General features: G+C 43.5%; 1 protein-coding gene across 1 annotated transcript; it reads right to left on the minus strand.

Moving 5' to 3' along the window:
- Nucleotides 1-27,671: 27,671 nt before the first annotated feature.
- Nucleotides 27,672-60,456, minus strand: LOC121281403 (protocadherin-10-like). Its single transcript, XM_041194347.1, is given in 4 exon segments — nt 27,672-27,925; nt 54,484-54,536; nt 57,955-58,025; nt 58,027-60,456. Coding segments are annotated over 4 exon segments (2,808 nt in total).
- Nucleotides 60,457-66,987: the final 6,531 nt, after the last annotated feature.

Genomic DNA, 66,987 nt, shown 5'->3' on the forward strand with positions numbered 1-66,987 from the left:
CCAATTCCTCCCACCCCCTCACCTCACCAATCACAGGGGATCCCATGGGATGGCACAGCAGCCAATCCAATTTCATTTGGCAGGCAGCCACTTACTGCCACAAATGGTTGGGAAATTGGCTTTGATATAAGAGAGACAAGGGATTTGAGAATAGGGTAAAAAAGTGGAGTTGAGGTCAAAGATCAGTGGTGGCCTATTTGAATGGCAGAGCATAAGAACACAAGAACATAAGAATTAGGAGCAGGATTAGGCAATTCAGCCCTTCGAGCCAGCCCCGCCATTCATCACGATCATGGCTGATCTCATTTCGGCCTCAACTCCAATTTCCCACCCTCTCCCCATAACCTTTCAACCAGTTACTAATTAAAAATCTGTCTATCTCCTCCTCAAATTTATTCAGCATCCCAGCATCCACTGCACTCTGAGGTAGTGAATTCTACAGACTCACGACCCTTTGAGAAAAGTAATTCCTCCTCATCTCTGATTTAAATCTACCACCCCTTAGCCTCAAACTATGGCTTCTCCTTCTAGAATGCCCCACAAGGTGAAACATCCGCTCCATGCCTACTTTGTCTATCCCCTTAAACATCTTATATACCTCAATTAGATCTCCTCTCATCCTTCTAAATTCCAGTGAGTATAAGCCTAAACTGCTCAATCTCTCCTCATAAGACAAGCTCTGGAATCAATTTAGTGAACCTCCTCTGAACCGCCTCCAGTGCAACTATATCCTTCCTCAAGTAAGGGGACCAAAACTGTGCACAGTACTCCAGGTGCAGTCTCACCAATGTCTTGTACAGTTGCAACAACACTTCCCTATTTTTATACTATATTCCTTTAGAAATAAATGCCAAAATTCCAGGTTCATGAGCCCGTACAGCCTACTCCTGCTCCTATTTGTTATGTTCCTTATATTTTTGTTATATTCCTATGTTCCTTCTATATTATGTTCCTATATTTAATTGAGTTCCCTGGAATCATTTTTGCTGCACTGCGCAAGTTTTGAACTGACATCTAAACTCGCCTTTGCAGAAAACTGATCGCCCCCCCACCTCAATAAAATCGGGGCTCTTATAGTTAGAAATTCCTTAATGTGGTAGAACTACATCAATGTGATGGGGTGGTCTCAGCCTCCTTACTGCTTTTGGTAAAACTGCTTTCTTGTTAAAACCTAAAGAAGGATTTGCGCATACGCAGCAGTCATGTAAAACTGGAGTGAGGTCCCGCTGACAATGGTGCCTCTACGCTATAAACAGAAGACTTGCATTTAATACAATTTCTTCCATGACCTCAGGGTGTTCCAGAGCTTTACAGCTAATGAAATGAGGTCACTGTTATGATAAGGAAAACACAGCAATGGTTCCAGTAACAGCAATGAGATAATATCTAGATCATCGATTTTAGTGATAAGGATTGACCAGGACACTGGGGAAAACCCCCTTTATCTTCTTGAAAAACCATGCTATCTTTCGCTTTCTCCTGGAAGGGGAGGCCATGGTCTAGTATCTCATCTGTGCACCACACCAAAGCATCAGCTTGGATTCTGTGCTCAAGTCTCTGGAGTGGGGCTCAAACCCACAACCTTCTAGATTTAGAGGTGACAGTACCACCCACTGAGCCACAGCTGACAGCCTGCGCTGCCAATGTAATTCCTTGTCCTAATGTAGTTGGCTAACATTTAAACTAGGTGAGTGTTCGCAAATCCACATGAAGCACTGTTAAAGTCATTATCTATCCTAATTTGGATTATAATTGGTTTTATTAAGTGCAGGGTGCACTGTAGAAATGTGCTCATAAGCAAATTAAGCCTCTACTACAAGCACTGCCAGAAGAGACACTGACTATCACAGAGCAGAAAGATTAAGCGACGTTGTTCTGAATGACATTGTGCAGAAAATTCATGCTAAAACACGCACGCGCTTTTGTGAACAAAAGAAATAGATTTTAGAGTAAAAAGAGTACACACACAAAAAAGTAGCAGTTTGCTAAATTAAATATTTATCGGTCGCAAAGCAACCTAACTGTTCGAAAATTAAAAGAGATCCCAGAACTGTAGCACAAGGACATCTGGTGGTCATCAACCTTAATTCAGGTTCAGCTGGAATGGAATAAAAACAGAAAGTGCTGGAAAAACTCAGCTGATCTGGTTGCATATTTGAAGAGAGAAGCATACAAACATATGAATTAGGAGCAGGGGAGTTATGTTTTACTTTGGGGTCACTTTGCTCACGAACCGTTGTACAATTATCTGTCGGCAGGTGAATCAATTACAATGTACTGCAGACACAGAGACCAATATGAAATGAAACACATACTGTTTATTTACTTAGACAACAGAGCACTAACAGGATGTGTACTTCCACAACCAGACCCTACTCTAGACTAACATTAACATAGTGGCCCACGCTACACAGCTATTGGGTCCTACAGCCATGTGGTCAATCCGCTCACATTCTCTTAAAGGTGTATTACACCCCAGATTACCACATCCTTCCCCCTTTACTTGAAAGTACAATTTACAATATATTAAATATTTACAAAAATAAACTATTTACAAATTCAGTCTCTCAGGAAGCTTTTTCAAATGTGTCAACGAACGTAGTTCTGAAGCCTCCCTCTCAGGAATTATCTGTACACTAGGCTCCCCAGTAGGAACCTGTAAGTTTGCCTCTTTGAGTCTCTCAGGCTCAACGGGTTCTACAGGTACTTCCAAAGCAAGAGGAGTTCCTTCTACCTGTGGTGTAGACTCCAATGGGAATGTTTGGCAGACCTTATTCTCCTGTTTTACATGTCTCCTGATTATCCGACCTTCAATCGATATATGGTAGGACAGGGGTGCTGTCACTGCGCTGACTTCACCTGATAGCCATTTGGGCCCATCCCCAAAGTTCTTTACAAAAACTGCTTCTCCTACAGTGAAGTTTCTTTCATGACTGTGGTAATCGTATTCATTTTTCTGGGCTTCCTGACTTCTCTCTACCCTCCCCCCTAAATTTGGCCTTAGGAGGCTTAACCCTGTCCTGAGACGTCTCTTCATTAATACCTCTGTAAGGGCAATAGCGGTGGCTGTAAGTGGCATAGTCTTATAGCTGAGCAGGAAACATGATAACTGCGTTGCTGTAGAGTCCCCCTCTAGTTTCTTCATCCCGGCCTTGAAGGTCTGCACTGCCCTCTCATCCAACCCATTGGATGCAGGGCAGTATGGCAAGGCCTTAACATGTGTTATGCCGTTGAGAGCTGTAAATCTTTTGAATTCCCCACTGGTGAATGCCGTTCCATTATCAGACACTATTATCTCTGGTAAACCATGTGTCACGAAACTCTGACGCAATCTGTCTATGGTGGCGGTAGATGTGGGTGATTGTACCTCGTATACATCCATCCATTTGGAGTGGGAGTCGCTAAGTAATAGGAACATTGTGCCCAAAAAAGGCCCCGTGCAGTCAACTTGGAGGCAGACCCATGGCCTTCCAGGCCATTCCCAAGGATGCAGTGGGGCAGAAGGGGGTAATTTCTGTGCCTGTTGGCACTGCATGCAGCTCTTGACCATGTTTTCGATTTCAGTGTCCATCTATGGCCAACGTAAGTAGCTGCGTGCCAACATTTTTATTCTGGAAACGCCAGGGTGAGCGCTATGCAATTCTATCAATAATGTTTGTCTTCCTCTGGGAGGCACAATGACTCTCGCTCCCCACAGTAAGATGCCATCCTGGTAGGTGAGCTCATATCTCTTGTTAGAATTGGTCTTCATTTCGTCCGACTTTGGCTCGTTAGACCATCCCTGCAAGACTGGACCGTGGTCTGTCCATTCTCTGATCTGTTTGGCATTTACTGGCAATGAATCCAGAAAGTTTAATAACATGACAAGTTCTTGAGGGATGGGGACGTTCACATTGCTGTCCTTTAGAGGTAATCGGCTCAGCGCGTCGGCATTGGCGATCTGGCTTCCCGGCCGGAGGAAGATACCTTAACGTGTGTTCCCCTATGACTGTCTTGGATGAGCCTGTATCCACCTCCATTCGAATGGTTTTCTCTTGGCTTCTACTATCACGTAAACTGGCTCTGTTTTACCCATTTTTAAGTTGTGCAGCGAGTAAATATCTGACTCTGTTTCTTCTGCCTCCTCCATTATATAAATTTCACAACTTCTGCTTTTTTGATTGAAATTTGGCCTCAATTTTTCTTTACAATATCGCATAATGCGCCCATTGCAATAGCAGTGGAAAGACTCGGATCGTAAGCAGATAGAATCAGCACCTACCTTTAGATGCACACCGAGGCAATTAGGGGTATTGCCTTATCTTCCCCAAACAAGCCTAGTAGTGGCTTGTGGTCAGATACGATGGTGAAGTGGCAGCCATGGATGTGTTGATGAAATTTCTTAACACCAAGTGCAATGGATAAGACTTCTTTCTCTATTTCTGACTATCTTTGCTCTGCCACACTGAGTTTTTTTGAGACGTAGCCAATGGGCTGTTCGGAGCCATCTGCCATCTGGTGGGAGAATACTGCCCCTACTCTGTAAGGGGATGCATCGCATTTTAAAAGCAATTCTTTCTTTGGGTCAAAATGTACCAACAAAGCCAATGAATGTAGTAACTGCTTTACTACTGTAAAGCCTGTTGTTGTGGGGCTTGCCAAGTCCACCCATGGTTTTTCTTGAGTAACCCATAGAATGGAGCCAGTACTGTTGACAAATTTGGGAGAAAATGACCAGATTGGCCAGCAGTTCTAGCAGTCCCAGCAATGCCAGAACTTGGTAGTGAATGCTACTGGGACTACAAGGAGGTCCACACAAAGCTTTGACGGACCCTGGAACCTGTTAAGTCCCTTGCTATTCAGGAAGGAAGGAATCTGGCAGCCTAGTGATTGGGGTAATGGAATGGGTTTTGGAGGACAGTTCGGGGGGAACAAAGTGGAGAGCAACTTTTTCAGGAGGGGTGTCCCCGATGCGCACAGGAGGCCCCGCAAAGGACGTCTGCCCTTTTCCTTCTGTCTTTTCACAACTTGTGTTTAAAAAACATATTATGGCCTGGGCAGCGTAATATTCAGGTAATTGACTTGCTAGCAAGGTCAATCGGCCATTAATTAATTAGTTAAAAATGGCAGACGGGCTGCCGATTTCAATGACCGTTCACCGAGTGTCTTATGGTGGACAGGTCGGGGGTGGGTGGGAAGGTGGTGGGCTGAACACCCCTTGTATTTTACATGTCAATGCCCCCCACTGCCAACACACTTCCAGTGGGGTGCCATAGGATCTAGATTAACATTTTGAGTCCAATATGACTGTTCCATGGAACTTCAATCCCAAAGAAGAGTCACATTAGACTTGAACCGTTAACTCTGTTTTCCTCTCTCCACAGATGCTGCTAGACCTGATGAGTTTTCCCAGCACTTGCTGTTTTTATTTCAGATCTCCAGCGTCTGCAGTATTTTGCTTTAATTTTAGCTGGAATGGACTGAGCTGAGTAAAAGATGCTGAATATCTATGTAAAAAGTTACTGTTGCTCCAGTCTGCCTAGTTGTCCTCTTATTGTCCCAGAAACTGTTCTCTCTAATTTCACGTTTTCCCTCGGTTTACCCCTGAGGCATGGACACTGGGCAGGCATGTTCACACACACCAACTCCTTACTGGTATAACATGGCGGATCTTAATTCCCCTCGATAGGGCAGTGGGGGTTGGCAGGCCATTCAACTGTGGAGGGCATTATACCAAAGACTGATTTGGTTTTCAGCTAACATCTGCATGCATATGTACATACTCAGACATACATATACACACACCCAATCACACACACATACACACAGATAAACACCCACAAAAATACACACATACATTTATACACATAATCACATAGATATACACATACACACACCCCATCATGTACATACATGTATATATAAACACATAAATAAACACAAACAATGATGATAGGGAAAGATCCTCTGGTCCATCCAGCTTGTTCAGTGCATCACAATATATAGACTCCACACCGTCCGAAAGCCAAGTCCTCAGGGGAGGTTAAAAAAAAATTTGAATAGAAACTCAGGCCAATTAAGAGGAAAGAATTGGGAAACTTCTTCTCCAACAGGCAATCAATACCAGTCCATGAACCCACTCTGACCCTAATTACTGTTTGACAGGACAGATACTTTTGTACAGACCAATCTCCGTTCCTGTCAGAAAGAGATCAAGTTCATGCTTGAAGGAATTCAGCAAATCAGCGTTCATGACATAAGCCAGCAATTTGTTCCAATTAACTGGGTGAAACTTGCTGCTGTGCTAGCCTATAGAGGCCCAGTCATGACAAATTAATTGAGATATTTCTGTGAGTTGTGATCAACTGCTAAATTAATACAAGTCAGTCTCTCTTAGACTGATTGACAGTTCTAAAAAGAAGCAAACCTGACAAATGCTACTTTGTCGCAAAACACCATATGGTTCACTATGACCTTTAGGTAAGGAAGTCTGCCATCCTTACTCAGTCTGGCAACTTCAGACCCACAGTGCTGTAGTTGATTGTTAACTGCCCTCTGAAATGGCCCAGCAAGCCACTCAGTTGTATCAAGCCACTTCACTTCAAAATCTAAAAGGAATGAAACTGGACAGACCTGGAATCAACCTAGGCACCAGAAATGGCAAACCCAGTCCTGTTGACCCTGCAAATTCCTTCTTATTAACATCTGGGGGCTTGTGCAAAAGAGCTATCTCACAGACTAGTCAAGCTAACAGCCTGATACAGCATGAGAAGCTGCCATTGCGACCAGTGGGTAAAATGTTCCTTTTCTGCTCACTAGTACACTTAGTACAAATGTGGGATGATTCTGCCCTTAGATTTCAATAAGAAACACAAGCAATAGGGAAGTAAAGTTAATTCATGGCCAGGTAAAATAAAGTAGTATAAGTAAACCAAAGTAAAATAAAGTTGACATAAGGGAAGTAAGTTGAAGCTATGGCAGGACAGCTCAGTCGTGTGGAATGCATGTTTGTAACATGTGGGAAGTCATGGACGCCACCGGTGTCCTAGGCAACCACATGTGTAGGAAGCATCACCAGCTGCAGAAACTTGAGCCCCAGGTTTCAGAGCTCGAGCAGTGGCTGGACTCACTGTGGTGCATCCACGAGACTGAGAGCTATGTGGATAGCATGTTCAGAGAGGTGGTCACACTGCAGCTTAGGAGCCTGGGGACAGAAAGAGAATGGGTGACCACCAGGCAGTCCAGGAGAACTAGGCGGGTAGTGCAGGAGTCCTCTGGGGTCCAGCTTGTCAATCGGTTTTCCGTTTTGGATACCAATGAGGGCGTTGGTTCCTCTGAGGAGTACAGCCAAGTTTGGGGCACAACAGGCAGCTCTGCTGTACAGAAGGGGAGGATGAAGAAAGGAAGAGCTATAGACTTAGGGGATTCATTTGTTAGGGAAACAGACAGGCATTTCTGTGGCCATAGACATGACTTCAGGATGGTATGTTGCTTTCTTGGCTCCAGGGTCAAGGATATCACAGAACAGTTGCAGGACATTCTTCTGAGGAGGGTGATCAACCAGAGTTCGTGGTCCACATTGGCACCAATGAATTAGATAGGAAAGGGGATGAAGTCCTGAAAGCAGGCTACAAGGAGCTAGGAAGAAGATTGAAAAGCAGGACCTCTAAAGCAGTAATCTCAGGATTATTCCCAGTCCCATGTGCAATCAAGTGTAGAAACAGGAGAATTGAGCAAATAAACACATGTCTGGTAAGCTGGTGTAGAATGGAGGGCACCAGATTTCTGAGGCATTGGGACCAGTTCTGGGGAATGTGGGACCTGTACATGCATTGATCAGCATGGCTTTGTTGTGGAAGATCATATCTCACAAACTTAATCGAATTTTTTGAGGAAGTAACAAGGAGGATTGATGAGGGTAGTATAGTAGATGTTGACTACATGGATTTTGGTAAGGCGTTTGACAAGGCCCTACCTGACAGACTGGTCAGGAAAGTGAGATCCCATGGGACACAAAGGAAGGTGGCGAGCTGGATCCAACAATGGCTCAGTGACAGGAAACAAAGTGTAATTACTGGTCAATGAATGTTTTTGCGAATGGAAAGCAGTTTCTAGTGGTGTTCCACAGGGTTCAGTGTTGGGGCCCTTGCTGTTTGTTGAATATAGTAATGATTTGGGCTTAAATGGGGGAGGCATGATTGGGAAATTTGCAGATGACACAAAACTTGGCTGTGTAGTTGATAATGAAGAGGATAGCTGTCACTTCCAAAATGATATCAATGGTTTGGTGGAGTGGGTGGATAAGTGGCAAGGGGAATTCAATCTGGAAAAGTGTGAGTTAATGCATTTGGGGAGGACAAACAAAGCAATGGTATGCCCAATAAACAGAAGGATATTGAGTGGGATTGAGGAAGTGAAACACCTTGGAGTGCATGTCCACAGGTCCCTGAAGGTGGCAGGACAGGTGGATAAGGTGGTAAAGAAAGCGTATGGGAAACTTTCCTTTAATGGATGAGTTATTGAATACAAAGGCAGGGATGCAAACCTGGAACTGTATAAAACATTGTTTAGGCCACAGCTGGAATTTTGAGTACAGTTCTGGTCACCATATTACAGGAAGGACATAAATGGTCTGGAGAGAGTACAGAGCAGGTTTATAAGAATGTTGCCAGGGCTTGAAAATTGCAGCTATGAGGAGAGATTGGATAGGCAAGGGTTGATTTCCTTGGAACAGAGGAGGCTGAGGATTGACTTAATTGAGGTGTACAAAATCATGAGAGGCCTAGATAGGGTAGACAGGAAAGACCTGTTTCCCTTACCTGAGGGGTCAATTTCCTGGGGATATAGATTTAAGGTGATTGGTAGCAGGATTAGGGGAACATGAGGAAAACTTTTTCACCCAGAGCTGATGGGCGTCTAGAATTCACTGTCTAAGCTAGTGGTTGAGTTTAAAATGCTCAATTCAACTGAAATGCTGTAACCTGAAAGGCTACAGACCCAGGTGCTGGAAAGTGGGATTAAAACGAGCGGCTAGTTTCTTTTTTTTCTCTTTTTTGGCCAGAGCAGACACAATGGGCTGGATGGCCTCTTTCTGCAACGTAAATTTTCTATGGTTCTAATATTCCAATGGTGTTACTGAAGACTTGTGTTCCAGAACTAGTCATGCCCATAACCAAGCTGTTCCAGTACAGCTACAACAACGACATCTTCCTGACAAGTGAAAAATTGCGCAGGCATGTCCTGTACACAAAAAGCAGGACCAATCCATCTCGGCCAATTACCGCTCAATCAGTCTACTCTCAACCATTAGCAAAGTGATGGAAAGTGTCAGTGACAGTGCTATCAAGTGGCACTTACTCAGCAATAACCTGCTCCCTGACTCAACCACTAGCTTAGACACTGAATTCTAGACACCCATCAGCTCTGGGTGAAAAAATTTTCCTCATGTTCCCTTAATCCTGCTCCCTGGGTTCTGTCAGGGCCATTGAGCTCCTGACTTCATTACAGTTTTGGTCCAAACATAGACAAATGAGCTGAACTCAAGAGTGACTGCCCTTGATATCAGGGCAGCATTTGACCAAATGTGCATCAAGAAGCCCTATCAAAACTGAAGTAAATTGGAATCAGGGGGAAAACTCTCCACTGGTTGGTGTCACACCCAGCACAAAGGAAGATGGTTATGGTTGTTGGAGGTCAATCATCTCAGTTCCAGGACATCACTGCAGGAGTTCCTCAGGGTATCTTCAACCATCTTCAGCTGTTTCATCAATGACCTTCCTTCCATCATAAGGTCAGAAGGGGGGATGTTCGCTGATGATTGCACAATGTTCAGCGCCAGTTGCAACCCTCAGATACTGAAGCAGCAAGACCTGGACAATATCCAGGTTGGGCTGATAAGTGGCAAGTAACATTTGCACCTCACGAGTGTCAGGCAATGATCATCTCCAACGAGAAAGAATCTAACCATCTCCCCTTGATATTCAATTGCATTACCATCACCGAATCCCCCACTATCAACATCCTGATGGTTATCATTGACCAGAAACTGAACTGGACCAGCCATATAAACACTGTGGCTACAAGGACAGGTCAGAGGCTGGCGATTCTTCTGCAACTATCTCACCTTCTGACTCTCCAGCCTGTCCACCATCTACAAGGCACAAGTCAGGAGTGTAATGGAATACTCTCCACCTGCTTGGAAAAGTGCAGCTCCAACAATATTCAAGAAGCTTGAAACCTTAAAGGAGAAAGCAGCCCACTTGATTGGCACCCCATCCACCACAGTAAACATTCACTCCCTCCACCACTGATGCACAGTGGCAGCAGTGTGTACCACCTACAAGATGCACTGCAGAAAATCACCATGGCTCCTTCGACAGCACCTTCCAAACTCACAACCTCTACCGTTGAGAAGGACTAGGGCAACAGAAACATGGGAACACATTAACTGGAAGTTCCCCTCCAAGCGACTCACTATCCTGACTTGGAAATATATTGCTGTTCCTTCACTGTCGCTGGGTCAAAATCCTGAAACTCCTGCCCTAACAGCACTCTGGGTGTACCAACACTACATGGACTGCAGCGATTCCAGAAGGTGACTCACCACCACTTTCTCAAGGGCAATTAGAGGTGGGCAATAAACTGCTTGTTTGTCCCTACAACCACACCAACCCCCTCCACTTCTCTCCCCCCACCCAAACCCCCCCCCCCTACACACACACACACCTTAAACCAGCTTATATTTCACCCCTTTCTTGGATTCACTCAGTTCGGTCGAAGGGTCATGAGGACTCGAAACGTCAACTCTTTTCTTCTCCGCCGATGTTGCCAGACTTGCTGAGTTTTTCCAGGTAATTCTGTTTTTTTTTTGGGCAATAAATGCTGGCCTGGCCAGTGACACCCACATCCCATGAACGACTAAATAAAAAAATATGGAAAAGATGGGAAATACACAGCATGTTTGGCAGCAGCTGTGGAACAGAAACAGTCTAACATTTAAGGTAAATAAACTATTAACAGAACGCAGATTTCCAAATTGTTAGATTTTCAGATTTCCAGCATCTACAGTATTTTGCTTTTATGTTTAAGGGTTTGATCTCCCAAGAAGTGAAAACGCCTTCGTCATATCCACCCTAGCAAACACTTTTTGTAATAATGAGGTCTTCTATCAGGTCACCTCCATCGCCTTCATTTTTCAGAGAAAAGACTCCAAGTCTCTTCAGTCTTTCCTGATAGGCATAACTTCTGATCTCTGGTAACATCCTTGTAAATCTTTTTTGCACCTTCTCCAGTGCCTCTATATTTTCTTTCATAATATCGTGACAAGCACTGTGCACGGTCCTCCAAGTTTGTCCTATGCAAGTTGAACATAATTTCTCTGCTTTTCAATTCTATCTGTCTAGCGTCAGATTAAAAATTTGTGGGTCCCAACCAAAGTCTTGCTCAAAACTCTGTCCAGGTTGCTCACTGTCCTACCAACATGCCGGGGGTGTGCAAACAATTCCCTGCATACCAAATTCCTGAGTTTACTCTTATTGCTGTGTGCATCTTCCAGTCACAGGGCACACAAGAGGGTTGAAAAACTAAAGGACCCATTCTTCAATTCCAATAAGTCCATTTCATTTTCTATATGAAAGCTGGCATACTACTTGACCCTTAATTACATTACCTCCTCTCCCTGTGACTAGAAAGGAAAATAAGAAGAAACAGCAATGGTTCAGGTAATATTCCAAAGCCAGGGAGACCATGAATGGAAGTTGAAGGCAAAGGGTGCAACAAACATGCGAAGGAGCACAGGTAAGTGGGAAGCATAACCCAAATGTCCCATTCGAATCTCAGTTCGGTTGCCTTATGAGTACTTCATTATACAATAAGTGACGAGATTTTGTAGCCTTAAACAAAATTAGCATTCCCCCAGCAGAGCCTCAAAATCATTAAAATCATTCCATAATCGTTGTCTGGTGCCATGATGCAAAAGTTGGATTGTGACACATCAACTTGGCATAAATCTGGGGAAATTACCATGACGCCATCATCTTTGATGCTTCTGATCTGGAATTGGGGACACAGATAAGGGTGTATTGAATGAAAAATGGATGATGTTTATCTTAAAAAAACTTTGTTGTATGATAGAAAAGGGCTTATGGCTCAACAGTGCTTTTCACATCCTCATAACATTCCAAAGTGCTCTACAGCCAATGAAGTACATTTGAAGTGTAGTCAGGGAGGTTATGCTGAATTTATATAAAACCCTGGTTAGACCTCAGCTGGAGTATTGTGTACAGTTCTTGGCGCCCCATTATAGGAAGGATGTGAACACATTGGAGAGAGTGCAGAAGAGGTTTACAAGAATGGTTCCAGGGATGAGAAACTTCAGATATGAGGATAGATTGGAGAAGTTGGGACTGTTTTCCTTGAAGAGGAGAAGGCTAAGAGGAGACTTCATAGAAGTTTTCAAAATCATAAGGGGGCTGGGCAGAGTAGATGGGGAGAAGCTGTTCCCACTCATAAAAGGATCAAGAACAAGAGGGCATAATGCTCATTTGGAGAGACAGTACAGGCACGATGGGCCAAATGGCCTCCTTCTGTGCCATTACGGTTCTATGATTCTGTGATTCACTGTTGAAATGTAAGAAGCCTTTTGCACAAAGCAAAGTCCCACAGGCAGCAATGCGATAATGGTCAGGATACACAAAATCAAGGCAGAAAACAGGCAAACAAACTTCTGCATCCTCATCAAAGTTAATTCCTCCAGTGACGTAACCATGATCAGATGAAATCATCCCCACTGTTCTGGACACTGCATCTGCACGCAAAATAATTGATGGCTGAAGCAGATCAGCTTTTCCCAACCTAAGGACAGCACCCAATCCCTACAAGGGCAGAGAAAACATTTTAAGGACACTCTGAAGTCCTCATTGAAAAGGGGACAAATTGACGTGGGTATGTGGGAGGAACTTGCCACAAACCGTACCACATGGTGGTAACTCACCCAACAAGTATTCATACAGTCAGAGGCTGCATAAATTCTGCTGCGGAGAATTGACAAAAATGGAAAGAGAGAACACTGGCCCGAGAGAGCCTGCCCTATCCACCGCCTTCCCCCGCCCTGTGCCCTCCTGCTCCCCCGAATCTTCCTCAGGCCATCTCTTCTGCCCTCTTCCCAAATACCTGTAGCTCCAGGTCTGGCCAGCTGAGTCCCCTGAGGACATACAAACCATCTAGCCTGGCAGGTATCATCCTGGTTTCAAGGGACTGATGACGAATGATCAGGTAATCCAGGGTATTTTGTGATGATGACTGAGGGATAAATATTCTCTGTATAAACATCCATCAGCTGCAATTTCTAATAGTAAATCTTGCTAATTGGTGCTGGCAATAATTAGAATATATTTTTGGAATGCATAGATTGAAATCACATGTAGGTAGAAGAAGTGGTGCTTGTATCAAAGACAGATGTTCAGTTAACATCGTGGATTTGAAACATACAAAGTTGAGCTGTTCAAAATCCAAAATACAAAGTTCAAGCTGTCAAGACTCAGACACCACTCGACTACAGATTAGAATGTTTATGACTAGCAGACCACTGGGGATCTAACTAACAAGATACTCAAAAATAGACAGAGTCTAGCCGCAGACAGCAGGCAATGTGAGTGATGGAGCTGAAATGTCGGGCAATGACCACACAAGCACAAAGGAACATTTGTCCATCTGTTCTGCTGTATTTTTTCATGAAGGGGCAGATATGTCTCAATCTGTAGGGTATGAATGGAGCCAAAACTTAGGTATTCATGAATTATTCTGAAATTAGAGTTGGAACATTACAATCTGCTCTGGATTCAGTCTGGCTCCCTTCTAACATTGATTCATCTATAACAATCATAACCTAGATTCTATATCAAAATACCTTGTTATGTTCTGCATCATATTTTGATGTGAAATGTTTGGTGCTCTGTTATACCACACCTATAGCAGTGAGTTACCAAGGCCACAAAAGACAAATCAAAAACCCTAAGGGCCAAGAACCTAGAGGACTGAGCATTGTGGACTTCCAGTGTAAATTGGGCTCTGGACCTTGAAGGGACTGTTACAGAACCTTGTCAAGTCATATAAAATAATGAAAAATAATAGAACAAGTAACACCCAAAGCATTACATCAGGATAAACCATGACAGTGAAGCAAGAGTGCATAGGTTCAAACTTGTGAACAGCAAATTTAGAGCAGTTTATCATTATGCAAACGATTGCTTAAAGCCTTCGAACTTTGTCTCTCTATCATATACCACCTTTTCTTCATCTTGCTGCATTTTTCTTAAGGGTGATGAATGAGCAGCTTTTGGTGTGAGTTAGGAAACAGGCATAGACTCATCGGCATTTACAGCAGAGGAGACCGTTCAGCCCATTATGTCTGCATCGGTCAACAAAGATCTGGCTACACTGATCCCATTTTCCAGCACTTGGCCCATAGCTCTGGAGGCTACGGCAACACAAGTGAACATCTAAATACTTCTTAAATGTTATGAGAATTTCTGACTCAACCACCCTTTCAGACAGTGTTCCAGACACCCACCACCGTCTGGGTGAAAAACTTTCTCCTCAACTCCCCTCTTAGCCTCCTACCTCTTACCTTAAATCTATGGCCCCTGATTATTGACCCCTCTGCTAATGGAAAAAGTGCCTTCCTATCCACCCTGTCTATGCCCCTCATAATCTTATACACCTCTATCAGGTCCCCTCTCAACATTTGCTACTCCATGAAAATAACCTCAGCCTATCCAATCTTTCCTCATAGCTCAGACCTTCCTGCCCAAGCAGATTGCCCAGGCAACAGAGTGTTAGATAAGTTCAAGTTAATGGAGATTAGAAGATGGGAGGCCAGCCAAGGGAGCATTGGAATACTCGAGTCTGGATGTAGCAAATGCATGGATGAGGGTTTCAGCAGCAGATGGGAGCAGAAACGCTACTGGAACATTTTATTATGTGAAAAACACCATATAAATGCAAGTTGCTGTTATCAATACTACAATAGCCAGTGTTAGTTTGGATATTTTTTTGGATGTTCATCTCGATTTCTCAGCTAGCAAGCGTCAATAGAACATTTAGTCGGAGGCTCAATGCACTGCTGGATATGAAAATTGTTCAATTGTTTATCACAGTCTGTCATAGTCTAAATGATGGCAGAGAATATAAATATCTGCTGTTTACATGTTCACTGTGCCAACTTCATGACAGCAGATGGCTGTGCTTGGATTGTGGATTGACAGGTATCCCTCAGGAATTATGTACATTGCATTAGCTTTATTGATTGTTCTGACATTTGAAAATGTGTTTAATTTTTTTTTATATAATGGAATTTTTGTGATGAGGTTTGATATGTTTAGCGAGCTGCTTTTACATAATTCTAAATACGTGCTAACAGAAAATTACATAGAATTACAGAGGAATATGCAGAACAGAGACAAAATATTTGACCCAACTGGTCTATGCACCTTTCCTCAACTAACCCTATCAGAATGGGCCTAGCCAAAAAGCTCCTTGAATTTCCAGAACTTTCTGGCACTTCTCTTTTTGGTTGTCTGTGAGTTTGGTACACTGAGGCACAATATTAAAATGGAATTCCTACCAATTTAAAGCACCAGTGCCATAATCAACCTATCCCAGATCTTGGACTGCTTAGTGACCAAGAATACACCTCATCCCCTTTCTCAGACAGACAACACCTGCTACGATATTTCTCAGTTTCCCATAGGAAGCATCCCATGTATGGAGCCATTTACACTCAACAGACAGTGAAGGTTTTCATCTCATTATTGAGCCATAGAAGGGAACCATTCAGCCCATTGTGCCATATCAATGCTAACTCTTCAGCAGCTATCAGCCATAGCTCAGTGGGTAGTATTCTCTTGCCTTTAAATCAGAAGGTTGTGGGCACAAGCATCTAGTGTAGTATTGAGGGAGTGCTGGACTGTCAGAGATGAGACATTAAACTGAGGCCCCATCTGCCTTCTCAGGTGCACATAGAAGATCTCATGGTGCCAATTCAAATAAGAGCAGGGGAGTTCTCCCTGGTGTCCTGGTCTATAGTTATCCTTCAAGCAACATCACTAAAACAGATTATCAACTTGCAGTTTGCAGGATCTTACTAAAAATACATATTGGCTGGATTTTTTGGTGTCAGAAATGGCAGCGTGTTCAGCATTCATTGTCGTTGTGTGTCAGGGAGGCCCAGCATCTCCGGAGTGTAAATCCATAAGTTGTTATGAGCCAACCAGCACAACTCCCAAGGCCTTGCAGCTTCTGTCACTGATCTGCAGATTTAAATGGCAGGTATGGAACAAGTGGGCTGATCATCCACTAACAAACTATACACAGAAAAATCTTAGGGCCAGTGTTTCCCAGTATTAAGGAGAACATTGGAAATGGGCTTTTTTTAAATGTAATAATTGACTTGTGTGAACGACCTTTCATTAATCTGACTTTTTAACTGTTTTAACAAGGTTTATCAGGATTTTTCATTGTTTCAATGTTTTAAGACAACGCAAAAATATCTTCTTTAAAAAAGTCAACATGAAAACTTTTTAAAAGTCCGATAAATCTTGTCAAAGAGTCTTATAGATTAAAGAGGTCCACACCAGGATGGATTCCTTACTCCTTCAAACCCAAATTCTTGCTATGCAGATAGTGCTGTTTGTTTATTCATTCATGGGATGTGGGCATCGTTGACTAGGCCAACATTTAAGTGTCATCCACATTGCTGTGGGTCTGGAGTCAAGGGTGGGCCAGACCAGGTAAGGACAGCAGATTTCCTTTCCTAAAGAACATTAGTGAACCAGATGGTTTTTACAACAATTGGCAATGATTTCATGGTTGTCATTGGACTTTTAATTCCAGATTTTTATTGGATTCAAATTCCATTTGCATGGTGGGATTTGAACCCAGGTCCCCTGAGCATTACCCTGGGTCTCTAGATTATTAGTCCAGCAACAATAGCATCACGCCATCATCTCCCCCGCTAGGCAAGTTTCTAGTTTGATTTGGGGTCAGTGGCTGCTGCTGACTGCAAAATCTGGAGCAATGTTGCATCCTGTAAGTTCCCTTCCTGCTCTGTTACTTGTCACCACCATATTATGTGTTCTTGTTGTGTTCCCAGATGTTGGTAATAATCCCACTTTAAGTTTGGAAAGATCAGAACTCTTTATGTTTAATACTTGCCATGCTGCCTTGTACACTAGAAGTATCAATTTGAATGAGACTCTAGTGCAGCTGTGAAATGTGGCCTCCTGGAACACTTACACCTAACAATTATTCCTAGCTAATTAGTTCCTAGTTCTTTACAGATATTTGCAGATAACACAACAATGTATATTAGCTGCCGCATCAAAGCCTCCACCTGCTATCTCCACACTAACTCATTCTTTGGCTGGAACTCGAAACAGTGGAATTCCTCGCCTTCTCCCATTTCCATAGCACCTTTCACAAACTCAGGACACCCAAAAACACTTTACAGCCAATTAAGTACTATTGAAGTGTGGCCATTGTTAGAATGTAGAAACCATGGTAGCCAATCTACGCACTGCAATGTCCCACCAAAAGCGCTGAGATAAAGACCAGATAATCTCTTTGCAGATTCATTTGCATGTTCACAAATATTGACCAGGATATGCTCTTTTTTGAATTGTGTCATGGGATGTTAAATGTTGACCTGAGACGGGACCTCGGAAAAGCAAGAACCTCAGAGTTCCCTTCATTTAAATTTGAAAATAATTCTAAATCAAAAGAACAGAGAAACACCACTGTAGCCCCGAACTTCATTGGAGCCTCCAGAGATGCAATCATTTTCACCCGTTGATGGCCAGTTTGAAGGGTTTTTTCTTGTCTCCCGCCAGAGTGACTTCGTAGGACCAGAGGATCCAAGTAAGAGTTATAGGGCCACTGCAAAGGTTCATTCTCCATCCCTCCCTTCACATAAAAAGCCAACCTGCAAGTGCAGCAAAAGAAGAATTAAAGAAACATCAGTCAGCAACTGGGAGAGAAAGAATAACATATCCCTTATTAGACCAATAACAAATCCCATATTAGATCAATAACATGTCCCTTATTAGACCAATAACATATCCCTTATTGGACCAATAACAAATCCCATATTAGATCAATAACATATCCCTTATTAGACCAATAACATATCCCATATTAGACCAATAACAAATCCCATATTAGATCAATAACATATCCTTTATTAGACCAATAACATATCCCTTATTAGGCCACAAAGCAATTGTGATAAGTTGGTTTCAAGTTTGGTATTCATAATGTCATCAAATTCATTTGTCCAGTATTTGTACCAAACAATTACTTGTAGACAAGAACACAAAACCTTAGTTTACAAGAATATATTAGAAAAAAATTTGTGGTCTCTCGCATTCCATTACAAAGACAAGAATAAATTAATTAGCAGTTTGTATGTTGGAGTGTATTGCACCATAAATCAATGTTAATATTTAATAGTTTAGAATCCGAGAGTACAGAAAGATGTCATTCAGATCTGTCGTGCATGTGCCAGTTCTTTGAAAAAGGTCTCCAAGATAGCTCTGCACCACAGCTTCTTCCCCATAAAACTGCAATTAGAACTCTCCAAGGAGATGTCCAATTACCTTTTGAAAGTTCTTCCGGAATCCACCCTTTCAGCTGGTACAGTCCAGAGCATTAACAACCTTCTTTGCGAATAAGTTTCTCCTATTTTGCCTTGAGCTCTTTTGCCAATTATTCTAAAAGTGACCTTTAGTAACCAATGCATTTGCCAGAGGGAACAGTTTCTCCCTGTTAGGATCACCTTATCCTTCTCTGCTCTGAGGCGAACTTTTTCTCCAACCTTTCCACAAAACCGAAAACTCAATTTCCTGGAATCATCTGGGCAAACCGTCCTCTGTGCTCTCCCAAAGGTCTAACATCCTCCCTAAAGCATTATGATTGTATTGGACTTAAGGCAGGGATTCAGTCTTAGAGATGATAGGGAACTGTTCATGTTCGCTGTCATTACTCGTCTGAAACTGACAGCAGCCTCTGGAGTCCGCACACGCACCATTAAGTGCAGAAATGCAGAAGTTGCTGTGTGAAATTAGGAAACACTTCAACTCGCAAAGAGTGGGAAAAGTTTGGAACTGTCTTCTAAAAAATGGTGATTGATGCTAGATCAATTGTTAAGTTTAAAACTGAGATTGATAGGTTTTTGTTGTCCAAAGATATTAAGGGGTACGGGGCAAAAGCAGGTACATGTAGTTATTCACAGGTCAGCGATGATTCCATTTAATGACAACAGGTTTGATGGGCTAAATGGCTTACCCCTATTCATTTGTCGCTAAGTTCCTACAACCCCTAGTTCTAGACTCTCCAGCCAGAAGGAAACTTTTCTTTTTCCTCCCAGCATCTCTGTATCTACCCTATCAAGCCCCCTCAGAACCTTTTAGTGAGATGACCGCTCATTCTTCTGAACCTCAGAGAGTATAGACCCATTCTACTCAATCTCTGCTCATCTCATCCCAGGAGCCAACTAATGAACTTTCATTGCAGCCCCTTCCGGACAGAGACTAAAACTGCGCACAGCACTCCAGCTGTGGTCTCACCAAATCCCACGGATTTAATGTTGCCTGCAAGTCTTTGTGAGGCTGTGCTCAAATTTCGCAAAGATGCATTCACGGCCAATGACATATCCTCCTTACTTGAACAAGGTTTGGCAGAGGAGGGGGAAAGAAAGACCCTCATCCAAGATGTGCATCTCCTTCTATTAACGCAAGCATGTAAGAAGGCCCAACCAGTGTTTCATCTCCTTGGCATTCACAAGGCATTGACAGACATGGAAAGCCATTCAGCTCATCGTAAACACATCCATCTAAAATGACCCGTGGTTCCACAATGTGGCATCCAACTGCTTGTTAGGGCACAAGTGTCCAAACTACAGCCCCAGGTTCCTTTGTCTACCCCTTCTGAGACATGAGCAATTTCTGATGGTTCTTTTGAGCAGAGTTTACATGTGAAAATTTTAATTGATTCAATTCCTAATCAGCCCTCATTTGCAATTATTTCTAATTTGTGGGATTGCACTGTTCGTCTTTTGAGCCTAGACATTTAGAAATAGCTGTTTCTACCACTGTTGCTTCATTCACAATGAAATCCCAAATCAGAACTGTGAGTCTGTGTAACTTCAGGTATACCCAGTTCAACAGGGGCCTTAGTTTTATATATGGCCCCAAGGTTTCATGGTTTGCAAACAAGTGGCCCAGAATGATAAAAGTTTGGATAGGCCGATCTTACACAATTCAATCCCACATTTCAAAAGTGTAGAATAAATTCTAGAGGGGAGTGTGGGACTGAACATCAATTAAAATTGTGGGGCTGCAGTGGGGGTGGGTGAGGAAACTCGCAAGCAATTAAAATTGACGAGGAATTGAATTCACATGTAAAATCTGCACAAAGGAACCATCAAATATTGCTCACAGCTCAGGAGGGGTAGACAAAGGCTTAGCTGAATTTCAGTATGAGCAAACAGATGAAGGTGAGACAGCACTGAGGAATTTGTACTTGCTAACGACACTGCTTTCAAATGGGATGTCATTAAGTCAAGCAGACTCCTGCTTGGTACACTCGCTGTTTCTGATTGGGATCAGGGAATGTGAGACTTCATATGTGAGGTGAATTCCACAAATACAGCATTGCAGTTAGTGATGTTGTTAGTTTAAAAAAAACTGTGAATTCTGCAAGTAGCAAAATAAATGACTAAAGCAAGAATATAACTATTTGATATTTTTGATATGTGTAACAGAGTTTCTGGTTTAATATTTGTCAGGAAATTTAACACGAGCTATTCTGCTTTTTCTCATTGACCTACATTGGCTTCCAAAGCCTTACTTTTTAAAATTCCCATCCTTGTCCTCTCCCTATCTCCACAAACTCCATTTCCCCAGCTTTCCTCTTCTCTGGATGGCCTTGCGCGCACCCTCCCCCATCATTCCACCATTGAGGGCCATGCCTTCAGCCAGCTAGGCCCTTCGTTTTGGAATTCCCTCCATCTCCCCCCTCCGCCCTTTCATCTCCCTCTGCTCCTTTAAGTCCCTGGTTAAAACCCATCTCTTTCACCAACCTCTTCCTTTACAGCACAGTGTCTATTTTTTATTACAAAACAAAAACAGAATTACCTGGAAAAACTCAGCAGGTCTGGCAGCATCGTCGGAGAAGAAAAGAGTTGACGTTTCGAGTATTCGTGACCCTTCGACAGAACTTGAGTTCAAGTCCAAGAAAGAGTTGAAATATAAGCTGGTTTAAGGTGTGTGGGGGGGGGGTGCGGAGAGAGAGAGAGAGAGAGAAGTGGAGGGGGTTGGTGTGGTTGTAGGGACAAACAAGCAGTGATAGAAGCAGATCATCAAAAGATGTCACCAACAACAGAACAAAAGAACACATAGGTGTTAAAGTTGGTGATATTATCTAAACGAATGTGCTAATTAAGAATGGATGGTAGGGCACTCAAGGTATAGCTCTAGTGGGGGTGGGGGGAGCATAAAAGATTTAAAAATATTTAAAAATAATGGAAATAGGTTGGAAAAGAAAAATCTATATAATTTATTGGAAAAAAACAAAAGGAAGGGAGAAACAGAAAGGGGGTGGGAATGGAGGAGGGAGCTCAAGACCTGAAGTTGTTGAATTCAATATTCAGTCCGGAAGGCTGTAAAGTGCATAGTCGGAAGATGAGGTGTTGTTCCTCCAGTTTGCGTTGGAATCTACTTTTTATTACCTTGAAACATCTTGGTCTGTATTTCTACATTAAAGGTCTATAAATGCAACCCATCGTTACTGTTTCCATAGTCACCCTAATATTTATTTCCTTTATTGATGAAGAAATAGCCTACCTGTACCTCCCCATCCATGTATTCCCCAGCATCCCACCTCCTCTCCTGAAAGTACTGACCCTTGTTTGCAAACAATTCTGTAGACCAGTTAGCAACTTGTACCAGTGCCCACTCTTCATCTGTGATCCTGTATAACAATTGTCCATGGCCCATCTACCATGGGAAGTCTCACTGCCAAGTTCAATTCTATGCCTCACAGGGGTCCCAGCTGATTGCTGTTTCTCCCCAGACCCAGGGCATGAAATCCCATTGCAACAGCACAAACACAGCTATAGTCAGCAACTGAGCATGGATTAGGATAGAAAATATAGCCGAACTGAGAGGTTATATCTATCAAGAAATCTTGCACAGGCTGTGGCTCTTTTCTTTAGAAAAGAGAATACTGAGGGGTGGCCTAATGAAGATCATTAAGATTATGAAACAGTTCGATGGGACAGGAGTAGAGATGTTTCCACTTGTGGGGGAAACCAGAACTAGGGGCCAAATAAATATAAGATAGTCACTAATAAATTCAATAGGGAATTCAGGAGAAACTTCTTTACCCAGAGAGTGGTGAGAATATGGAACGGCCACAAGGTGTAGTTGAAGTGAATAATATAGAGATGCATTTATGAGGAAGCTGGATAAGTACATGAGGAACAAAGGAATAGAAGATGATAGAGCCAGATGAAGAGGTTCACAAACACCAGTATGGCTCAGATGAGCCAAATAGCCTGTTTCTGTGTGTAATTGCTAAATAATTCTATGAAAGCAATGAGATGATGAGGGGAATTTTGACAATGAAAAATGAGTGGAGTAGAGGCAAATGTCAAATGTTTAAAAATTGATATCTAATCTCAAACCACCCCAACCTGCCCATATTAATGAAGGCAGAACAAGATTTGGACAGCTAACCCCACTCCCAGGCAATGGGTTTATCATTTAAATACATTAATGAGACCAACAGTTTCTGATTTAACCTCCCTTACAGGTGTAACTCTGGCTGGAGTTGGCAAACCAGAGCCCCCCAGGGGGTGTGGATGGGTGGGGGAGAGGAACATGGTGCAAGATGGGGTGAAGGTAATTGCCTTACCCGCACTCCGGCCTCCTAAGGTCACCTCACCGTCATAACCCCCCCTCCCCCCAACCCCACGGTGGCTTATAAGGTGGGGTTTGGGGGCTTATGTGAATTATCATGTAATGCAAGGCAATTTTTTATGTTAATGGTATGTCACTTATATTGTTAAAATACACAGGTGAAAGGTATTGCTTAATTGAGGACATAGGGCATTTGTAGAGCCAGGGGTCATCCAGCTCGACTGTCTGCCTCTCTTCCACGTCTATGTTCGCTATTCTTGGAGTGGGAGCACGCAGCGTCCCCTGGCATGCTTGAGACCTTCCATAGCCGTTGAACACCACAGGGTTTAGAGTGCTTTATTAGCCTTCAAAACAATATTGTGATTTGATTGGAAAATTTCATTTAAATGTTTCCATTAATTACAGTAGCCCTTAGGGGCTGTCAATTCGATAGAATAAAATTGGACAAAATCAGTTCACTCCTTAACTTAATTTGCTAATTGTCTTGTTTCCCCTTCATTAACTGGGACACTGGGTGTTAGTAGGGTAGGAGGCAGACGCATGTAATGCTGCATTCTGTAAATAAACCAACTACAAAGCAAGGGAATTGGGTCTTGTTTCATACGTCACCATTTGGCTTGGGATCCTATTAACATTTTAGGGTCATCCATTAAACTGAGCATCTGAACAAATCGCAGCCTTCAAAACTGAGTCTAGTGTCTGATGGCACTTGTTCAGCTGGTGGGTTAGCTAGGAGCACTTTCACCTTTGAGACTGTAGGTTAAGGGTTTACAGTCCCACTCCAGACAGTTGAGCACACAAATTTCTAGACTGATTTCCCCCCGGTGTCTCCCATATGTGATCCTGGACAGTGATTGCCCATGGCCTATTCTACCACGGGAAGCATCACACCCAGTTCCAACCCTACAACTTGCAAAACATTTACACACTTTCCACCTGAAGCCAAGGGGACCTGGTTGATTGATTTATTCTGCCCCATCTCTAGACACAGGTTTGCAAAAGGCAATTATCAGAAGTGTCATCTTATGGATGAGACATTAAACCGAAGCCCCATTTTCCTTTCTTTAATGATACCCATACTTTGGCATAAAACTGCATTAAAATAAACAGAAAATACAGAGCATGTGCCAGCGCAGGTAATTTTATCAGACAGTCCAAAAAATTGCAATGAATAGAAAATGAAAAAATCTGGTAGTAATGCTGTGAAACCCCTAAACAAGAATGAAAACAAGAGATTGCATTTACGTTTTGCCTCACGCAGCCTCCGAACATCCCACAGCACTTTGAAGCCATTGAAGGACTGTTGCAGTGTGCTTATTGTTATAACACAGGAAATGTGGCAGCCAGTATGCACACAGCAAGCTCCCACAAACAGCGATGTGATAATGGCCAGGTAATCTGTTCTTCAGTGATGTTGGTCAGGACGCTGGGGAGAACTCGCCTGCTCTTCCTCAAAATAGTGACTGTGACTAGACTGATTCCCCCAGTGTCAGCCATATGTGATCCTGGGCAGTGACTGCCCACAGCCTATTCTACCATGGGAATCATCACACCCAGTTCCAACCCTACACCTTGTAAAATATTTATACATTTTCCACCTGAGGCCTAGGGGACCTGGTTGATTGGAGAGGATAGGATAGACAGGATCTCAGTTTCACATCGTATTGAAAAATCAGTACCTCAGACAGTGCAGCACCCTCTCAGTACTGCACTGGAGTGTCAGCGTTGATGAATAAAAGAATTTGAACCCTAGACATAACGGTGAAAGGCCAGTGAGTAACTGCATGGACAGTTCCAGATGCAAAACATTATTAAACACTGCGAGGAACCCAATAAGTCACTGGAATCATTTTTCCGTTTTCATTGCTTTGTTTATGCATTAACATTGCTCATTATAAACACTGGTTGTCCCACTCAGTGTGCTGACTAACCCTCCCCATCAATTCATCCAGTTAATGAAAACAGCAAAACGGAGCAAGCTGTGAACGCTTGGAGTCAGCAAAGTAATTACTGTACGAACAAGATGTTAGGTGATGGAATCGTATCCATCTGACATTTTTTCCTGTCAGTTTGCTATGTCCCAATGGAAAAAAACCTCTATAAACGTGCAAACCAAAATGAATCATAAATGCTCTGCCACATTTGGTGTCAGCAATGATTCAGTGTTGCCTTAGAAGGTTATGGCTTCAAGGTGCCAACAGAGAGACTTGAGCACAAAATCTAGGCTGGCGCTCTAGCGGCAGTACCAAGGGTGCGCTGAACTCTCTGAACTGCTGCCTTTCAGATGAGAGGCTGAACCGGGCCCTGTCTGCCCTCTCAGGTGGACATAAACAATCCCATGGCCACTACTTCGATGGGAGAGTGGAGGAATACTCCCCAATATCCTGATCAACATTTATCCCTCAACCAATTTCACTCAAACAAAGTTATCTGAGCATTAGTGCACTGTTTGTGGGAGCTTGCTGTGTGCAAATTGGCTTCTGGGTTTCCTAAGTTGCAATAGTGGGCACACTTCAAAAGAAAGCATTTAATTGGCTATAAAGCACTGTGGGATATCCTGAGGTTGTGCAAGTTTCCATATAAATGCAAACTTTCTCCTCCATCCTCTTATTTGTCTAGCCACAATTAGTAAGATACCAATAGACAATGAGTCATGCTGGTCACCAAGGTCCCAGGCTTCACCCTGGAGTTAGCTGAACTTCGACAATGTGTAGATAAAGGCACTATTAGTCACAGGGTGGGAAGTAGGGACAATTAAGCCAGGCTTCCTGTGCATGATATCTTATGGAAAATTCCTGTCAGTTGACATCAGGTAGGAAAAGGCCTAACTCAAATGTGAAGCCTCTGCAGCTCATTTAGCCTCCTGCTGCTCACTGTGCAGCTCACACTTGAAGAATGACTCTTTGCAGTTTGCCATGAGTTTATTCGGTGAGTTTCTGACCATAAATGCCTTGGTTTTGACCTGCGCTTGTGCTGACCCGAGCTGATCTCAGCCGGCCTGGTGTTTGTGGGGGTGTGGCAATGGGGGGGGGGAAGGGCCACTGCAGGTTAGAGGGGAGGAGGATTGATTTGAACAATCAAAGCCCCTGGATGAGCAGGAGGGAATAAACCAGTCCTGCAACACCACCTGGGTGTAGATGTTTCTGTATGGCAGAGGCTGAATGGAGCTGGTTGCATTCCCTCCTCACCTCCCCCTACAACCCCCTCCCACCCCCACCTCCACACACTCACCCCTCACCACCCCCAACATGATGGAATCATTTCTCAGGGTCATTCTCAAGGTTTGTAGGGGGCGGTAAAATAATGGTTATGTTATTGGACTAGTAATCCAGAGGTCTTGATTAATCCTCTGGGAGACATCATTCCCAATCCCATCACAGAGAATTTAAACTCAATTAAATAAATCTGAAATATAGACTAGTTTGTTGTAATATTTCATCTGGTTCACTCATCTCCTTTAGGGAAGGAAATCTGCTGTCTTTACCCGGTCTGACCTACATGTGACTCCAGGCCCAGCAATGTGGTTGACTCTTTAACTGCCCTCTGAAATGGCCTAGCAACTGCCACTCAGTTAAGGCTGGACAATAAATGCTGACCTTGCCAGTGATGCCCATATCCTAAGAATAAATAATTTATTTTAAAAAATCACATGTGAATAATGACCACTTGGGTGAAATACTGGAGGATAACTGACCCCAGGGAGCAACCAATGCCTTTCGGAGAGAACAACATTAGCAAAGGCAAAGGTATCTGCCAACTTAGGGGAGGCGCTGGAGCGCAGCCATTGGCAGGTGAGGTGCTGGAGCGCAGCCATTGGCAGGTGAGGTGCTGGAGCGCAGCCATTGGCAGGTGAGGTGCTGGAGGGCAGCCATTGGCAGGGGAGGCGCTGGAGCGCAGCCATTGGCAGGTGAGGTGCTGGAGAGCAGCCATTGGCAGGTGAGGTGCTGGAGCGCAGCCATTGGCAGGTGAGGTGCTGGAGAGCAGCCATTTGCAGGTGAGGTGCTGGAGGGCAGCCATTGGAAGGGGAGGCGCTGGAGGGCAGCCATTGGCAGGGTAATTCTGTCCCAGCATGAGTTTCCAATCTGAAAGTAAAATCGATTCCACCTGACTTCACTCAGCATTTGATGAATGTTCAGCCCTCAACATGAAACTTCTTTTCAAAAAAAGAACTGGTAACAGGTGGCGCTGGGAAGATTATTCATTTCTGCACAATTTCTAACATTCAGAGGCAGAGAGAAATTGTCTTTGTGACAAAACACAGTAGAGGATAAAACATCACAATCTGATTTAATCTGAAACATGCTCCAAACACGCTCTTAGATTGGCAGATCATTGAATGATATGGTGCAGGAGGTGCCAGTAACGCTGCACCGATGCCAAATCTCTGAAAGCACCACAGATTGATCCAATTTCTCCACACTCCCCTTCTCCCCCACTCCAACCACTGCTCTTTCTCAATAGTCTTGGGAATCTTTCCTTTCTAATTCATGATCCAATTCGTTTTTAAAAGTTACGACTGAATCTGCTTCCGTCACCGTTTCCAGCAGGTGTGTTCAAGACCACAGCAACCTGCTGTGTAAAAACAGACACTCCTCATCTCTTCATGGCTTTGCTTTTGCCCAATTAATGGTGAATCATCTTTTGCTATAATGATTTAAATTACTTTTTTTTAAAGCTGGGGTGTGAATCCATCCTGAAAGCCACAGTAAGTTGAGAACTTTAACTCAAAGTTCTATCCCTTTCGATATTGAGTGATGAAGTCAGTTTTGTTTTTTTTCCAAAGGTTGAGAAGGTGCTGTTCTGGTCCATGTCACTGGCTGACGTCAGTTTGCTGGACTTCAATGGGGCACTGCCGGGTATGTAGACATTCAGCTTGTATCCAGTGGGCTGCTCGGGGTAAGGGTACTGAGGCCCATACCTCGGTGTCCATCCATGACCATCAACTCCTGGCGATGGGGTTAACCGATTGGTTTCTGTATTGAAATAAAAAGAAACAAATTATCAGATTCCCTGCCTAGTGCCATCAAAAGTTGCGTGTATGTTGAAAGAGAGAAATTTTGCCTAACCTTAGCACGTCCCAATGTGCTTTACAGCCAATGGTGGACTTTTGAAGTGTAGTCATTGTAAGGAACATGGCAGCCAATTTGTGCACTGCAAGATCCCACAAAAGGAATGATATACTGATCAGATAATCTGTTTTAGAGACGCTGAGGGATGCATATTGTCCAGGACACTGGGGAGAACGCCCCTCCTTTTCTCCAAAATAGTGCCCTGGGGTGTTTTATGTCCCCTGCGTTCCCCCCTCCCCCTCCCCCTCCCCCTCCCCACTGCCGAGGGGACAGGCAGGGTCTCGACTTAACATCTCAACAGAAAGATGGAACATCCAACAGTGCAGAGTCACTCCCTCAATACTGGGCTGGAAATGTCAGTATGGATTTTGTACTCAAGTGGGACTTGAACGCACGACCTCTCACTCAGAGGTGAGAGCGCCACCAACTGGGGACATACAAACATGAAGGCTTTAATATTTTTCAATAAAACAGCGCGAATTATGGGGTGATACAATATAAACATCCAAAATGATGAAAGGGCCATCGAATTATACAGCACAGAAGGAGGCCGTTTGGCCCATCTTCCCTGTGCTGGCTCTCTGAAAGAGGTAACAGAGCAGACCGTTTCCATTTGCTGAGAGGTCTAAAACGAATGGCTGTAGATACAAGACTAAATGGAAGTGATTCAGAAGAAAAGGCAGGAGAAAGCTTCTTCACAGAGCTATGAGGCTGTGGAATTCACTCCCAGGATTTGTGATCGATGCAGAAACTGTCCAAATTTGAGCATCGCTGCACAGATGGATAAAGGAAAAGAGTTTGAAGAGATATAGCAACAGGGATTAGGACGAGTTACTTGCATGGTAGATAAACAGCGATACCGACTGGTTGGACCAAATGGCCCATTTCTGTGAAATCTGTTCTATTTCCGCGTTGCAGTTTTTCCACAGGCAGTACTCGTTTGTGTCCACAAGGCGGCACTGATGGGCACTGATGGAGTCATGTCTGAACATGTAGCAGATATTCGCCTCTTGGCGGAGCTGCAGGATCACGGAGGAGATTTCTTTCTCAAAATCTGATGTTTCTGAAACACCAGCCTGTGTACCTCAATAGTTTTCACATGTCACTGGGAGAAGATTTGTACTATTATAATTAAGCAGTTTACTGGGTTTGCTTTAGATTTGTCAAGTTTAAAGGAAGTCTAAACTGAATCTAAAACGTACAAATGAAGGAAATGGCTAAAAGAGTTTACCAAAAGCATAGCTTCAAAATGCAGCAAAGAATGTTGCACATGATCTTATTGAGTCTCTTTCATTCTGATGATTGCATTAAATGACTGAATACTTCCAGATGACAGAATAAAAGGTAAAGTCCAGCAATTCCTCCATGGATGATCCTGGTTGTTGATTTTCAGTGTGAATAAAATCAATTCTCTACTGGGGTTACAGATACTATAGTGTATTATTCACAATTTATGCACTAATCCCTTGATTACTGATGTTCCAAACTATATTGTTAGGTTATGTCAAATTATGCCTCCTGCATTCATTTCACTCTCTATTTGTGGCTGTGCCTTTCACTGGCTAGGCCCTAAACTCTGTCATTCCCACTAAAAAATTCTCTCTACTCCTTTCAAGACCCTCCTTAAAACCTAGCTCTTTTTCCACAGTCCCTTAATGTTCTCTAGCGGATAATTATACTCAGGAGGGGACTGAGGTGCATGGCATCCAGTTACATACCACCACTGGATGAGCAACTCTCCCACAATGGCAAGTTGTGCAAACTGAATTCAATAAATCTCTGGGTTGGCACCAGTTTTTATTGAAAATGACCAGGATTGTTATAAAACCCTAACTGGTTCTCTATTGTTCTTCAGGGAAGGATGCCTGATCTGTAACACTACCTGATCTGGTCTGCATGTGAGACCAGTCCACATTGCTCTTAATGAACTTGACAAATAACAAGACTTGCTTACAGCTGAGAACAAATACAAAGAATTATATCGGGTTGCAAAGTATCTACAGCACAGAAACAGGACATTCAGCCTAAATGGACTATTGCTGGTGTTTATGGTCTAAATGGGTCTCCCACCCCCACCCCTCTTTGTCTAATCCCATCAATATTTCCTTCTATTATTTTCTCCTCGCTACCCCCTGTATGGATCTATGCCGTTCACCTCTGCTGCAAACTTTGGTAGTGAGTTCCACATTCTCATTTCTCTCTAGGTAAAGAAGTTTCTCCTGAATTCCCAGTTGGATTTATCAGTGACTAGGCCTAGTTCTCTCACAAATGGAAACATCCCCACTTCATCTAACCTATTAAAAGCTTTCATAACCTTTAAGGCTTCTAGCAGGTGACCTTGAGAAAGAAAATAGCCCCATCCTGTTCAATCTTTCCTGATAGGTATAAGTTCTCAATTCTAATATCATTCCAATATAGAAACATAGGCAAGTTACAGAACAAAGGAGGCTATTCAGCCCATATCTGTGCTGTCTGAAAAAGAGTTACCCGGATTGAATTCTATTTGCTGCTTTCCAGTTTGTGATCTGCATCCCTGTTGGTAACTTGTGCATGTGTGAATAGTGCACCATCTAGTGGTGGCATTGTCAATAAACATCGCCTTTTTTAAAGTTGGGGAGAGTTTCTGCACCCATTCTTTCAGGAAGTGAGTTTCAGACCTTCACCACCCCGAGTGGAAAAAAAAATTCCCTTTGACTCCCCTTTTCTCCTCCTGTCAGTTAGTTTAAATCTATGCTGACTGGGTATTGACCACACTGATAAGCAAAATAGGTCCTTCCTATCCAATACTAAATCTATTTTGAGCCTTCATAATTTAATATGCCTCAATTAAATCTCCCTACAGCCTCCTCTGTTCCCAGCTTATCCAATCTTTCCACATCACTAAAATTCCACAGTCCTGGTGACATCCTCGCAAATCGCCTCTGTCCCTCTCTCGAGTACAATCATATCCTTCCTGAAGTGTGCTGAGCAGAGCTGTATTCAGTACTCTAGCTGTGTCCTGACTAGTGTTTTACACAGTTTCAGCATAACCTCCCCGCTTTTGTATTTTATGCGCAGCTAATAAAGGAAAATGTCACCTAAATGTCTTTACAACCCTATCTAATGGTGCTGCTACCTCCAGGGATCTGCAGGCATCCAGTTCAAGTTCCCTCTGTTCCACTACACTTCTCAGGATCCTAGTATTTATTGTATATTCCCTTGCCTTGTTTGCCCTCCCCAAATGCACAATCACACATTTCTCCAGCTTGAACTCCATTTGCCAGTTTTCTGCCCACCTGACCAGTCCATTTCTACCTTCCTGCAGTCTACAGCTTTCTTCCTCCGCATCTTGTATCATCGACAAACATCTTCATCATGATCCCTACATTTAATTTTAAATGATTGACATATACCAGAAAAAGCAAGGGACCTAGTACTGAACCCTGCTGGAAACAGCCTTTCCAGTCAAGAGTTAGGAAACCTTTTTTCACCTTCTCCAGTTCCTCTATATCCTTTTTATATAAAGGAGCCCAGAACTGTGCAAAATACTCCATGTGTAGTCTAAGCAAGGTTCTATAGACCTTTATATCTCTGCTTTTCAATTCTGTTCCTCTAGAAATGAACTCCGGTGCTTTGATTGATATATTTATTATTAACTTGCATCATTACTTGAAGAGACCTGTGGATTTGAAGTGAATCTGGGTTAAATCCTATGCTATTAGTGCTTTTAGTTTTCTAAAAAGCAACAAATATATCACACACACAATAAATTACTTTCACCTGCAATAATAGTTGTTATACAGGTACCATTAACATTGGCAATACAGTCATTACAGATGGGTGACCCCATGTTGTATTTCTATCCTTCACATCCTCATTCCTCGCTCCCTCCCTATCTCAGTAACCTCCTCCAGCCTCCCAAGAACAATGCATTCCTCCAGTTCTGGCATCTTACCCATCCCTAACTTCCATCACTCCACCATTGGCAGCCATGCCTTCAGCTGTATGGGCCCCAATATCTGGAATTTGCTCCATAAATCTCTCCACCTCTTTCCTCCTTTAAAACACTCCTCAAATCTTAACTCTTTGCACAAGGTTTTGCTCACCTCTCCTGGTATCTCCTTATGTGGCATCTGTGTCAAAGTTTACCTGTGAAGCACCTTGAGACATTTTACTTACCTTAAAGACGAGACATAAATACGGTTCAAAATTTGTTTTATTCTCTCATGGAATGTGAGTGTCACTGGCTAGGCCAACAATTATTACCCATCCTTAATTGCCCTTGAGAAGGTGGAGGCGAGCTGCCCTCTTGAACCGCTGCAGTCCACCCACAGCGCTGTTACAGAGGGAGTTCCAGGATTTTGACCCAGCGACAGCAAAGGAATGGCGATATATTTCCAAGTCAGGATGGCTTGTAGGTAACTGGCTTGTAGGGGAACATCCATGTGATGGTATTCCCATGCATCTGCTATCCTTGTCCTTCTAGACCATAGAGGTCACAGGTTTGGAAGGTGCAGTTGAAGGAGACTTGGTGAGTCACTGCAGTGCATCTTGTCTATGGTACACACTGCTGCCACTGTCCATTGGTCATGGAGGGAGCGAATGCTGAAAGTGCTGGATGGGGTGCCAATCATGGGGCCTGCTTTGTCCTGGATGGTGTTGAGCTTCTTGAGTGTTACTGGAGCTGCACTCATCCAGGCAAGTGGAGAGTAGTAACATAAGAGTAGGCCATTCATCCCATCCATCCTGCTCCGCCATTGGCTGATCATCTATCTCAACGCTACTTTCCCGTGCTACCCCCATATCCCTTGATGTCATTAATATCCATAAATCTATCAATGCCTGTCTTGAACATGCTCAATTATTGAGCTTCCACAGGCCTTTGGGTAAAAAATTCCAAAGATTCACCACCCTCTGAGTGAAGAAATTCCTCCTCATCTCAGCCCTAAATGGCCTACCCCTTATTCTGAGACTGGGACCTCTGGTTTTAGACTCACGAGCTTGGGGAAACATCGTGTCTACATCCACCTTGTCGCACCCTGTAAGAGTTTTGTAAGTTTCAATGACATCACTCTCATTCTTCAAAACTCTAATAAATACAGGTCCAGTTTCCTCAAGGTACTGTAGCTGAATTTGCAGTTGACAACAAAATAGGTGGGAAATTAAGTTGCAAATATGAAATAAGAAATTTACAAATGGATATGGACAGATTAGGTGAATGGGCCAAAATTTGGCAGATGGAGTTTAACGTGGATAAGCGTGAGGTTATCCATTTTGGTTGGAAGAATAAAAAGGCGACTTATTATTTAAATGGAGAGAAACTTCAGAATGCTTCAGTGCAGAGGGATCTGGGTGTCCTCGTGCATGAATCGCTGAAAGCTAGTATGCAGGTACAGCAGGTAATAAGGAAAACAAATGGAATTTTGGCATTTATTGCTAAAGGAATAGAGTATGAAAATAGGGAAGTGTTGTTGCAACTGTACAAGGCATTGGTGAGACTGCACCTGGAGTACTGTGCACAGTTTTGGTCCCTTTACATGTGGAAGGATGTAGTTGCATTGGAGGCGGTTCAGAGGATATTCACTAGATTGATTCCAGAGATGTGGGGCTTGTCTTATGAGGAGAGATTGAACAGTTTAGACCTATACTTGCTAGAGTTTAGAAGCTTGAGATGAGATGTAATTGAGGTATATAAGATGCTAAAGGGGATAGACAAAGTAGACGTGGAGTGGATGTTTCCCCTTGTGGGACATTCTAGAATGAGAGGCCATAGTTTTAGACTAAGGGGTGGTAGATTTAAATCAGAGATGAGGAGGAATTACTTTTCTCAAAGGGTCATGAATCTGTGGAATTCACTACCTCAGAGTGCAGTGGATGCCGGGATGCTGAATAAATTTAAGGAGGAGATAAACAGATTTTTAATTAGTAATGGGTTGAAAGATTATGGGGAGAGTGTGGGAAATTGGAGTTGAGGCCGAAATGAAATCAGCCATGATCATTAATGAATGGTGGGGCAGGCTCAAGGGGCTGAATTGCCTACTCCTGCTCCTCGTTCTTATGTTAATCACTCCTCTTAAGACAATCCTGCCATCCCAGGGGTTAGCCTGGTGAATCTCTGATGCACAGCCTCCGTGGCAAATACATCATTCCTTAGATAATGAGACCAAAACCGTACACAATACTCCTGGTGAAGTCTTACCAAGGGTCTATACAACTGCAGCAAACTATCTTTACCCCTGTACTCAAACCCTCTTGTGATGAAGGCCAACATCCCATTTACCCTCCCAATTGCTTGACGCACCTGCAAGCTAGCTTTTAGAAACTCATGAACAAGGACACCCAGGTCCCTTTGCATGTCAACAGTTCCCAACATTTCACTATTTAAGAAATACTCTGCATTTCTGTTTTTTCCACCAAAGTGGGTAACTTCACATTTATTCACATTATATTCCATCTGCCATGTTCTAGCCCATTCACTCAGCCCGTCCAAGTCCCCCTGAAGCCTCCTTGCATCCTCCTCACAACTTACATTCCCACTTAGTTTTGTGTCATCAACAAATTTGGAAATATTTCAATTGGCCCCCACATCCAAATCATTGCTACAGATTGTGAACAACTGTGGACCTAGCACTGATCTTTGTGGAACCTAACTAATAACAGCCTGCCAGCCTGAGAATGACCCATTTATTCCTACTCTCTGTCCGCTAACCAATTCTCAATCCATACCAGTATATTACCCCCAACCCCATGAGCTCTAATTTTGTTTACAAACCTCCTGAATGGGACCTTACCAAAAGCTTTCCGAAAATCCAAAAATACTATGTTCAATGATTCCTCTTTATCTATGCTACAAGTAGCATCCTCAAAGAAACTCCCAACAGGTTTGTCAAACATGATTTCTGACTCTGCCCAATAATGTCATTATTTTCCGAGTATCTAGTTATCACATCCTTTATAATAGATTCTAACATTTCCCTAGTTCTGACATCAAACTAATAGTTCTGTAGTTCTGTGTTTTCTCTCTCCTTCCCTTCTTAAATAGTGGGATTACACTTGCTACTTTCCAGCCCACAGGAACCTTTCCAGAATCTATAGAATTTTGAAAGATAACCACCAATGCATCTCTATAGCTACCTCCATCAACACTCTGGGATGTAGCTTATCAAGTCCAGGGGATTTATTAACCTACAATCCAATTAATTTTTTGAGTATTATCTCTTTATTACTACTAATTTCTATCAGTTGCTCATTTCCACAAGCTCCCTGGTATTTCTGGGAGATTTTCTGTATCTTCCTCCATGAACACAGACACAAAGAGATTGTTTAGTTTCTCTGCCATTTCCTTATTCTCCATTATAAATTCCCCTATCTCTGCCTGTAATGACATTCGTCCTTGCTGATCTTTTCCTTTACACATACCTAAAGAAGATTTTACAGCCCGCCATTATGTTTCTCGCTGGCTTACACTCATATTCTCTTTTCCCTTTATCAGTTTCTTGGTCCTCTTTTGCTGGATTCTAAATTACTCCCAATCCTTGGGATCACCATTTTTTCTGGCAACTTCCTTTGATCTAATGCAACCTTTAACTTCTTTTGTTAGTCACATCTGACTCACCTTCCCTGTTAGGCTTTTGTGTCTTAGAGGAATGTATATTTGTTGTGAACCATGTAATACTTCTTCAAATACTAGCCATTGCCTGTCTATCATCAAATCTTTAAGTGAATTTTCCCAATCCACCATTGCCAATTTGCCTCTCGTACCTTCAGATTTAGGACTCTAGTTTTGTAATAAACTATATCACTTTCAAACTTAATGTAAAATTCTATAATATTACGGTCTCTATTTCTTAAAGGCTCCTTTACAGAAAGGTTATAATTAGCCCTTCTCATTATCCTTGAATATTCAGCTCCCAGCCTCGGTCACCCTGCAGCCACATCTCTGTGATGGCAATTAAGTAATCTCCATTTACCTCTCTTTGTGCTTTCAAATCACCTACCTTATTGTGAATGCTGCATGCATTGAGATAGCGTGGCCTTAACTTTGTATTTTTAACATTATTCCGCATTCTAATCCTATCAGTCACCATCACTGGTGCATTCTCCATGGCAACGCCATTTGCCAACCAATCAGCACTTTCTTCACATACAATATAAATTGTTGTTTTCCCCCTATTGGTATTCTTGCAAGTATCCTGATGAGTGCAAGACGAAAAGCTTAGACATGTCTTTTTTTTCAGCAATATTCAAATTAGACCTTGCTCATTACATCAGTCTAAATCTAAAACAGTCCGATCCCTAGTTGGTTCTTCAACAAACTGCTCCAGAAACCTATCTCATACACACACCAGGAATTCACCCTCTGCAGCATTAGTGCTAAATTAGGGTTACCCAGTCTATATGTAAACTGAAGTTGCCCATTATTACTGTATTTCCCATGTTACAAGCAGCTCTAATTTCCTGATTTATACTGTGCTCAACGTTACCATTACAGTTTGGTGGCCTATAAACAACTCCCAGTGTTTGTTGCCCCTTGCTGTTTCTTAGCTCCACACAAACTCATTCTACATATTGATCCTTCAATCTAAGACCCTCTCTCACTAATATACTGATCTCATCCATTATTAACAGCACCATCCCACCTCCTTTTCCTTTTTGCCTATCATTGCTAAATGAAGTTCCCAATCTCTGTCACCCTGTAACCACATCTCCATAATGGCAATTAAATCATATCCATTCCCTCTACTTGTGCCTTCAACTCATCCACCTTGTTGCGAATTCTGTGTGCAGTCAGATAGAGTGCCCTTAACATTGTATTTTTAACATTATTCTACATTTTGATCCTATTTGATGCTTGCCTTTGTTTTACCTGCTTTCTAGTTTCATTTGCTACTTTTCTACATTTTTGTTACCAGTTTTGCTTCCCTCCAATCTGAGCTCCCTGTCAGATTCCTATCCCCCTCACAATCTAGCTTAAACCCTCTCCAACAGCACTACCAAATCTCCCTGTGAGAATGTTAGTCCTGGTCTTGCTAAGGTACAACCCGTCCATCTTGCCCAGTTTCCACCTGCCCCAGAACCAAAGCCTCAGAAATATGATGCCCTCCCTCCTATGCTAGTTCTCCAGCCCATGTGTTCAATCCTCCTATTCCCATGCTCAGAAGCACATGGTACTGGGAGTAATACTGAGATTACTACTCTTCAGATCCTTTTTAATCTCTTCCCTAACTCCCTAAAATCTGCTATCAGGACCTCATCCCTCTTCCTATCTATGTTGTTGGTACAAATGTGGACTGGGACCTCTGTGTTCAGCCTCCCCCAGAAGAATGTCCTGCAGCTACTCCGTGACATCCTTGATCCAGGCACCAGGGAAGTAACACCTCATCCTGGAGCCACATCTACAGCCCTATCACTATAGCTCTTCCACTCTTCTTTCTCCTCTCCTGTGCAGATGAGTCACCCGTGGTGCCACAGACTTGGATCTTGCTGAGTTCCTCAGAGGAACCATTGCCCTCACCAATACCAAAATGGAAAACCGGCTAGTGAGCAAGAGCGACTCAGTGGACTATAGCGTTACCTGCCTAGTTCTCTTAAACTGCCTGGTGGTCACCCATTCCCTTTCTGTCTGCACGCATCTAACTTGCAGCATGATCACCCCCCTGAATATGCTATCCACGTAGTTCCCTGCCTCACAGATACACCACAGTGACTCTTGCTGCTGCTCAAGTTCCAAAACCCAGAGCTCAATCTTCTGCAGCTGGTGACATTTCCTACAGCTGCGTTTGTCTAGAACACATGGTGCATCCATGACTTCCCATATTCCACAGGTTGCACATTCCTAACTTTACAAACTATTTATTATAAGTTGAATAACTTACCATTACTTACCAAACAGCTTCTCCCTGTACTGAAGTGAGAACCAAATACTGGAGGCTGAAAAAAGTAGAAAAAGAAAGGAGCACCTCCTTCCTCTCTTAACTGAACTCCTTCATTCACCAAACTCCCACCTGCTCACTCTGTAAAGTCACACTCCGACAAATCCCACTGAGCCATGAATTTATAGTAGCTGAGACCTTGAGTCACCTCGGCTAAAAACCAAATTAAGCTAGCTACCTAAATAATAAATACAGCTGCTCCCTAGTAGAAAGCTTATTTATCCCTGGCTGAGACTGGATTTAGAAATTTAAACTTGAACAGTAATATTTAGTTAAATGCTAAATGCAAACAAAACTAGAATAAAACTCCCGAACTCCCGAACTCCCACTTCTCACTCTGTAAAGTTGCACTCCATACCCCATCACACGCCTACCTGTGCCTTCTCGATTGTGGACAGGCTTTGGGGAGTCAGGAGGTGAGTTACTCACAACAGAATTCCCAACCTCTGAACTTCACTTGTAGCCATAGTGTATATATATGGCTGGCCCAGTTCAATTTCTGGTCAATGCTAATCCCCATGATGTTGCTGGTGGGGAATTCAGCAATGGTAAAGCCATTGAATATCAAAGGGAGATGGTTAGATTCTCTCTTATTGGAGATGGTCATTGCCTGGCACTTGTGTACTGCAAATGTTGCTTGCCACTTATCAGACAAAGCCTAAGTATCACCCAGGTTTTGCTGCATGCAGACATAGATGGCTTCTGTATCTGAGGAGTCATGAATAGCATTGAACATTGTGCAGTCATCATTCTGACATAATGATGGTGAGAAGGTAATTGATGAAGCAACTGAAGATGGTTGGGCCTAGGACACTATCTTGATGAACTCCTGCAGTGATGTCCTGGGACTGAGATAATTAGTCTCCAACAACTACAACCATCTTCGTTTGTGCTGGGTATGACTCCAGCCAGCAAAATGAACTGCCACACAAACATCGTTGTTCCATTAAATTGTAAATTAAATAGGTTTTATTCAAAAATAACATCTTGGGACACAGTAATACGAGTACTTTGAGACATAAGGTACGGTAGGTTTTCTCAAGATAATAGTTGATTGTGGTAAGTTGATTGAAGGCTCCCTGGCTCTATTTAAAGAAGATTAAGGAATTTTCCTAGCGCCTTCCCTCAACTAAATGGCCCTGAAACAACAAGTCCATGTGATATCAAGATACGGTTGATTCCCATTGACTTCAAGTTTGCCAGAGCTCTTTTGATGCTACATTCGGTCAAATGCTGCCTTGATGTCAAGGGCAGTCACTCTCGCCTCACCCCTCGAATTCAGCTCTTTTGTCCATCTTTGGACCAAGGCTGTAATGAGGTCAGGAGCCAAGTATTCTTGGCAGAACCCAAAATGAGCATCATTGCTGAGTAAGTGACACTTGGTAGCACTGTCAACAATGCCTTGCATCACTTTGCTTATGGTCAAGAGGCTGCTGGAGTGGTAATTGGCTGGGTTGGATTTGTCTTGTTTTTTGTGGACAGGACATACCTGGGCAATCTTCAACATTGTCATATAGATGCCAGTGTTGTAGCTGTACTGAAACATCTTGGCTAGGGGGAGGGGTGAGTAGGCGGCTAGTTCTGGAGCACAAGTCTTCAATATTCCAGCTGGGATGTTGTCAAGCCCCATAGCCTTTGCTGTATCCAGTGCTTTCAACCGTATCTTGATATCACATGGACTTGTTGTTTCAGGGCCATTTAGTTGAGGGAAGGCGCTAGGAAAATTCCTTCATCTTCTTTAAATAGAGCCAGGGAGCCTTCAATCAACTTACCACAATCAACTATTATCTTGAGAAAACCTACTGTACCTTATGTCTCAAAGTACTCGTATTACTGTGTCCCAAGATGTTATTTTTGAATAAAACCTATTTAATTTACAATTTAATGAAACAACGATGTTTGTGTGGCAGTTCAGTTTAGCTGATTCTGCTCAGTAGGTAGCACTCTCGCCTCAGAGTCAGAAGGTCACGGGTTAATTTCTATTCCAGAGTCTTGAGCACAGTCTGTTGGCTGACACTATAGTGTAGTATTCAATCAACTTGAACCATCAGAGCAAATAGATGGAATGTTGTTCTGTTAATTACTTTACCACCTTCTTTCCCTGGGACCGCACTGTTGATAATCGTAGGACTTTGGGTAGAGGAAGACGTGTGGAGCAGACCAATAACTTTAATGCGTACTCTATCCAGTAGATAACAGACCCTGAAATGTGCTGCTCCATCAGTACTGCTCTGATGTTTCAGACTAGATGATGTCATCAGTCCAATTCATCGCCTTCTGATTCAGAGCCTCATAGAGCAAGCTTGCGTTTACATAACGTATTTCATAACCTTTGGATGTCACAAAGCACTTTACAGACACTTTTGAAGTATGGTCACTATTATAATGTAGAAGATACAGCAACCAATTTGCACACAGCAAGCTCACACAGACAGCAATCTGTGTTAGTGTGATGTTGGTTAAGGGAAAAATATTGGCCAGGACACTCGGGAGAATGCCCCTGCTCTTCTTCAAACTTTTATATTGACCTGAGAGAGAAAACAGGACTGTGATCTAACCTCTGACCTGTAATATTGCACCTTTGACTGTGTAGCGCTCCCTCAGTACTACACTATAGTGCCAGCCGACAGATTGTACTCAAGACTCTGGAGTAGAAACTAACCCGTGACCTTCTGACTCTGAGGCGAGAGTGCTACCTACTGAGCAGAATCAGCTAAACTGAACTGCCACACAAACATTGTTGTTTCATTAAATTGTAAATTAAATAGGTTTTATTCAAAAATAACATCTTGGGACGCAGTAATACGAGTACTTTGAGACATAAGGTACAGTAGGTTTTCTCAAGATAATAGTTGATTGTGGTAATGGACTCCAGTATTAGGTTCTACACAGTACCCTGTAGTAGATATGGGGTCACCTGATTGAGAGTTGAAGGTCAGATAGCACATGCTGGAGCCTGTCTTGATAGAATTCAGTTACTGCAGATATGTGTTTACTTTGGAAAAATGTGTTATTAATAAAGTTAGCTCAACTACAACATCGATGGCCTGTGTGCATCATTGAAACAATAAACAAGACAGGTTTAACATGCTTAAGAAGAACAGGCAACTTTGGAGGTTGATCCCTAAAGCTCTCCATCACTGGTTTTTTTTCTCACCTCATGTCTGTTGCAGGCTGACTGATGGGATTTTGAAGTGTAGTCACCATTATGAAGTAGGAGATACAGCAGCCAATTTGCACATAGCAAACTCCCACAAACAAAAACAGCTTTAATCTGTCAACAACACATTTTATCACGTGATCATCAAGATGGCTAAATTGCCCTTGGTATTTTTTCATCTATGCATTCCTATGTTCCTAAGTAACCACCTATGCCAGATTCCATTTATTACAAGAATACATAGACCTGATGCTTACCAATACTGCGTAAGGAGAGATGGTGGAGTAGTGGCAATATCACTGGACTAATAATCCAGAAACCCAGGCTAATCCTCTGGGGTAATGGGTTCAAATCCCACTACGCCAGCCAGTGGTGTTTGAATTCAGTTAATAAATCTAGAATATAAAATGACCCTGTGTAATGGTGACCAGGAAAGAAAAACTGCCATCCTTGTCTGGCCTACATGTGACTCCAGATCCATAGCCATGTGGCTGAGTCTTAAGTGCCCCTCTGAATAGGCCTAGCAAGCCACTCAGTTCAAGGGCAATGAATGTTTTGAATGAATTTTTTTTAAAAACTGCACTTTAGCTGATAAGCTGAGACTGAGCAATACCCAGTGCCTGCCTGGTAGGATTGTTAACTGTGTTGGCCAAGTGTGGCATTCTTATTCTCGTTCATCGTTTGAGGCGAAAATGACCAAGTTCATCATCTGCAGTGTTTACTCGGGTTCCAGCGGGTACATAGGTGATGTTAAGGCCGGTCTGCGGCTGGAAGGTTCTGCTGCAAATGGGACAGGATGCTGACAAGTTGCTGGTTTGGGATTTCCTATCCCTGCGTTTTCTCTCTGCCTCCAACAGATGCTGGCTTTCGAAGGAGGCACACCTTTTTTTTTGTTTGGTTGGACCGTTGCAGCAAACCAGGATGAACATCTCCCTGGACTTGAGGTCGATATCAAACCTCCGAAGTGAAGTCTTCAGAGCACCATTGCAGCGCTTCCTTTGACCGCATGAGAGGGCACCCCAGACTCAAGCTCTCCACAGAAGACTTGCTTTGGGATTTGCATTCTGGCGACATGACCAGCCCCACTCAGTTGTGACTATCTCAATATGGTGTGATTATTTAGCATGTTAGCTTGGGGGAGCCCCCCAGTGTCTGCTATTTTGTCCTGTCACATGATCTTCAGAAGCTTCTTGGCAGGACACTGGCACAGAGTCCATATCTTGCATGTGTACAGCAGAGTGGGCAGGTCTATCGAGCTATGTGGCTAAACTGCTTAAGTACTGAGGGAATGCTGCACTGTCAGAGGTGTTGTCTTTCAGATAAGACATTAAACAGAGGCCCTGATTGCCCATTTAAGGGGAATGTAAAAGTTTCCAAACAACTATTCAGAGAAGAGCAGGGGAGTTCTCCAGCATTCACTGAAATAGATTAGCTGGTCATTATCACATCACCGTTTATGGGACCTTGCTGCACACAGCTTGCCAGCTGTATTTTCTACAACACCAACTATACTTTGAAGTACTTCAATGACTATAAAGTGCATTTGGGGCATCCTGAGTAATAGGGAATAAAATAGGGAAGTCTTGCTAAAACTATACAAGGCACTAGTTAGACCACATCTAGAATACAGTGAACAGTGAAAGATATACTGGCATTGGAGGCAGTCCAGAGAAGGTTGATCCCTGGTATGGCGGGATTTTCTTATGAGGAGAGGTTGAGTAGGTTGGACCTGTACTCTTTGGAGTTTAGAAGAATGAGAGGCGACCTTACTGAAATATATAAGATTCTTAGGGGGCTTGACAGGGTAGATGCTGAGAGGTTGTTTCCCCTTGTGGGAGAGTCTAGGACCAGAGGGCATAATCTCAGAGTAAGGGGGCGCCCATTTAAGACAGAGATGAGGAGGAATTTCTTCTCTGAGGGTAGTCACTCTGTGGAATTCTTTACTGCAGAGGCCTGTAGAGGCTGGGTCATTAAGTATATTCAAGGCTGAGATAGATTTTTAATCAGTAAGGGAATCAAGGGTTATGGAGAAAAGGCAGGAAAGTGGAGTTGTGGATTATCAGATCAGCCATGATCTCGTTGAATGGCGGAGCAGACTCACTGGGACGAATGGCCTACTTCTGCTCCTACGTCTCATGGTCTTATGAGTTCATGAAATTCTTTATTTTCTTCTTACCCTCCCAGCAGGTTAAGATCAAATGTTAGGGAGAACAGGCAGCAGTGTTAGAAAACAGGAGTTACACTCAACACAGTGTCAAACTCGAATGGTGTGAGATGGCCCTTTCCAATACACCGGCACAAAACTCACAATGAGAATGTCACTTCCCTTACCTTCTGAGCCTCTAATGCCTCAGATTTAGAATTCTCATTTTTGCACCTAAGTCCCTCCATGACCTCAACCTTTTTCACCCCTGTAATCAGTTCTGACACAACATCCCCAAACGCCCACTTCACCTCACTGACCTCCCCACCAATGCCACCCCTTTGCACTGCCCCTCCCCACATTGGCAGCTCTGCTTCAACCACTTATGATCCATAGTTTGGAATTCTCTCCTGAAACCCTCTCACTCTCTCTTAGTCTTTAAGTTTCTTTAATCACCACTTCTTTGGCCAGGCTTTTGATCATTCCTCTTAACAGTTCCTTCTCTGGGTAAGATATCATGTTTTACTTACACCTTAGTAATGCACTCTGGAAGTGTTAAAGTGTATTACAGCAAGTTGTTATTGTGGTGGTTACTTAACCATTCTCTTCCTCTGAGGCCACACTTGATAACAGATTTGGCTTTGGATAAACAAGATGTGCGAAGCTCAGTAAACTAAAGCAAAACCTTGACACTAATGAGTAAGTTTAAAGGTATAATTTATTCCCACAAGCGCACTGTTCGTTTATTGAATTCAAATATGGTCTAAATAGGCAGATTTGCATGTTGTTCCACATTTTTGTGAAATTGGAATGAATTATTATGCTTTACTATCAATTGTGCTAGCACTGTAACATTTCAGATGCACAGGTTAGCAAGATAAATTATAATGACTTAATCGAAGAAAATATGTGGCCAATAGACAAATGATGATCTAAAGACCCAAAATTTGAAATTGCTGAAAAGAAAGACATGTTGCCAAAGCTTTTCATCTTGCACTGATCAGAACCAAATGCAAGAATGCCAAATTTCAAACAATTACTACAATTTATACAACAGGAGAAAAGGGTGCTGACTGGTTGACTTACTCTGCACTGGAGTGCTGCTTTGGGCTGCATTACAGTGTATAAATTGGAGTTAGGTGAGTGAGGGATATTTAAGGGTTAATCTAAGGGTTAATTTATATCTAAGGTCTAGTCCTTAATTTATCGATTAACTAAAAGTTGCTCTTTGGGTTGGGAGAAGGTGAGTTTTAATCCAGTTTTAAAACATGGACAAAAAAGCTGAACTCCCGAATGAGATGAAAGTGACTGCCCTTGACATCAAGCCAGCATTTGACCGAGTGTGGCATCAAGGAACCCTAGCAAAACTGGAGTCAATGGAAATCGGGGGGAAAACACTCTGCTGGTTGGAGTCATACCCAGCACGAAGGAAAATGATTGTGGTTGTTGGAAGTCAGTCATCTCAGCTCCAGGACTTCACTGCAGGAGTTCCTCAGGGTAGTGTCCTCAGCCCAACCATCTTCAGCTGCTTCATCAATGACCTTCCTTCCATCATAAGGTCAGAAGTGGGGATGTTCACTGATGATTGCACAATGTTCAGTATCATTCATGACTCCTCAGATACTGAAGCAGTCCATGTCCAAATGCAGCAAGACCTGTACAATATCCAGGCTTGGGCTGACAAGTGGCAAGTAACAGTCATGCCACACAAGTGTCAGGCAATGACCATCCCCAAGAGAGAATCCAACCATTGCCCCTTGACATTCAACGGCATTGCCATCACTGAATCCCCCACTATCAACATCCTAAGGGTTACCACTGACCAGGAACTGAACTGGACTAACCATATAAATACTGTGGCTGCAAAAGCAGGTCAGAGGCTAGGAATCGTGCGACGAGTAACTCCTGACTCCCCAAAGGCAGTCCAGCATCTACAAGGCGCAAGTCAGGAGTGTGATGGAATACTCCTCACTTGCCTGGATGAGTGCAGCTCCAACAACACTCAAGAGGCTTGACACCATCCAGCACAAAGCAGCCCACTTGATTGGCACCAAATCCACAAACATTCATTCCCTCCACAACCGATGCACTGTAGCAGCAGTGTGTACCACATGCAAGATGCACAGCAGGAATTCACCAAGGCTCCTTCAACAGCACCTTACAAACCCACGGCCTCTACCATCTAGAAGGACAAAGGCAGCAGATAGTTGGGAACACCACCACTTGCGAGTTCCCCTCCAAGTCACTCACCATCCAGACTTGGAAATGTATCACTGTTCCTTCACTGTCGCTGGATCAAAATCCTGGAACTCTCTTCCTAACAGCACTGTGGGTGTACCTACACCACACGGATTGCAGCGGTTCAAGAAGGCAGCTCACCACCACCTTAAGGGCAACAAGGGATGGGCAATAAATGCTGGCCCAGCTAGCGAAGCCAACACCCTGTGAATGAATGGGGAAAAAGTCTCTGCTTGCAGCTCCATCTAGTTAATTAAGTAACTGGCATAAACAGGCTTTCAGAAGCTAGATTCAGAGAGCATAAAAACAGGCCATCAACAGTGCTGCCTTGTCTGTCTAGGAGTGCTGCTTTGGACTGCATTAGGGTGCTTAAGTTGGAGTTTGAATGAGAGAATCCAGAGAAGAGAGAAGGAGGTGATTCCCTTCCTTTTTTATCTTTCCTCAGAAAGAAGAGCAGCGACCTTGGTACGTAGGACCTGGTGATTATTTCTACTATCCATAATCTTTAAACTTGAGGAAGTAAAAGTAAAGGGAGTAATTTAAGGGTATGTCATGGCAGGGCAGCTCGGCCAAGTGGAATGCTCCTCCTGTGCAACGTGGGAAGTCAGGAACATTTCCAATATCCAGGCCGATCACGTGTGCAGGAAGTGTCTCCAGCTGCAGCTACTCAAAATCCATGTTTTGGAGCTGGAGCTGTGGCTGGAGTTACTGTGGAGCATCCACAAGGCTGAGATCTTCACAGCATGTGCAGTGAGGTAGTCACACCACAGGTAAAGAGTACACAGGCAGAATGGGAATGGATGACTGTCAGACAGAGTAAAAGCACTGGGCAGCTAGTGCAGGAGTTCCCTGGGTCCATCTCCCCCTCTAACAGAATTTTTGCTTGGATACTACTGGGGGAGATGGTTTCTTAGGGGAATGCCACGAGAGCCAAGTCTGTGGTATCACAAGTGGCTCAGCTGCCCAGGAGGAGAAAAGAGTGGGAAAGTAATAGTGATAGGGGATTCTATCATAAGGGGAACAGAAAGACATTTCTGCAGCCACAGATGGGACACCAGGATTGCCTCTCTGGTGCCAAGGTCAAGCATGTCACTGAATGGCTGCAGGACATCCTGAAGAGGGAGGGTGAACAGCCAGAGGTCATGGTCCATATGGGGTCATAGTACAAAAAAACTGTGTAAAAATGTTAAAAAGACAGCTCTAGTGGCACTGTATCTGAACGCACGGAGCATTCACAATGAGGTGGATGAACTAACAGCACAAATAGATGTAAAGGGGTATGATATGATTGCGATTATGGAGACGTGGCTGCAGGGTGACCAAGGCTGGGAACTGAATTCCCAAGAATACTCTATATTTAGGAAGGACAGGCAAAAAGGAAAGGAGATGGGGCGATGTTGTTAGTTAAGGATGAAATCAATGCAATAGTTAGAGAGGATATTGATTCAGAAAATCCAGGGATAGAATCAGTCTGAGTGGAGCTAAGAAGCAACAAGGGGCAGAAAACATTTTAATGGGAGTTGTTTATAGGCCTCCAAACAGTAATGTTAAGGTAGGGGACGGCATTAAACAAGAAATTAGAGATGCATGTAACAAGGGTGCTACAGTGATCATGGGTGACTTTAATTACATATAGACTGGGCAAACCAAATTTTCAATAAATACTATGGCAGAAGAATTCCTGGAGTGTGTGCGAGTTTTTTTTTAGACTAGTACGTCAAGGAACCAACTAGAGAACAGGCTATCCTACATTTGGCGTTGTGCAATGAGTAGGGTTAATTAATAATCTTGTTCTGCAGGGTCCCTTAGGGAACAGTGACCATAACATGATAGGATTCTTCATTAGGATGGAAAGTGAAGAAGTCCAATCCAAAACTAGGGTCCCAAATCTAAACAAACAAAACTACAAAGATATAAGGCATGGACTGGTTAAGAGAGATTGGGGAACGTCATTAAAAGGATAGGCAGCAGCTAATATTTAAGGAATTAATGTATGCATTGCAACAGTTATACATTCCTTTCTATGTAAAAAACAGGAAAAGCAGCCCAACCATGGCTAACAAAAGAAATTAAGGATAGTATTAGATCCACAGAGGAGTCATATAAAGTTGCTAGAAAAAAGAAGCAAACCTGGGGATTGGGAGCAGTTTAGAATTCAGCAAAAGAGGACCAAGAGATTAATTAAAAGGGGAAAAATAGAGTATGAGAGTAAATTTGCAGGGAACATAATAGTGGGCTGTAAAAGCTTCTATAAGAATCTAAAAAGAGAAAAATTAGTAAAGAAAAATCTCATTCTTTTAAACTCCAGCGAATACAAGCCTAGTCGGCCCAATCTATCCTCATACAACAAGGGAACATGCTTGAATAATAGAGAACAAGGAAATCGCAGAGGGAACCAAATGTAATATTTCCAAGTTTTCTGGCAACACAAAACTAGGTGGGAATGTGAGTTGTGAGGAGGCTGTTAAGAGGCTTCAAGGCAAGTCAAACAAGTTGAGTGGGTGGCCAAATACATGGCAGATGCAATATAATGTTGATCGGTGTGAAGTTATCCACTTTGGTAGGAAAAACAGAATGGCAGAGTATTATTTAAATGGTGATAGACTGGGAAATGTTGATGTACAAAGGGACCTGGGTGTCATTGTACACCAGTCACTGAAAGCAAGCATGCAGGTGCAGCAAGCAGTTATGAAGGCAAATGGTATGTTGGCCTTCATTGCGAAAGGACTTGAGTACAGGAGCAGGGATGTCTTACTGTGGCTATACAGTATCCAGCTATACTGGAGTGTTGCATGCAGTTTTGGTCTCCTTACCAAAGAAAGGATATACTTGCCATAGAGGGAGTGCAGCGAAGGTTCACCAGACTGATTCCTAGGATGGCAGGATTGTTGTATGAGGACAGATTGGGCCGACTAGGCCTGTATTCACTGGAGTTTAAAAGAATGAGAGGGGGGTCTCGTTGAAATGTATAAAATTCTGAAGGGTTGGGCAGACTGGATGGAGGGATGATGTTTCCTCTGGCGGGGGGGGGATCGAGAACAAGGCGTCACAGTCTCAGAATACGGGCTAGGCCATTTCGGACTGAGATGAGGAGAAACGTCTTCCCTCCAAGGGTGGGAATTCTCTAGAGAACTCTCTATCACAGAGGCCTGTGGAGGCCAAGTCACTAAACATATTTAAGAAGGAAATAGATTTTTAGATAATAAAGTCATCAACGGGTTTGGGGAGAGAGCGGGAGTATGGTGTTGAGATAGAGGATCAGCCATGATCATATTAAATGGTGGTGCAGGCTCAAAGGGCCAATTGACCTACTCCTGCTCATTTTTTCTATGTTTCTACAGATGTTGCTATTCCTGTCATAACAAAACTTTCTGCTAGCTGCTTGTTAGGAAAGAAAAGGCATGAAATGTATCCTGTCCCTGGTGTAAATACAATTGCAACTGGACTACTGCCATAATTTCCCCACAATATACAGTAAAATAATGAGCTGTCTTATAGTTTTAATATAAAATAAATGAAATGTGGTGACTATTGTTTAAGCACAGCTGGCTGCAAACTCTATAATGTTTCTCACTCATCAAAGCTGCCACAGCCTAAGGGAAGTAAAGTCTGTCTCAATAAAAAGCTATTTTATCACATGCAGTGGACCTTATCGAGTTGCTATTTACTTATACAAAAGCTGGAAATCAGCTGAAATTTTCTGTTCTTATTAATGCAGTTCCCTTGTGTTTGTTCTGTATTTGGTGCACCATAATGAGGCGCGAACTGGTGAGTAAGCACCATGAAATGTTGGAAGGACTCAGCAGGACAGGCAGCATTGCTGAAGAAAGAAATATAGTTAACATTTCAGATCATGCTCTCCACCAATCTTGCCTGACCCACTGAGTATTTCCAGCCTTTTCTGTTTTTATTTCAGACCCCCAGTGCCTACAGATTTTGGTTTTTCTGCTAGTGAGTAACACAGTGTCTATCTGAAATAAACAGAGCATTTAGGACAAAATAACCAGAAACTTTGAAATTGCCATTAATGCAAATGAATAATGGTTGTGGCCTTTCTGGCTGCTTTCTGGAGCAAATGTCCATATAAACATGTGTAATTTAAGTGGTGGGGGATGCAACAATAAAGGTGAAGTTATCAAGGACTGAAATTCCTCTGTGCATTAGTATAACAACACCACCAGCCTATTTTATATAAATGGATTAATGCCCTCATTAATTTACTCCTAAAATGGATTGAAAATTGGTTAAATCAAAGGAACAGTGAGTATTTAATAAAGGGAACTGATCTAAACTGACAAAGGGTCACCAATGGGGTGCTGCAGGAATCATTGCTGTTTGGAGATGGGGACCAAAACAAAACTGCAGGTGACAGCAAATTGCAGAGAGAGGTCACACAGTAGAAACAAACCAAATGGAAAGGGGTCTGAATAGGTTGGGAGGGCGGCTGATGGTGGCAAATAGCATGTGACATGGACAAACACAAAGTAATTAGGACACTAGCAGAGAAAATGAACAGTGGCTATATCAGCTAAATGGCTCTAGGGTACAGGAGACAATGCAGAAGGAATCACAGACATCAGTGGATCGCACAGTGAGAAACAACCACACAATGTGTGGAAGTAGTAAGGGCTAAGGTCTTGGGGCAGAGCCAAGGGCAGAGAATGCAGAGCCCATCAGTTAATAAACAGTCAGTAAAAGGCACTGATAGAGAACTATGTGGAATATGATTTGTGATTCTGGTCACTGCACTACAGCAGGGATATGCAACAAAGATACATCTGAGCTAGAATAAGAGCTTGAAGAACCTGGGATTGTTTATTCTGGAGAAGAGATATTAATCAAGTTTATTTATATAGCCTCTTTCATGTAGTAAAACATCCCAAGGAGCTTAACAGGAGCACAATCAGACAAACATTGACACTGAACCAAAGGAGAAATCTTAGGAGAGGTGTTTAAAATATCTTAGTCAAAGAGGTAAGTTTTAGGAGTGTCTTAAAGAAGGAATGAGAGGCACAATTAAGGAAGGGTTTAGGGAGAGAATACAAGAGCTTTGGGACCATACAGCTGATGGCTTGGCTTCCAATGGTGGCATCAAGGGAATACATTAATGTACAAGGCCAGAATTGGAGAAAGACAACTCTTCACCAACAATAACAGCTTGTACATATATAGTGGTTTTCATGTAATGAAATGTCCCAAGGTGGCTCACAGGAGCATTATAAAGCAAAATTTGACACCAAGCCAGAAAAGGAGATATGTAGGCATTGGCTAAAACCTTGATCAAAGAGGCAGGTTTTAAGGAGTGTCTTAAAAGAGGAAAGTGAGGGACAGAGGTTTAGGGAGGGCATTCCACAGCCTGGGGCCTAGGCAGCTAAAGGAACAGCTGCTAATGGCAAAACAATTAAAGTCTGGAATGCTCAGGAGGCCAGAATTAGAAGAGCACAAACCTCAGAGCTGGAGGAGATTACAGAGATAGCAAGGAGTGAGGCCATGGAGGCATTTAAAACAAGGATAAGAGTTTTAAAATTGAGATGTTGCTTCACCAGAACCAAGATCAGCAAGCACAGAGGTGATGGTTGAATGTAACTATATGAGTACGGACATGGGCAGCTGAGCCTCGGAGGACTTCAAAGTTATGGAGCGTTGAATGTGGGAAACCAGCCAGGGTTGCATTAGAATAGTCAGGATTAGAGATAACAAAAGCATGAATGAGGTTTCCAGCAGCAGATGAGCTGAGGCAGGACGGAGCTCAGTGATGTTAGAGATGGAAACAGCCAGTCTCAGTGATGGTTGCAGTTTACAGTTTAGAGTTAGGGGGGACATGAAGCCGAGGTTTGAACACACAGATGAGAATTGGTAGACCAGGAGCCAATCTAGGTCAGCAAACACAGAAGTGTTTGGTAAGCAGAACTTGCTGTGGGACAAACTATAAGCAGCAGAGTTTGGATGGCTCAGGTTGATGGAAAAGTGGGAAACCAGAAAGGAGAGCATTGGAATAGTCGAGCCCAGAGTTAATAAAAGCATAGGTGATGTTTTCAGCTACAGTTAAGCTGGCATGGTGCCTGGCAGGCAGGGATTTGACAGACAGCTTTCTTTTATTCTTATGGGATGTGGGCTTCACTAGCTGGGCCAGCATTTATTGTCCATCCCTAACTGCCCTTGTTCAGAAGACATTTTTAAGAATCAGCCACATTGCTGTGGGTCTGGAGTCACATGTTGGCCAGACCAGATAAGGGTGGCAGATTTTCTTCCCTAAAGGACATTAGTGAACCAGATGGGTCTTTACCTTGGAAATGGTTTCATGATCATCATCAGACTTGTAATTCCAGGTTTTTTTTTAAATTTAATTCACATTTCACCATCTGCCATGGTGGGATTTGAGCATTACCCAGGGTCTCTGGATTACCAGTCCAGTGACTATACCACTGCCACCACCTCCCCCTAACAGGTGAAACCAGCAGTTCTTAGCGATGAAGGTAAAATGGGGTCAGAAGCTCATCTCAGGATCAAATAGGATGTCAATGTTCCAGGTTGAATTGGTGATGAGGGAACAGAGTTTGTGGCAAGGACAAAAAGCAATGGCTCGAGTTTTCCCAATGTTTAATTGGAGGGAATTGCAGCTCATTGGGAGATGGATGGGAAACAGCCTGACCGTCCAGAGGCAATGGAGTGGTCAAGAGAGTTTGTACTGCAGTAAAGCCAATTGCTGTCAACATACATTTGTCTCTGTGTTTTTGGATGATTTTGCAAAGGCCAGCAGACAGGTGAGAAATAGAAGGTGGCCAAAGATAGACCTTTGATGGACTTCAGAGGTAATGGTGTCTCCAAATGTCTGTCTCACTCCTTCTTGAGATTGCGAAGGTTTCTGGTTTGTCTTGTTGCTACAGGAGCTATTGTAATTATTCATCACCTCTGTGCAATATAGTTAAATGTCATCTGCCCAATAACCACTTCCCCTCATCTGAATTTCATCCTGTGTCCCATTTTTTCCTGGGGCCCCCATAAACAGATTTTCACTACCCTTAAGGTTCTTTCATTCCCTTAAGATGTCCCTTTCAGGGTTACTCCTGCATAAAATAGATGCATGGATTTCAAAATCTCATCACATTAATTTCATTCTACTGTTTTCATTACTTATGATTTTGTTATTTTAATGAACACTGCTGACATTAACATAATCAGGGTGGTCATGCAGATTTAACCGGTTTAGAAGTGACGAACGCTTTGCTGCTAACCCTTGTTGGATTGAATTAATGACCGAGGCACAGAGAGAGAGAGACATACAAAGAGAGTGGGTGAGAGACAGGCAGGGAAACACAGAGAGAAAGACAAATGGAAGAGACAGAGGGAGAGAGAGAGTGAAAAGGAAATAAACATACAGAGCGAAGGGGAAAGGCAGAGAGACACGCAGAGTGGCTGTTAGAGGGGGGAGAGAAAGAGGGAGAAAAGCATACTGATAGAATGACTCGAAAAGAGAGAGATGCACACACACGCACAGAGTCACTGTTGGGAGAGAGATGTCTAAGAGAGAGACATACACAGAGGGGCTGTTAGAGGAAGAGGGAGAGGCACACAGAAAGAGGGATTGGTTGAGGGACACGCGCGCGCACACACACAGAGGGAGTGTTGGAAGGGGAGACGTCGAGGGAGAGACACACAGAAAGAGGGACTGGAAGAAGGAGACATGCACACACACACAAAGAGGGACAGAGACAGATAGGCTAGGCTGGTAAAATAGGTGGACCTGCTGAGTTCGCCTGCTGCATTACGGCTATGGTCATGAACAACACCATTTTCTGCTCGTGTCCGGCAATCCTTAATAATCAACAATGCCGAGCAGAAGACTTTGCCCCACTCACTGTGGAGACTGTACCGCCCTTAATGTGGGAATGAAAAAAAACGGACATGCTGATACCCTACACCGCACAGGAAAGGAGCTTTAACACAGTTACAAATTCTCCCAGGTGGATACACTTGAAGATTGGGCCAATAAAATTTTACTTTAAATAAATAATAATTTAACTAATGGATGTTAAATGTTTTATAAAACCTCAGTGTTATGCTCAGTGTCCTCGTTCCCTGAGCCTATGTCTGTTTCAGGCTTTGAGAAAACACTGAGAAAGGCGCACATGAAATGATCAGTGACAACCATCAGTCCTCGGACACTGAGAAATGTACCGACAGTAACATCAGAGTTACATGGTCCACCTGCATTCCGAGTGGAAAAAAGGTCCCTACTCTCTACCATAACGGCGAGGTAAAAGATGTACTTACTAAAACAGGAGCACTGTGAAAGCAAGTGAGAAATATTAAATATAAAAAAAATAGTCACCAGTAATTTGGCTGACTCGCCCCCCATCCACCCCCACCAGCTCCCATTCCAGTTCAGCCGCTGATCTGAGTGACAATTAACCGGATTGTTGAAATAAAATATAAAATTATATTAAAATCCTGAGCAAGAGACAGCAAAGCAAACACAGCTGTATTTATGGGAGCTTGAATGTTATCCTTCAGATTTCCCACCCAGCGGGTCCCTTAAGCAATCATTCAACCCGCTTTAGCAGTCACGTCAAAGTGTGTCAAAATGTTTTCATAAATAAATGATGTGAATAGTTAGAATAACAGAAACGCCTGCTAGTGCCGGTGTTTATATTCAAGCTGCCTCCCTTAGTCACCCCACTCTCCCCTGAGTATTCACCGGTTGGTGTGGTGACCGCTGACCGCACTTTGCCTGACTCCATCTGCTCATCGTGTTGGATTCCCGTCTCCTCCGGGTCCCATGAGCTGTGAATGAACATAAATAGTAAAGAAAAAACCGCAGTGTGAGACTAGGTATGAGCGAGAGAGAGAGAGAGAGAGAGAGATAAATGTGTAAAGGAACTTTAATCCAAAGGAACAGGGCTTAATGGTGACAACATGAAGCGAAACCAAACAAAACAGGCAGAGGGAGAGAGAGAGAGAGCAGCTAAAAAGCATGGAGATGGGAATGAGTTGAGGAAAGCTTTAGTACCTGAGGCCAACATTTCTTTGGAAAGGCGGGTAGTCAGTGTTTTGTTGTTTAACCTGAAAAACACAACAGGGCCTGTTTGTTTTGTATCTACTCGCCAATGCAGACAACACACCAAGATTTGAGACTGATTGCAAGTGTATTTCAGGGAGGGAATGAGGAACAAGGTTCTCTGTGTAATCTCGGCTAATCCACTTCTCTCCCCCTGTTAAAAGTTAGCAACACAGCCTTGGAACGCACCCAATCCAAATGCGGCGCCGTGAAGGGTTAAAATACACACCGAGGATGCAAAGGGAAGGTCTGCCCGACCGCCACAACACCGCTCTCTTAAGAGGGCGACCTGTTGTTTGGGTCCATTGGTTTTTTCCACCCGATCTACAGTAAACGGAGCCTCGAAAGGGTTAACCGCTAATTAAACCGTGCCAATAATTGGACAGATTAACCGCAGTGCCAATGTTTCAGAGCGCTAGCGGGAAGAGCAGTTCAAGGTCAGAGCACAAAGAAAATCTGTAAACGGAATCATTTGTATTAGTGTTTTGCACGCTGCACTTTTGAAGCCAATAATTTTGATGGAACAGCATTTGACGTTAATTAAATGCGTGTTTGCGGGTTTATGAAGCCTTCTCCGGCGCGGCACTAGCTGTCGGAATCCTTTCTTCTCAAAAATAAACTGTCTTTACACATGGTTTCAGATAATTTGCACTCGAAATCTAAATTTAAATAATGCATTTGCTTATGCAACTGACACAAAGACAATCCGGAGCAACCACCGGGATATTTTCTCTCTCACACACACACACACAAACACACATATCTCTGCTCTTGAGATCCCAATTCCTCTGCACATCAATATTAATTGAGATTATCAGTTTGACAATATAAGGAAATGGATGTTCCCAAGACAGTCGGGGAAAAGGCTTGTATTAAGGCGTATGAGTATTATTCATCCGACTGAATATTAATTCTGTTGCTGTGGAAGCCTTTGATATATGCCCCAGTCCAATTGATTTACACAGGACTATGATGTGGGTGAAGGGACAGCGTGCTACAGATCGTATCAGATCAACACAAACTGTGCCATTAGCAATGATTCCCCCCGCCATCACCTCACATAACGCAATTTGATAACACGCTTACCCGCAAATTGGTTGTGTTTGGCGAACGAGATGAACTAATTGGAAATTAACGACAGAGGAATGGATGCTGTGACAGCAAGAGAGATTTTTTTTCACCAGTTTTGAATCTATTAGTAAAATCGGGGAAACAAAGCGAGGTTGAGAACAGTCGATGATGCTGCATCCGTATTCACTGCCCGAAAGGGCGGCGGAGGCAGATTCAATGGTAACTTTCCAAAGGGAATTAGACAAATACTTGATCAGGAAAAATGCAGAGTAATGGAGAGAGTGAGGAAGTGGGACTAATTGGGACACAGTAGCTCTTTCAGAGAGCCAGTACGGATGCGATGGACCGAGTGGCCTCCCTCTAGGCGTTCAGATTCTATGGTAATACAATGTGCTAACTACACCAAGGCACAATACCACGAATGCGATGGCCCGAGTGGCCTCCCTCTAGGCTTTAAGATTCTATGGTAATACAATGTGCTAACTACACCAAGGCACAATGCCACAACCTCCCTTCAAATCAATTCAAACTGAGTTAAAAGCCCCGTGGATAATAGTCAGCTCAGTCTGCTGTCACTATAAAGGAATATAGTTTCCAGCTGTTTATCTCGCCCCCATCCCCCTCTCCAACGCTGTATCTCGCTGGTAACGAATAAAGCGAGAAGAATACTGTAGGCTGACTCCGCTGGCGAGTGTTCACATCGCCGTAATGCAGGAACAGCTACTTTCAAATCGTCTCTTCGAAGCTGCAATAAAAATCTTTCAACAAAAAAGTGACACGAAGTATTGTGATTGATGATTGCCGGGTAATGAAATGTCTCTTTCAGGGCCTGTGAGCATCGGTGTCTGATCAAGTGCTCGCCCGCGAGTCAGTGTGGAGCGTCCAACATCCACACTGAATCAGATCACGATGGAAGTGCAGGGGGTCAGTGACATTGGTTAACATCTATCTGCCTTAGCGACGGATGCATAGATCGGACTTGCTGTTAATATATTTCGACATGGGCGTGATTGCAATCGTGCTAGGAGTACATTTCCTATTATCTAAGGACCGGGCAAAACCCCAAAGTAATAGCTATGGGCGAATAATTCCATTGTCAGCAAGGTTCCAGTGAATTGTTAAGGCGGCTACGGTTTCGCTAATTTTTTAACGTACAGATCAAATCTACCCCGGTTGGGACAGTCGGCGTGATAAGCCATTCAGAATCTTAGACTGTGTAGCGAGATGCCCCAAAATGACTGTCCGTTTTGTACCGATCGGTGCCTGTGGCAAAAAAGCAACAAATGTTGCAGATCTCTCCTGTTGAAACCATGATTGCTAATAAACTTGCATGAATATAAATGACAGCGGGATCCGCACGAGGCTTCGATGTAACAGGTTAAGATTAAAAGAAAGATATTGAAAATGTGAGAACAAGTCAGTGTGTGAAAGGCGCGAGCGAGGTGGGGTGGAATTTGGTCTATGAATGCGCAGCTTGCAATGAGGCACTCCGTCTCCTCCCTCGGGTGGTACATGAAGTTAACAGCAACCCTCCCAACACCCCACCCCCACCCCCCACCACCACCCCCATAAAGCTATAAATTCAATACAAGTCACCTGCTAGGTAAGTGTAAACTGTAATTTGAAACGAATAACCCTTGGTGGGATATTGTAATGGGGACCAAATATTTATACATAAGGAATATCTTTCCATTGATGCAGCTTCCTGCTAATGAGGTTCACGTAAAAAGAGTCAGAGTTATACAGCACAGAAACAGGCCCTTCGGCCCATCGTTTCCTTGCCGACCATCAAGCACCTATCTATTCTAATCCCATTTTCCAGCACTTGGCCCGTAGCCCTGCATGCTATAGCGATATGTTGTACCATATATGTCTGCGTGTGAGGTTCGATGAGGAAATTCAACGTGTGTGTGTGTGTGTCTGTATGTGCATGTGTGTGTCTGTGAGAGGTGATGAGGAGATTTTTCTTCGGCGGGGTTCTGGAATAGCCTAACTGGAACAAACAGATTGAACAGTAATTTTCAGCAGGACATAAGCTAGAAAGGCAAACTTTGCAGGTCCAAGGAGAAAGAACAGTGTGTGTTTGGGGGGGTGGGGGAGGGGAGGAGGAGGAGAGGGGTGAGGCTAACTGGATAGGTCTTTCAAAGAGCCGGAACAAGGAAGATGGGCCGAGTGGCCGCTTTCTGGGTTGTATGGCTCTATATAGGCAGCACAGCTCTTTCGGAGGAGGTTGTAATGAGTTGTGAGCGAGGGTGAAAATGTAATAGCGATCAATCCCGGAAAATAAATGATTCGGCTCAATTTCCGACGCTTGCAAAGCGCTCGGCAGTGAGTTGGATGATGCAGCCTCACCTCACCCGGTGCCTTGGTCTCAGCGCTGACCGCCAGCCCACTCCATCCGGCCACTCGGACATCGCAGCCGCGGACATGATTGTTACTGGGCGGCGTGGCCGGCCCGCAGGGCTTCAGGAACATGAAGTCACTCTTGGCCGATTCCGGGGTCAGGCACACCCTGTAACGGTAAGCCTGGGAGGGGAGGCGGCAGCCGCCCAGCTCGGCGCCGTTGGCTGCCGCCTTGGCACCGGCTGCCAGCTGGAGGTTCACGTCGGGCTTTTTGAAGATCTCGGCCGAGTTCCTCCTGCGAGTTAAGCAAGTTGCGGAGCAGCAGGAAGAGAACCGCGGGCAGCCGTAAGCATGGATCCTGTCCCTGTGGCACCTGATGAGAGCGAGGACCACGATGGCCACGAGGAATAGGAAGGAGATGGAGCCCAGGGAAATGATCAGGTAGAAGGTTAAATCCGAGTTGAGCTCGGTTTCTCTGGTGAAGTCCGGTTGCGGGTCCGGGACGCTGTTTCCCGCAGTTAACAGGATGGTGACGGTGGAGGAGAGCGGGGGCACACCGCTGTCCTTGGCCTGGACAATCAGGGTCTGCTGGGGGGAGTCCTTGACGCTGAAGCGCCGGGCCATCCGGATCTCCCCCGTGTGGATCTCCAGGTTGAAGAGCCCCCGGTCGGTTGCCCGGAGGAGCCGGTAGGAGAGCCTCGCGTTCTGCCCCTCGTCCGCGTCCACCGCCGTCACCTTGACCGCCAGGTCCCCGACCTCGGCCGAGCGGGGCACCGTCTCTGCTGCCACCGAACCATTCCGTGGTAACGGCGACACGATGACCGGCCCGTTGTCGTTCTGGTCCAGGATGAAGACGTGGACGGTCGTGTTGCTGCTGAGAGGCGTAAAGCCGGTGTCCTGCGCCTGAATTTGGATCTGGAATTCTTTGAGTTGCTCGTAGTCGAAGGAGCGGAGAGCGTAGACGTTGCCGTTGTCGGAGTTTATGGACACGTAGGTGGAGATGGACATTCCCTGGATCTCTTCCTCCAGAATCGAGTAGAACAGATAGGAATTCTGGTTTAAATCGGGATCCTCCGCCTTTACCGAGCAAATCGAGGCGCCCGGGGCGTTATTTTCCGTCACATAAACCGTGTAGGAAGGTCGGGTGAAACGGGGCGGGTTGTCGTTCACATCCGACACCCTGACCCTGATGGTCCGGTTGCTGGAGAGCGGGGGGGAGCCGCTGTCACTGGCCGTCACCGTGATGTTGTACTCTGGCACCTCCTCGCGGTCCAGCCGCCGCTCGGTGACCAGGGTGTAATACTTCTTAAAGGACGGCAGCAGCTTGAACGGGAGGCTCCCGGTGAGGCGGCAGCTGACCCTGCCGTTAGCCCCGGTGTCCCGGTCCGTCACGCTGATCAAAGCGATAACCGTGCCCGGGGAAGCGTCCTCGGGAACCGGGCTGGACAGGGAGGTGAGGATTATCTCCGGGGAGTTGTCGTTCCCATCCTGGACCTCCACAATCACATTGCAATGGGCAGCCACCGCATTCGGCCCCATGTCCTTGGCCTGGACAAAGATCTCATGGACCGGACTTCCCTCGTAGTCCAACACCCCTTTCACTCTGACCTGTCCCGTTTGCGGATCCACCGAGAACAACTCCCGTACCGTCTCGTGCGCGTGGTTACCGAACGAGTAAACTATTCGGCCATTGGTGCCTTCATCCAAATCCGTGGCATTCAGTTGGATGACCAAAGTCCCCCTGGGCACGTTTTCCGGCAACCTCACCGTGTAGACAGCCTGCTCGAAGACCGGGAGGTTGTCGTTGGCGTCCAGCACGTTGACGGTGATGCGAACGGTCCCGGATTTCTCCGGGATCCCTCCGTCCACGGCGGTCAGCAGCAGCCGGTGAAGGGCTTGTTGCTCCCGGTCCAGGGGCTTCTCCAGGATCAGCTCCGGGAACTTGCTGCGCTCACTCCGGGTCTGCACCTCCAGGACGAAGTGTTCGTTGGGGCTGAGCCGGTAGGTTCGGAGCGAATTGGTGCCAACGTCCGGATCGTGCGCGCTTTCCAAGGGGAAGCGAGCTCCCGGAGCCGCCGACTCAGTGATCTCCAACTTGACCTGACTGTTGGGGAAACTGGGAGCATTGTCGTTCACGTCTAGGATCTCGATTTCAGCCTGGTAGAGTTCCAAAGGGTTTTCAATCACAACTTCAAGGTTAAGGAAACAGGTGGGTTTCAGTCCGCACAGTTGTTCTCTGTCAATCTTTTCATTCACAAACAATATCCCATTCTCCAAATTTACCTCCAAATATTGCTTGCGGGCGCTGGATACTATCCGGAACCTGCGGGCGGACAGTTCGGCCACGTTTAATCCCAGGTCGTCGGCGATATTCCCAACGAAAGCGCCGTGTTTCAACTCCTCGGGAATCGAATAGCGGATCTGCCCTCTCGCCACATCCAAAAAGCTCACCAGCCTTAATAAAAATAACACGAAACCTTTGCATATCCGGCTTCCAGCCGAATTAGCCATATCACTGTGAATCACCCAGTCGTTATCGACTTACATCATTCGGTACTGGATCCAGAAGTGAGCTCCCATCTATTTTTATGTAAAACTTTCTCCTTTTTTTTTCAGGTCTTGAAGCAGGATTTTGGATGAATCCGAGCGGACCCGCCGATGTGACCGTATCGTGAGTTTCCAGCCCCGCACATTCCGGCCTGTATCTCCACTGATCTCTGAGTGCACCCCCCCCCACCCCCCACACCCCCTGTCCGATGTGTTTAAACAGCCTAGGGTTGGTCTGAGCACTGCTCCTCGCTGGCTCCTGTGCTCCTGTTTAATGTTGAAAAGGAAAGGGAGGGCGGGAAGCTCCCCAGCTCCCCAGCTGCATTTCAGCACCTCATTGGAGGAACAGCACCATCGAGGTACTCGCTCCAACACCAGCGCTCCGGGCGTCTTAAGAACGATTGTTATTCGTGGTGTTGCCTACGAAGCAGACCCAGTGTCCCCGAGCTTCTGCCTCCCTCTGGAACTACCTGCTTCATTTTACAACGGAATTATGTACTTAAGCTTGTAATAATAGGAACTCATCAGGTCTCACCAATGTCCCACATAGATTCCCGCGTATAATAAAAGTAATCGGGATTGTTATGTAGGGGATGCATAGTAAAATGGCAAACATTGTTATCTTAGATGCAAATAAAGCCAAGCTTAGCGCCCTCTAATAGTGAGATCTCGTTTTCCCCAGCTTTCTTGCCCACAATTTATATGTCTGCCGTTCTCTAGTTGGTAGCACTCTTGAGTGCTTCTAAGTCAGAAGGTTATGGGTTCAATCACCACTCCAGAGACACGAGCAAAAAAATTCACATGAACACTCCAATGCAGTATTGAGGAGGTGCTGCACAGTCAGAGCTGCCCTCTTTCCAATGGAATATTAAACTGCACATTTGTTTGTCCTCTCGGGTGAACGTAAAAGATCCTTTAGAAGCAATGAAATGTCCCCTAGGGCATCTCGCCTATTAGTTGTCCGTAAACCAACACCTAAAAACAGATTTCCATTATCCATTTCAGTTTGTAGGATCTTGCTGTGTAAAAATTGAATGTATACAAAGTGACAAAACTTGAAAAGTACTTCATTGGCCGGAAAGCACTTTGGAAAACATTTCGTCATTAAAGGCCCTATAAAAATGCAGGTCTGTGTTTCAGCCTTGGTGCTATTCTATGCTGTGGCCCTTTTTCCCTGATCCAGGTTTCTCAATTTTGAAACTTCTGTGCAAGTAAATTACATGTGTAGTAACACAGAACAATGTAATTCCAACTCTTGCACTGTACAATGTAAATTTCACAGTTGAGGACTGGTTATGTTTTCTGATTAGTTTCTGACTAGAACAGGCAAAGTCATTGCAGTTATCAGCAAATCTGATCTTTTTTAAATCATTCTGCCATGACCAATGTAACAGGAATTGACTTTTTTATCACTATTAGTTTATCATAGCATAACTGTTCATCTTTTTTAATTACTTCTATGATATAAGAAATATTGGAGAAAACACACCTCTGAAGATATAAAGTTCATGAAGAGCAGCACTTTCCACTTATAATTGTCAAATAATGTCATTTTCCCTTGCAATATTTCCCACTGCTTTCCTAGAATCATGGTCATACAACAAAAAATGAAGCCATTAGGCCCATTAGGCCTGTGTCAGCTCTTTGAAAGAACTATTCAATTAGTCCAGTCTCCTGCTCTTTCCCTATGGCCATGCAAATTTTTTCGTTTCATGTTTATATCTAATTCCCTTTTAAAAGTTACTAATTAAGCCTTTTCAGGCACTGTATTCCTGGTCCTATCCACTCACTGTGTTAAAAATAAATCCACATCTCCTCTCTTGTCCTTTTGCCAATTATCTCAAAAGTTGTGGGTTCAAGTCTCACCCCAGAGATTTTACCACCAAATTTAGGCTAAGACTCCAGGGAATGCTGTGCTGTTAAACTGAGAAACATTCTCTGCTCTTGGTCCTCAAACCATCCTGCAACACTATTTTCAAAGAAGAGCAAGGGACTTCTCCCCAGTGTCCTGGCACCAATATTTATCCCTGGGCCAACATCACTGAAATAATATTATTTTGCCATTATCACATTGTTGGTTGTGGAACAATGCTGTGCACAAAATACCAACAGTGTTTCCTACATTTTTCTATTCATTCCTGGAAAGTGGGCACTGCTGGCTAGACCAGCATTTATTGTCCATCCCTAATTGCCCTGAAGAAGGTGGTGGTGAGCTGCCTTCTTGAACCACTGCAGTCCATATGGTGTAGGTACACCCACAGTGCTGTTAGGGAGGGAGTTCCAGAATTTTGACCCAGTCACAGTGAAGGAATGATGATATAGTCCCAAGTTAAGATGGTGTGTAGCTTGGAAGGGAACTTGCAGTTGGTGGTGTTCCCATGCATCTGATACCCCTTTTCTTCTAGGGTTGAGGACTCAGAGCTTGCTGTCAAAGTAGCCTTGGAGAGTGGAATAATGACTGCATTTAAGAAGTACTTCATTGATTGTAAAGAGCTTTGGGACATCCTTAGGTCATTGAAGGTGCTATATAAATGGAAGATATTTGTTATTTTATAGCTGAACATAGTCTTGTCTTTGAGCTAATGTCCAAGCACACAAACATTTCTCCACAAGTTACTTACTAGCCACAAGGAACAGGAATCTTGATGAATGTCCCTTGTGCCTATACTGGGAAAATGTAATTACACCCAACCCTCAGCTCCCAACTGTTATCTCTGCAGAATTCAGCTAAATCAGAGGATTGGATATGGGACTTGCTCTGAATGCATCAATTACTCAGTGGATAATCTGGTCCACTCATTAAGAGAACAATTGTCCTTTATAATTTGAACAATCAACATTCCCTCATTTTTGTCCAATTTGTGATTTTCTCAATCAGAGCAACTTTACATCTTCAACATTTACCAGAAGAAATGAAGTTGTCTTTCACTTATTTCCTACAGCTGAACCCAAACAGTTTGAGAAATAACCTCATCTGTTCACAAAGTGCTTTAACCATTTCAGATCCAGACCTTCATTTGAAAATGAACCACAGAGTAAGCTCCCTAGCTGGAGTTAGTGTGCAGAAATCACATATCTATTAATGTGCAATAACTAATGAAATCTGAAAATAGCAGAAATATACAGCAGGTCAGGCATCATTTGTGGAGGGAAGCAGAATTAATGTTTCAGGCCAATGGCTCTTCATGAAAACTGATGATTAGAGGTCAGCAATCTAAAATTTAACTCCGTTTCTCTCCACAGATGTTACCCAATCTGCTAAGGATTTTTTGAATTTTCTGTTTTTATTTCAGATTTCCAGCATCTATGGTATTTTACTTTGATGCTAATGTGCAATTCTTAAAAAGACTAATTGAAAGAAACAATCAGAGGAGAGATATGATGTAACCATAAACTTTGTACAATGCATTAAATTACTGTTGTGATCAATTGGAGGGATCCCAACCATTGCCCAGAGTTAAAACTTTATATCAAAAAAGCAGAATATTGCAGATGCTGGAAACCTGAAAGAACAGAAATTGCTGGAAATACTCAGCAGGTCAGGTAGCATCAGTGAAGAGAAAAGCAGAATTAACATTTCAGGTCGATGACCTTTCAGCAGAACTTTATACATGTGCCTCAAACTCAAAACATGAAAATATGCTTCAATGTCCAGAACTGCTGATGGTCACAGAGTAAAGCTAGGAGCATGGGATCCCTTTCACTCTCAAGCTATTGTTGTCTTGAAATTCAACTCATTGGCAACTAAATTCTTCATTGCTAGCTTCTGGTCACCAAAACAGAAATGTAAACATTTGGAAAGATTCTGGTGCTGCTGAATAACAGCATCAGTCAAAGAAAGACCCTGCTGTAATCCAATACACAGGGAAAGCCTCAACTATCACTTTAATCAGAAACATGTTCCAACCAACAATATTACAACATGACCTGGGTTTAAGATATTGTTTTCAGCTACACTCATAAATGCTTTCCAATGTTAGCAGATGGTACTCAGTAATTGTACCTTCTGATTAAAATACACCATGGGATCAGTGTTTCATTTTAAATCTTTGATTTGTCTTGAAGTCAGTTATTACCAGCTTTAGCCTGGGCACCTGCCTGTTGGCTGATTAAAGAACATTTATATGTGGCACTGTATGTGCCAGTTCAATATATCATTTCAGTCTTACAGAAATATATGTTTCACATATGATTTTGGAATTCCACGTATATCCTCACTTACTTGTTTCTGCCCTTTGGAACATGTGTATAACTAACATTAAACTCTAATCAGGGTAAACAAAAATCTACATCAGATTAAATGTGTTTGGATGAAAGGAATTATCTTAAATCCTGTGAATTTATGATTATCAGTAATACACTGGGCTACCAATGGACTATTATAGAGGGCAGTGGCATCTGGAATATTAATGACCTAAAGCACAGAATCACCAGACAGTTAGTGACTTAAGAAACCTTCTCAGGAATGTAAAACTTTCTTCACCTTATCCACAGTGACCAGCTGTACAGAACATTATACATTCTGCACCTTTTGTGAATGCAGATCATTAGCAAGAGCAACAGGACTAAATCTAAATAGGGTGTCAGCTGTGGCTCAGATGATAACACTCTTGCCTTTGATTCATGAAAGTCATCAGTTTTAGCCCAGAAATCTGGGTCACATAGTCCAGACTGACACTGTCAAAACAGTGCTGAGAAACTGCTGTGCTGTCAGAGGTGTATGCTCCAGATAAGTTGAACTTAGGCCCAGCCTATCCTTTCAGGTAGTTAGAACGGATACCATGGCTTTCTTCAAAGAAGTGTGGAAAAGTTCTTCCCAGTGTGCTAGCCAATGTTTATCCCTCAACCAACATCATTAAAACAGATTATCTGGTCATTATTACATTCTTGTTTGTGAGGGCTTGCTGTGCACTGATTGGCTGTTGCATTTCAACCCTTACTTCCATGACTACTCCGTATTGGTGCTAATGGACAGCCAAGTGTAAGACATGAGTGAAGTTCCTGCTAATTTCTTACACTTTATAATGTGCAAGGATGCAGTGGTAAATCTGATTTGCTTAAATTTAGTAAAACCGTGAAGCACTTTGGGACATCCTGCGGTTGTGTGAAAGGTGCTATAAAAAGTTTTTGAATATCCTTCTTTCTTTCACATCTCCCTGAGTGGCTCAAAGAACCTTCCTTACAATGGATTATCCTGCTGTTATGCAGCCTCTATTGACTGTATTGTTCTATGTATTGAACCATTTTGCAGTTCCTCAAAATGGATTGCAGAACTTGTAAAACAATGTCAAGTTTTCAGTTATAACTCGTATATCATTTGGACTGCATGTAGTTAATTAGTTAACAAAAGTATGACTATCCTATTTAATCAAAACTTGACCAAAATACATGCTCTCTTTCAAACATAGTGCGCTGCCAATGCAATCATATTTGAAGCGTGCAATTCCAGAGAAAGCTATTCTGTTATGTGTTAAGAATAAATGTAGCAATCACTGTACACCTGCAGTAAAGATCCTTTGATGTTTCATAAACAACCAATGAGCCACTTAAATGTCAGATGTGTTAATCCAGCCATAGACTGCGTAATTAATGAGAGAAATTAATCAAGAACAATTGAGAACAAATCAGATTTACTAATGAATCCTTGCATTTTATAAATTGGCAAGAAACTACAAGGGACCTCACTCATATCACAACATCTGCACACTAACACAGTAATGTGATTTTACAAATTATCAAGTTAACATCCAAACCCCTTGTACATTCTCGCCAGAATATATAAACCCCTCACACATTCCCCCAGTAATGTAAAATATCTCTCACATTCTCAGTAGAAAGCACAAACCCCCAACACATTCTCAATATAATGTAAAAACACCTCATACGTTCTCAGTGTGATATGAACACATCAGCTATCAAAAATGACAGGCAGGAAAAGATCAGCTGATCCACCAAGCTTACCCCACACACCACAATGTCTGGAACATACTGAGTAAACATTCCCTCCCACAGTTATTAATCTCCTAGAAAAGGCAAAATGGCCGTGGCAGTGGTGGAGATGGGCTTGGTGGGGTGGGGGGGCGGTGCTGCGGCGTGGAATCAGGAACAATAAGGGAAAAAAAATGTAGTAAATTTCCTCTCTGGCTCCCCTGGCCGATTAAAACCTAATGAGCACTTACATTGACCATGTGTACATTTATTGTCAATACACTTAACTTCTACATGATGTGATCTCTGCTGGAACCCTCTCGAAGGCCTGCAGAGAGTCAGCAACAACCACACCAGCTGGCAATGCCTTCCAGAGACTCACTAACCTCCAGGAAAAGAAGAATCGCCTAACATCCAGCCAATTCCTGCTTCTGTGTGGTTCAAATACAGGTTCCGAATCCATCAAACTGAAATGACCTATTAATAGGCATTCAGCTAGGCTGAGGTTGAATATCATTCCATCTGTCCTCTGGAGATATAGAATAATTTCTTTGCCACTTCCCCATC

The sequence above is a fragment of the Carcharodon carcharias genome, chromosome 8 (genome assembly GCF_017639515.1).
Source record: "Carcharodon carcharias isolate sCarCar2 chromosome 8, sCarCar2.pri, whole genome shotgun sequence".
In the NCBI taxonomy this organism is placed as follows: Eukaryota; Metazoa; Chordata; class Chondrichthyes; order Lamniformes; family Lamnidae; genus Carcharodon; species Carcharodon carcharias.